We start from the raw sequence: 72089 nt of genomic DNA on the forward strand, positions 1-72089 counted from the left end.
AGTGTCGTTTTCCCGACAGAACTTCAGTCACATGCCCACTATGCATTTGGCTCGATGCTCGCAGCCCCTCCCTCTTGTCCGAAGCTTCACACATGCTTGGCGCCTTCCTGGCGTCGGTGGCGCCCTGGCCCGCCTGCGCCGGCGTGCTTTGCAGCGGCAGAACCACCGTAACGGCCGACAGGGGGCAACACCGCGGCAGAACGCCGTTCGGCGCCGCCCAACCCTCCTGGTAGCTCCGCGTGGCCATCTCCTTGCCAGCGCACGCATGCAGCACCGTCGCCGTGGCCTGGCACGCGCAGAGCGTGTTCTCTGCCGCCAACGGGCCGTGCTGCCGTTCCGTCCAGGGCAGGCCGTAACCCTCCCTCCCGTGCTGAGTTGGACCCTGTAATGGCACCACTGCTCCACCTAGGGGATGCTCAAGCTCCTAAGCCGACCATCCCGCCACAGCGCCGCCGTAATCACCCGCCAGACTTATCCGTTCACGGCAACCGCCTCGGGCCGGCTATAAATAGCACCCCCGAGCTTGCTCTCGCCCCCGCACAACTCCACCACCTCACTAGACCCCGCCTAGCCACTGGGAGAGCCTCGAGGGGCCTTTCTTCTTCGACTCCGTCCACCTCTGTCTGCCTCAGGCTCTGGCAACATTCTCTTTGGTGAGAACTCCTCCGTTGCCCTGCTCTTGCCCGTAGCCCCGTACCACCTCCAGTAGGCTAACCCCCACTTCAATTTGAACACCGCAGCTCCCTCCGGCAAGATCCACGACTGCCCGAACCGCCGTCTGCCGGAGCAAGGGCCACCGTCGACACAGTGCTCTCCAGCGACCACCACCACCACTCACAGACGCGGAAAGGTGCACTGATCACGAAGGTAACCCCTGATCACCCTACCTCGCCGTGGATCGCCGCCGGCGACCACCCCGGCTCTCAGGCCCCGTCGAGCTCTGCCGCCTCTTTTGAAATTTCAAACCTGACAGGCGGGACCCGCCTGTCAGCCTCTCTGATCTTTTAAACGAACCGTTTTCTGAAAACGTCTTCTGCCAAAATGCGTCTCCCCTCTGGGCCGGCGTACTCTCAATCGAAGCGTTTTCTGTTTTTATAAGTTAGCCCCTGGGAAATTTCTGTTTCATTACAGACGAGTCCCTAGATTAAAACTCTTATAACTTTTAAACAGAAAATGATTTTTGATTGATTTTTTTTCTGTCCTCTTTAAATTTTTATCTAGTTTTTTATCATATTTATTTGAAAAAAATTCGAACAACTTTTTTTGTGCTGTTATGAAATTGTGTGTTAATTCAAATTTATTGAAAATAGGATTTTGGAGAGAGGAAGAAAACTTTCAAAAGTTTTGGAGAGCACCCCCACCTCTCCACACCTTGAAGGCAAGCATCTTGAACCCTGGCAAGAATATTTTTGATGTGTTGGTTGACACGTTTATAACACCACCTCATTTCGGAGAACTCGTTATTTTATGTGGTGATACGATCATTTGCATGAAGGCATATTAGTGATTTCCTTGCTGTTGGAAATGAATATACTTATGATGGTAAGCATCCTCATGTGCCTTGCATGCATGCCGGAAAGGAATCCGGGAAAGCCTCTGCCTTGGGTAGGAGTGAGCTTGTCGCCGGTCCCCGTCGGGACGGTTATGTCCGGCATGGCATAGTAAGGTATAATGGGTGGTGATTTCGTCGGTTGAAATATATTTGATATACATGTCATGCAGGGAACTCATAGGCCTCCTGAGTCGGCCATAGATCGAGTCTTGTTCCGGTAACCCCCATACTTGTTTCGTACTGCCACTGGTCCCTACCGTAGGTGGGGTATGGTTCAGTAAGTTGTTAACCCTTGTCTTGGCACACACCGTACAGAGAGGCCATGGTGGAAGATACCGGTTGTAGCCGGTAGGCATGCCACCTGGTCCGGGGGCATGGGTGTATCCGGTTGGGACCGAGAGGGGGGCACCCCTTAGAGCGCGCGATATAAGTTTGATCCCATGCTACGCGAGGTTGTAGCCTCCCCACTTAGAGTTTTGCTTAACAAGTGTCGCGGGTGATTCCTGACACAAGTAAGGTTAAGCTGGTGCGTGCAAGTCAGGCGTGTTTTTGACTAAAAGACCGTAGACGGAATTAGTTCCGATGAACTAAAGAAATCCGTTACTCGTGGGTAAAGAGTACACCCTCTGCAGATATTAAACCTATTCGAATAGCCGTGTCCATGGTTAAGGATTACAGTCTAGGATGGGTCAAGGGTTGGTCTTAGTGTCGGTCTTTGGAGGAGAAACTACTAAACCCGAATATTGATTATGACTTGTGATATATGATGGTTATGATTATTATCATTATGGACTAACCGTTTGCACTGTTTGAAATAATGAATATCCCTGGGACGGTACCACCTCCTGGATATTCACTATGTTTATGCTTATATATATATATATAAGCCCTTTATGTGGCGTCGCTCAGACGCCCGACTGTGGCAGGTTCATTATTTGATTTACTTACAAGCCCTTTATGTGGTGTCGCTCAGACGCCCGACTGTGGCATGCTTATTATTTTATTCATAAGCCCTTTATGTGGTGTCGCTGAGACGCCCGACTGTGGCATGCTTGGTATTTATTTACCTTATAAGCCCTTTATGTGGTGTCGCTGAGACGCCCGACTGTGGCATGCTTGTTATTTATTTACCTTATAAGCCCTTTATGCGGTGTCGCTAAGACGCCCGATTGAGGCATGCTCACTTTTACTATCCTTTCGAGACGTCGCTTCAAACATCCGATCGGTGCATTTTATTTCTATTCTGTCATTGCATATGCCGGTTGCATATAAATAACCGGCTTGCATGCATCAAGATTTTATTTATGACTGACGATGTGTGTGACGCCCGGATAATCAAGCTACAGTAACCTCTGCTAATGATGCCACGTCACCACTCTTACTGTTGTAAACCTCACGATGATTCAATCCCGTTCGAATTCAAAATTCAAAATCAAGTCAAATGGTAAAGTTTTCAAACATTAAAATTAAAATGTTCTAGAGGTGGCAAATAATGCATAGGTAATTATGGTGGAGGATCACATTTTTATAAAATAATTAAAAGCACTAAACTAAATAAAGAAGTGGCTTAAACAAATAATTAAATGCATTTTATAAATATTAAAACATTGAACTATTTTATTAGGTATGAGAAATTAATGTGGCAATAGAGTTTTCATAAATGCTAATTTAGGGGCTAGTGGTATATTTTATAAAACTAAAAATAAAGTAAAACTAATATGAAAATAGGAACTATAAATAAAATAAATAAAATGAAAACAGAAAGGTAAATAAGAAAACGAGAAAAGAAAATAGAACCCCCCTTTCCCAGTGGGCTTCGTGGCCCAGCCGGCCAACCTGGCCACCAGTCAGGCCGGCCCATTCCATGCACCCCTCCCTGACCTATATGTCCCAACCCCTCACGCACCCATTAGCCCCCCCGAAACCCTAACGGCCATACCCACTCACCCCACTCCTTCCCCCGATTCCCCCTGGATCGGGATCGACCCCTCCACTCTCCGCTCACGCCTCGCTCCTCTCGCTCCCTCCCGATCCGGATCGGGGCGCAACGGCGCCCCCTCGCCGCCGCTCTGCTAAGGCAGCCGCCCCTCCCGGACTCCTCCGCGCCCCTCCTCTCACCTCCCTCGACTGGATCGGGGCAGCGCCCTGCTGCCCACCTTGGCGGGTGCCTCCCGTCCCCGCCACCAGGCTGGCGCCCCTCGCCGAGTCCACCTCATTGCCGGACCATGCCGGAAGGGTCCCGCCGGCGCGCACCGAACCCGGCCGCAGCCGCTCCCAGCGAGTCGCCCCGCTCCGACGCCCTCCAACACCGGCAGGCCGCCGGCCACGACCACCACGACCCGTTCCGGCCTCCCCAAGCTCCTCTACTGCTCGATGTGAGCACCTCGCATATCCCCCCATGATGCCGCTGCTGCTCTTACTTCCTGTTACTGCTGCTCATGCTTAGCTACTGCTGCTCCTGCCGTTGCATTGCCGTTGTCGCTGCCTCGTCCCCTTGTTGCTGTTGCGCCACCGCGCCCCGGCTCCCCTGCCGCCCGCGGGCCTGCTCGTTGCCGGCCCCGCACTCCGTTTCCCCCCACGTTGGCCGGCCACTGGCCTCGCCCCGCCACACTCCATGCGGGCGAGCGCCCGCCCAGGCACCCGTAGCCCCCTTCCCGTGTGGACTCGGGCGCACGCCCGCATGCCCGTAACCGCTATGGCCCCCTCTGGGCCTATGACACAGGGGCCCCACGCCCCAGAACTTTATAAAAAAAAGGGAATTAAAAATAAATAAATAAATAATAATTACATTAATTAATTAATCAATAAGTGAATTAATTAAGTTAACTAATCATGTTTAATTAAGCTAATTAACTAGTTAGTTTAATTAAATAGTACATAGTTTAACTAAGACCTAATTAACCTAAACAGGGTATGACAGGTGGGTCCCACTGGACCCACATGTCAGTTTGACCCAGTCAACTCAGTTGACTGCTGACGTCAGCATGACATCATGCTGATGTCATTAATTCATTTTCGAATTAATTTAAATAATTAATTAAATACCAGAAATTAATAAAATCTTCAGAAAATCATATCTTTTAATCCATAACTCGGATTAAAATACTTTCTACATGAAACTTGCTCAGAACGACGAGACGAACCCGGATACGCAGCCCGTTCGTCTGCCACGCATCCCTAACCTATCGAACTCGCAACTTTCCCCCTTCGGTTCACCGGTCCGAAAACGCGAAACATCGGGGATACTTTCCGGATGTCATCCCCCTTCACCGGTATCACCTACTACCGTGTTAGGGCACCTCTAACGTTGTTACTTGTCATGTCATGCATCACTATGCATATGCTTGCATTATATTTATTGTTTCTTCCCCCTCTTCTCTCGCTAGACACCAAGACCGACGCCGCTGCTACCCAGTACGACTACATCGACGACCCCTCTCTCTTGCCAGAGCAACCAGGCAAGCCCCCCCTTTGATCACCAGATATCGCCTACTCTTTTCTCTATACTGCTTGCATTAGAGTAGTGTAGCATGTTACTGCTTTCCGTTATTCCTATCCTGATGCATAGCCTGTCCTTGCTACTACTGTTGTTACCATTACCTGCTATCCTACTGCTTAGTATAGGATGCTAGTGTTCCATCAGTGGGCCTACACTCTTGTCCGTCTTCCATGCTATACTACTGGGCTGTGATCACTTCGGGAGGTGATCACGGGCATATACGATATACTTTACACAGTTACATTACCTGTGATACTGTTCGGAGATGGGGGCTGAAGGGGCAGGTGGCTCCATCCAGGTAGTGGTGGGCCTGGGTTCCCGACGGCCCCCGACTGTTACTTTGAGGCGGAGCGACATGGCAGGTTGAGACCACCTAGGAGAGAGGTGGGCCTAGCCCTGGTCGGCGTTCGCAGATACTTAACAAGTTTAACGAGTTCTTGGTATTTGATCCGAGTCTGGCTACTGGCCTATACGCACTAACCATCTACGCGGGGACAGTTATGGGCACTCGACATCGTGGTATCAGCCGAAGCACTTCGTGACGCCAGCGACTGAGCGGCGCGCGCCGGGTTGGACCGCGTAACGTGACTTCCTTTGTAATGGAGGTTGCTAGGTCTGCTCTCCGGCCGCGTACGCAACGTGTAGGTGTGCTATGGGCGATGGGCCCAGACCCCTGTGCGCTTAGGTTTAGACCGGCGTGCTGGCCTCTCTGTTGTGCCTAGGCAGGGCTGCGACGTGTTGATCTTTCGAGGCCGGGCATGACCCAGGAAAGTGTGTCCGGCCAAATGGGATCGAGCGTGTTGGGTTATGTGGTGCACCCCTGCAGGGAAGTTAATCTATTCGAATAGCCGTGATCTTCGGTAACAGGACGACTTGGAGTTGTACCTTGACCTTATGACAACTAGAACCGGATACTTAATAAAACACACCCTTCCAAGTGCCAGATACAACCGGTGATCGCTCTCTCACAGGGCAACGAGGGGAGGATCATCGGTTAGGTTTATGCTATGCGATGCTACTTGGAGGACTTCAGTCTACTCTCTTCTACATGCTGCAAGACGGAGGCTACCAGAAGCGTAGTCTTCGAAAGGACTAGCTATCCCCCTCTTATTCCGGCATTCTGCAGTTCAGTCCACATATGATAGCCTTACTCCATTTGATACCAATGCATACATATGTAGTGTAGCTCCTTGCTTGCGAGTACTTTGGATGAGTACTCACGGTTGCTTTCTCCCTCTTTTCCCCTATCCCTTCTACCTGGTTGTCGCAACCAGATGTTGGAGCCCAGGAGCCAGACGCCACCTTCGACGACGACTCCTACTACACCAGAGGTGCCTACTACTACGTGCTGCCCGCTGACGGGGACCAGGAGTAGTTTAGGAGGATGCCAGGCAGGAGGCCTACGCCTCTTTCGATCTGTATCCCAGTTTGTGTTAGCCTTCTTAAGGCAACTTGTTTAACTTATGTCTTTACTCAGATATTGTTGCCTCCGCTGACTCGTCTATGATCGAGCTCTTGTATTCGAGCCTTTGAGGCCCCTGGCTTGTAATATGATGCTTGTATGACTTATTTTATTTGTAGAGTTGTGTTGTGATATCTTCCCGTTGGTCCCTGATCTTGGTCGTGCACGTTTGCTTGTATGATTAGTGTACGGTCAAATCGGGGGCGTCACAAGTTGGTATCAGAGCCGACTGCCTGTAGGAATCCCCCTTCCACACTCCTTGGCCGAAGTCGAGTCTAGACTTTGCCAAACTTTTACTAACATGGCTGTGTGGCCCATGGGCCCACGTCGCCATTGGGTGGTATTAGAATCTTTTACTCCTCGATCCTTACTCTGGGATTCTGACTCTCTCCTACTCGGGTTAAATGATTTTGCTAAAATCTAACTCTAGGTTCTCGTTACCACTTCCTGCCGAAGAGCCCCTTCATTACAGATGATCGACTACTTCAAAAGAAGGTTCTGACAATACTCTCCGATGTTCTCCCGAAACCTTATGCCATTGCTTTTGCAATTCCCTACCACTGAAATATCCCTATGGGTAAGTATTTAGACCTGTCATGCTTGCTTTTATTCCCAGTCGATCTTGTTATTATAAGATACCCCGAGAATACTTTGTGCCTACTACCTTGCAGTTCTTTGCCACATGCATACCACTACGGATAATTACTCACATTTATCGAGTATCCGCTCATCCCTAGATATTCATGCAGTTCACAAAATTCTTCGAAATACCATTCGGTCTTCCAAAAATCCTGAGCAACCTATTGCTCCTGAAATTCTTGCTTGCTTGCATTATGGTTAATCCCATAAGTATCGTAATCTTATTGGCAACCTTTGTCAATATCATTTTGAGTCCATTGACTCAATATGTTGCGAATGCTCGCAATCCTCACTCAGATCATAGAATTCATCCTTCCAGCTCAGATGTCATTTAAAACGTGAGCTGGTCCTCGGCCAATCAGATTGCCATCGATTGTACCCCTAAGTCTATTCAACTTGTCCATCCTTGATCAGAGCGTTAGCTCCTGATCCCTTGATTTGAAAATCATAATTCCTTTGTTATTTAAACGTTGAATTATTCAGATGTTCTGTAACACGATGCATTTGCATTCTTTCTTCCTCTGATTGGGTATCTATACTCACATCAGCTCCATTGTGGATCACCATATCCACTGTTGGATTATTATCCGACAATGTCCTTCATAATTAATCACCTTGTGAGTTCTTTCTCCGATACATAATGTCTTTGGTAATTTGTATCCTCTCCTTTTGCCAACCATGCTCTGCTTTCGAGCTGGTAATATTTACTCTCAAAGCTTGTGGTATATGTTTCCACGATACCCTGACGGGTTGAACCTATGCCTTCCTTAATTTGTGTGACCTCGAAAGTTATGCGGGTTATACCCTGCTGACGCTTCGTCAGATAACTTTTCAACACTACAACTTCGAAAAGGGGAGGTAAATGTAAGGTTATGCATTGAAGAAGTGGGAGTCGACCTTGAACTTTGTGTTCATGCCCATGGACACGATGTAGATCTTATCATTAAAGCTTCTCTTAGATTAAATTATTCCTTTGGTATAAGTTCATCTTATATCTGGGATCTGACCTTTTTCAATCATGGTTCCGACCATGTTCTCCTTTAAATACCGTTTCGAGTGCAAGTTTAAGCGCTTGTCTTATGTAGAGCAATACCCCAGTCCAACCTCTACTTTGATCTGTCATCGAGTATTACCCCCTCTGGTATCTCGAAATTATCACAGAACTGCATAACTTCTTATGAGTTCTTCTTCAAGTATTATTTAACTTCCGCTGCATCATCATTTGACTTAATGTCATCGCCGACCGATTACATCTTCATGAAATCTCTCGACAAATGTGTCGTGGTCATCATCAACATCTTGAGCTCTTCCAAGATATATATCGAATTCTTGATGAGAAATACCATCCTCGCCCCTCAATGGATTGTGATATCACCGACCACTTTATTGCCTTCCGTTCAACACAAACTTATTCATGTTTTGTGTTATACCTTGAGATCCTTACTATCCAGCATTTATTCTTCTTTACCTTGGAATATTACCACCTTTTATGTCAAGAATGTCGTGGTAATTTTACCACCTCTTGAGAATTCTTGATATAGTAATATCTCTCGCCTTTTGCGTTCATTTCTTGGTCTCCGTGTTGTTTCTAACCGGAATACCGACAAATGGTCTGTGTTGTGTAAATTCTAAACTTCTAGCAACCCTATTGCTTTGAAGTTATTGGTCTACAGTTTCATTCTAAGTCTACTGATTATTGAATCATCATTCAAACATTGATCGTGCTACCTAGTCCAGATTCCTGGGTGCACCCTTCTATCATTGTTCAGTTGTGTATGTTTCCCTCACGCATACATCATTATGACATTTGATCCGACAAATGATATCTCGTTGTTCACATAATTGTGGAAATCAATCCTTTGGAAATCTCGATGATTGGTTGCTGAGCCTATCAGCCACCTCCTCATCCTCTCCTTGGTTTACTGATGAACTCTTGTTTCAGAGCTCACTTACATAGATCATTTCTGAGAATCTCACAATGTCATCTCATCAAATTGTGTTGCACCTTTTCTTCTCAGGCATCCCGAGTCTGAGGTATCCTGACACCAATCAAATCTGAATCTCGGTCAGATATGATGGTTGGAACATATTTCCAAGAGTTATAACGTTGGTCTTTATATGACCCGGTAAGGTGGTATCATACCTAGCCCACCTGGCCGGAGGCCCTATTGTTATATATTTCTTTTCAGCAAGGTTATCCATTCTTCCATGAGGAAATTGTAAAACTTATTCTACGATTTATTCTTGAAGGATCCCTTGTGTTTACAAAGTCTGATCTTCACCTCTTGACCATGTCAATGCTATCTCGAAGCATGTCTGTGGTACTCCGATTTTCAACAAGAACATTTGAAGCCCAATGCTAAATGTTTCCTGCTCAATTATCCAAACATCGTTGTATGGGTAATGTCATGAAATTTCTCTCCCCTTACCTAAAGGGTTTTCTACATGATATCCTGCCACGGATATCATGCTCTGCTCGTCCTTGGGAAGGATATATCCCTGAATTATGTGTTTAAACACATTTTCCTTCCCATTGTTCTGTTTAATCTGATAACCATATTTTCCTTTCCATTGGTTGGTTTAACGTTTCTTGTGATCTATATGATCTAAGCAGTAATATTCTCCTGCTTATGTAAACACCTCGGTGTACAATTCTGTCAGCAAGACCCTATTGCGATTGTTGATGACATTTCGGTAACCACCGATGGATGAGAACTTTGCCTATTGGTCCGCCTCGTTTCAACGAGCAGGAGAATGGTTTTCTTCGTTCCTCGCCCTTGGTATCGACGTTGTTGCCGACATAATCGACAGGCTACCCTCTGACATGCCTTTCCTGCATGACCACGCAAGACGTCTCCACCCTTCCTACTTTTAACCCACATTGTGGGCCCATAACCCACAGTTCCTCAGGATCGAAACATGACTCCACTGTAAACCCCATGTTCCCAAGGTAGTTCCTCGCGCATGGCCTCGTAAGTAATTCATGAGCCACCATCTGAGAGATCATCAATTCCATTATCAGACACAACACTTATTCCCATAGTTCTTAAGCACTCTCATATTCCGATTCAGGCAACGAATGATTGCCTATCAGCTTGGAACTTCTTATTACACCTTCTTACTCTACTCTCGATGACTTTCTTGAATGTCAACACGAGAGATGCCTCTATACCTCATTCACCGAGATATGTCCTAGGTACCTAATAGGTGTTGAACTCCGTCCTTCCCGAGTTTTTCCACTTAATTTCCCTAAGTACGACGAAGATCCTGAAGAAAGGGTGACGACTTCATCATGATGGCATGAAGAAGAGAAATGAAGACATTAATGTAGTAGATCAACCTCTTCGAGAAGAGCAACCAAGACCGAGAAGATCTGTTAGAATTTCACAACCACAAATTTCCCCCTTACACCACCTCTTAAATCTCGGGACGAGATTTCTTGTAGTGGAGGAGAATTGTGACACCCGGATAATCAAGCTACAGTAACCTCTGCTAATGATGCCACGTCACCACTCTTACTGTTGTAAACCTCGCGATGATTCAATCCCGTTCGAATTCAAAATTCAAAATCAAGTCAAATGGTAAAGTTTTCAAACATTAAAATTAAAATGTTCTAGAGGTGGCAAATAATGCATAGGTAATTATGGTGGAGGATCACATTTTTTTAAAATAATTAAAAGCACTAAACTAAATAAAGCAGTGGCTTAAACAAATAATTAAATGCATTTTATAAATATTAAAACATTGAACTATTTTATTAGGTATGAGAAATTAATGTGGCAATAGAGTTTTTATAAATGCTAATTTAGGGGCTAGTGGTATATTTTATAAAACTAAAAATAAAGTAAAACTAATATGAAAATAGGAACTATAAATAAAATAAATAAAATGAAAATAGAAAGGTAAATAAAAAAACGAGAAAAGAAAATAGAACCCCCCTTCCCGAGTGGGCTTCGTGGCCCAGCCGGCCAACCTGGCCACCAGTCAGGCCGGCCCATTCCCTGCACCCCTCCCTGACCTATATGGCCCAACCCCTCACGCACCCATTAGACCCCCCCCCCGAAACCCTAACGGCCATACCCACTCACCCCACTCCCTCCCCCGATTCCCCCTGGATCGGGATCGACCCCTCCACTCTCCCCTCACGCCTCGCTCCTCTCGCTCCCTCCCGATCCGGATCGGGGCGCAACGGCGCCCCCTCGCCGCCGCTCCACTAAGGCCGCCGCCCCTCCCAGACTCCTCCGCGCCCCTCCTCTCACCTTCCTCGACTGGATCGGCGCAGCGCCCCGCTGCCCACCTCGGCGGGCGCCTCCCGTCCCCGCCACCAGGCTGGCGCCCCTCGCCGAGTCCACCTCATCGCCGGACCATGCCGGCAGGGTCCCGCCGACGCGCACCGAACCCGGCCGCAGCCGCTCCCAGCGAGTCGGCCCGCTCCGACGCCCTCCAACGCCGGCAGGCCGCCGGCCACGACCACCACGACCCGTTCCGGCCTCCCCAAGCTCCTCTACTGCTTGATGTGAGCACCTCGCATATCCCCCCATGATGCCGCTGCTGCTCTTACTTCCTGTTACTGCTGCTCATGCTTAGCTATTGCTGCTCCTGCCGTTGCGTTGCCGTTGTCGCTGCGTCATCCCCTTGTTGCTGGTGCGCCACCGCGCCACGGCTCCCCTGCCGCCCGCGGGCCTGCTCGTTGCCGGCCCCGCACTCCGTTTCCCCCACGCCGGCCGGCCACTGGCCTCGCCCCGCCACACTCCCTGCGGGCGAGCGCCCGCCCAGGCGCCCGTAGCCCCCTTCCCGTGTGGACTCAGGCGCACGCCTGCATGCCCGTAACCGCTATGGCCCCCTCTGGGCCTATGACACAGGGGCCCCACGCCCCAGAACTTTATTAAAAAAAAGGGAATTAAAAATAAATAAATAAATAATAATTACATTAATTAATTAATCAATAAGTGAATTAATTAAGTTAACTAATCATGTTTAATTAAGCTAATTAACTAGTTAGTTTAATTAAATAGTACTTAGTTTAACTAAGACCTAATTAACCTAAACAGGGTATGACAGGTGGGTCCCACTGGACCCACATGTCAGTTTGACCCAGTCAACTCAGTTGACTGCTGACGTCAGCATGACATCATGCTGATGTCATTAATTCATTTTCGAATTAATTTAAATAATTAATTAAATATCAAAAATTAATAAAATCTTCAGAAAATCATATCTTTTAATCCGTAACTCGGATTAAAATACTTTCTACATGAAACTTGCTCAGAACGACGAGACGAACCCGGATACGCAGCCCATTCGTCCGCCACGCATCCCTAACCTATCGAACTCGCAACTTTCCCCCTCCGGTTCACCGGTCCGAAAACGCGAAACACCGGGGATACTTTCCCGGATGTCATCCCCCTTCACCGGTATCACCCACTACCGCGTTAGGGCACCTCTAACGCCGTTACTTGTCATGTCATGCATCACTATGCATATGCTTGCATTATATTTATTGTTTTTTCCCCCTCTTCTCTCGCTAGACACCAAGACCGACGCCGCTGCTACCCAGTACGACTACATCGACGACCCCTCTCTCTTGCCAGAGCAACCTGGCAAGCCCCCCCTTTGATCACCAGATATCGCCTACTCTTTTCTCTATACTGCTTGCATTAGAGTAGTGTAGCATGTTACTGCTTTCCGTTATTCCTATCCTGATGCATAGCCTGTCCTTGCTACTACTGTTGTTACCATTACCTGCTATCCTACTGCTTAGTATAGGATGCTAGTGTTCCATCAGTGGGCCTACACTCTTGTCCGTCTGCCATGCTATACTACTGGGCCGTGATCACTTCGGGAGGTGATCACGGGCATATACGATATACTTTACACAGTTACATTACCTGTGATACTGTTCGGAGATGGGGGCTGAAGGGGCAGGTGGCTCCATCCAGGTAGTGGTGGGCCTGGGTTCCCGACGGCCCCCGACTGTTACTTTGAGGCGGAGCGACAGGGCAGGTTGAGACCACCTAGGAGAGAGGTGGGCCTAGCCCTGGTCGGCGTTCGCAGATACTTAACAAGTTTAACGAGATCTTGGTATTTGATCTGAGTCTGGCTACTGGCCTATACGCACTTACCATCTACGCGGGGACAGTTATGGGCACTCGACGTCGTGGTATCAGCCGAAGCACTTCGTGACGCCAGCGACTGAGCGGCGCGCGCCGGGTTGGACCGCGTAACATGACTTCCTTTGTAATGGAGGTTGCTAGGTCTGCTCTCCGGCCGCGTACGCAACGTGTAGGTGTGCTATGGGCGATGGGCCCAGACCCCTGTGCGCTTAGGTTTAGACCGGCGTGCTGGCCTCTCTGTTGTGCCTAGGTAGGGCTGCGACATGTTGATCTTTCGAGGCCGGGCATGACCCAGGAAAGTGTGTCCGGCCAAATGGGATCGAGCGTGTTGGGTTATGTGGTGCACCCCTGCAGGGAAGTTAATCTATTCGAATAGGCGTGATCTTCGGTAACAGGACGACTTGGAGTTGTACCTTGACCTTATGACAACTAGAACCGGATACTTAATAAAACACACCCTTCCAAGTGCCAGATACAACCGGTGATCGCTCTCTCACAGGGCAACGAGGGGAGGATCATCGGTTAGGTTTATGCTATGCGATGCTACTTGGAGGACTTCAGTCTACTCTCTTCTACATGCCGCAAGACGGAGGCTGCCAGAAGTGTAGTCTTCGAAAGGACTAGCTATCCCCCTCTTATTCCGGCATTCTGCAGTTCAGTCCACATATGATAGCCTTACTCCATTTGATACCAATGCATACATATGTAGTGTAGCTCCTTGCTTGCGAGTACTTTGGATGAGTACTCACGGTTGCTTTCTCCCTCCTTTCCCCTATCCCTTCTACCTGGTTGTCGCAACCAGATGTTGGAGCCCAGGAGCCAGACGCCACCTTCGACGACGACTCCTACTACACCGGAGGTGCCTACTACTACGTGCTGCCCGCTGACGGCGACCAGGAGTAGTTTAGGAGGATCCCAGGCAGGAGGCATGCGCCTCTTTCGATCTGTATCCCCGTTTGTGTTAGCCTTCTTAAGGCAACTTGTTTAACTTATGTCTTTACTCAGATATTGTTGCTTCCGCTGACTCGTCTATGATCGAGCTCTTGTATTCGAGCCTTCGAGGCCCCTGGCTTGTAATATGATGCTTGTATGACTTATTTTATTTGTAGAGTTGTGTTGTGATATCTTCCCGTGGGTCCCTGATCTTGGTCGTACACGTTTGCGTGTATGATTAGTGTACGGTCAAATCGGGGGCGTCACAATGTGATCATAGAATATTTCAGTGTATGTTGATCAATTATATTATACCTGTGTTCTTAATGTTTGCGAGTACATTCAAAGTACTCACTGGCTTGTCCCTGGCTATTGTCTTGGCCAGATTGCTTGCTTGGAGAGGAGCGTGGCGATGACAGCCTCGGGACCTAAGCAAAAGTGATAGCAGCCTCGCGAAGATAGAAGTTAACCTGGTCAGCTGTTCTTGTGGGAAATGGAGTCCCATAGACCGTGGTGATCCACAAACCGCTTCCGCCCTCAACCACTAGAAACCAATTGTTGTACTCACAGACCCGAATGGTCTTGTACTACACATTTTGTATTTTTGCTTGGAATTTCAGTAACAAGTCGGTGCCTCATCAGCTAACAGTAATCCTGGGGCTGGTGAGCACAACGGCCCTTTTCTGGAAATTAGAGCCCGGAAAACCGGTCGCGACAATTTGTCATAACTAACGAATTAGGAGCCAATTTCCTTTCCCTTCTTGCTGTTTCTTAAGAGTTGGGTCACTTGCAGAATTGTTCTTTAGATAGGCTTGTGAAGGAGCCAATTACCTTGCCCTTGTTGTTGTTTCTTAAGAGTAAGTCACTTGAAGAATTGTTCTTTACATAGGCTTGTGAAGGATAGGGAAGCACCTTACCTATCATTGAACCCGTCTATACTCGCTTCAGCTGCAACTCTATGTTTAATTCCGTGCCTGGGATTACTAATTGAGTTGTTCTACTACATCTTGTGATGAACTAAAGAAGATCCATCGTTTCGTTTTGTCATTATGCTACATATGTTTCCAACTCTAGTATTTCTGTTTTTCTTTATCACCTTATCCAACATTGTAGATTCCTGTATTGATGCATGCCAACTATGAAAAGATCTTCTATTAAGCTTTAGTTGGATGTTAATTATGTTGTGTTAGTTGATGACTAACAACTGCTTATGGCGGCTGGGCATTAGAAACACAATCTATCAGTATGTAATCTAACTTGCAGTGTGTGTGTGGCATGCAGGGAGGTGGTGATCAGGTGAACGACATATGCCTGGAAGACCTCTGGCCCAGCTCAGCTCCATCTCCATGCACCTCAGCGAGATCGTCGGTAATGGACGCCGCCTGCGTCGTATCATTCTTTCTAGATAACATTCTAGTGTGGCAACATTTAGGAATTTACAGCTCCCTGTTCATGGTGCTATGCAAACTCTGAAAATTGGTACTTCAGTCAAATGTTCTTTCCTTTCTAAACAACTGTGCACATCGCTGAGATCGTCTTACCTGGCATCATTCCATACTTGTATAGATAGCATCCAAATACGGTGTGCTATTCACTGGTTTTATTTTCATACGATGACAAGAGTTGATGAATATTCAGGCATACTAGAACATATTTCGTGGCCATTCTAGAACTGCAGAAGTTGACCTGTTTGTTGTAGAATTCAATAGGCAGTATCCTTCACATATTTTGTGGTTTATTGTAACGTCAAGTTTTCATCACAAACACTAGTTGTTTATTATAAAACATTCATTCTACTGCACACTATTCAGTTATTATCTAAAAACACAATTCAGTTAACTTATACTTTATCTTTTAGATTTGTAGCTTCAAACCTGGAAAAATGGACATCTAGCTTCTACTTTTGAACAAAGTAAAATGCAATGCACATAGATAGACATGCATCATAGGCAGTACTTGTTTCTAAGTTAGCTAAGCATAATCTCTTGTTTAATCCGAATTGTGTTCTCAAAAGTTGCGTAGAATGTGTTCTTCTCTTGCTTCATGGATCATGTGCCTGGACAACAGTTTGCTCCACTAATGTTATATCTCTCTCATTGTAGGATGGCAAGTTGTGGCAGCTGGAGCATGTCGCATAAGAGAGAGCAATGAAATCCATTGTACTGTTCCGTTAAAAAAAGTACATAGTGCTGTTTTGATAGTAGCAGATGTGCCATCATTTTTTCTTATTGTATATTCCTGTGTAAGGAAATTTATTCCTAAGATGATTTTTTGTGTTATGTAAACCTGGGAGATATTTTCTTTTTGTGTTATTTAAACCTGGGAGTTTTCCTAATTTGAATGAAATAATGTTGGATGTATGTGTGTGATTGGGCTAAAGTCTGCTTGGGCCAAACTGGACAAATAATTGGGCTGAAACAGGCCACATACCAACAAGCATTGAACAATTTTAAAAATGAAATGAAATGTCTTACATAAAAAAGAAATGGACTGCAAAAAGCTCGAGGGCCAAAAAAATTGCATGAATCTCAAAAACTAACAAGGCTGAATTGTTGGGCCTGGCCCATGAAGCCGATAAAAAATTGACAGAAAAAATATATAAAAAGGCCGAATTGTTGGGCTAGGCCCATGTAGAAAATCGAATTGGACCGGGCTGAATCTTGTGCCACATCAGCTTGCCACACTGGATACCTACATGGCCTGGAGAGGTTGCTAGTGACCAAAATGCCACAGTGGACATATTTTGGTCATAAACGTTTGCGACCATTCCAGAAGAAAGGTCGCTATAGTCAGTTTACGACACCCAGCTTTTGACCTTATGTTTTTGGTCACAAAAAGGTCATAAATGGAAATTTGTGACCATTTAGTGACCAATAGTGGTGGTCATAAGTTGACATATTTCTTGTAGTGGTACCCCGCCTCCTGACAGATTGACCCATTTGCACTTAAACAAAGGGACCTTAAAATCTTGTCCGTAGTCAAGTTCCCATATGTCCACTATGTAACCATAATATGTGTCCTTTCCCTTCTCGGTTGTTGCATCAAAGCGGACACCGCTGTTTTGGTTGGTGCTCTTTTGATCTTGGTCAATCGTGTAAAATGTATTCCCATTTATCTCGTATCCTTTGTAAATCAATACAGTCAAAGATGGTCCCCTGGACAACAAGTACAACTCATCACAAACAGTGTTGTCACCTCTGAGACGTGCTTCCAACCAACTGTTGAAAGTCCTAATGTGTTCACATATAATCCAGTCGTCGCACTGCTCCGGGTGTTTGGAGCACAGACTGTTCTTGTGTTCATCGACATACGGGGTCACCAAGGTAGAGTTCTGTAGAACTGTGTAGTGTGCTTGAGACCAAGAATATCCGTCCCTGCATATTATTGAGTCACTTCCAAGAGTGCCTTTTCCAGTCAGTCTCCCCTCATACCGCGATTTAGGGAGACCTATCTTCTTAAGGCCAGGAATGAAGTCAACACAAAACCCGATGACATCCTCTGTTTGATGGCCCATGGAGATGCTTCCTTCTGGCCTAGCGCGGTTACGGACATATTTCTTTAGGACTCCCATGAACCTCTCAAAGGGGAACATATTGTGTAGAAATACGGGCCCAGAATGACAATCTCGTCGACTAGATGAACTAGGACATGCGTCATGATATTGAAGAAGGATGGTGGGAACACCAGCTCGAAACTGACAAGACATTGCGCCACATCACTCCTTAGCCTTGGTACGATTTCTGGATCGATCACCTTCCGAGAGATTACATTGAGGAATGCACATAGCTTCACAATGGCTAATCGGACATTTTCCGGTAGAAGCCCCCTCAATGCAACCGGAAGCAGTTGCGTCATAATCACGTGGCAGTCATGAGACTTTAGGTTCTGGAACTTTTTCTCTGGCATATTTATTATTCCCTTTATATTCGACGAGAAGCCAGTCGGGACCTTCATACTGAGCAGGCATTCAAAGAAGATTTCTTTCTCTTCTTTCATAAGAGCGTAGCTGGCAGGACCTTCATACTGCTTCGAAGGCATGCCGTCTTTTTCTTGCAAACGTTGCAGGTCCTCCCATGCCTCAGGTGTATCTTTTGTCTTTCCATACACGCCCAAGAAGCCTAGTAGGTTCACGCAAAGGTTCTTCGTCACGTGCATCACGTCGATTGAAGAGCGGACCTCTAGGTCTTTCCAGTAGGGTAGGTCCCAAAATATAGATTTCTTCTTCCACATGGGTGCGTGTCCCTCAGCATCATTCGGAACAGCTAGTGCGCCTTGGCCCTTTCCAAAGATTACATGTAAATCATTGACCATAGCAAGTACGTGATCACCGGTACGCATGGCAGGCTTCTTCCGGTGATCTGCCTCGCCTTTGAAATGCTTGCCTTTCTTTCGACATTGATGGTTGGTCGGAAGAAATCGACGATGGCCCAGGTACACATTCTTCCTGCATTTGTCCAGGTACATACTTTCAGTGTCATCTAAACAGTGTGTGCATGCGTGGTATCCTTTGTTTGTCTGTCCTGAAAGGTTACTGAGAGCGGGCCAATCATTGATGGTCACGAACAGCAATGCCTTTAGGTTAAATTCCTCTTGTCTGTGCTCATCCCACGTACGTACACCGTTTCCACTCCACAGCTGTAAAAGTTCTTCAACTAATGGCCTTAGTTACACATCAATGTCGTTGTCGGGTTGCTTACGGCCTTGGATGAGAACTGGCATCATAATGAACTTCCACTTCATGCACATCCAAGGAGGAAGGTTATACATATATAGAGTCACAAGCCAGGTGCTGTGATTGCTGCTCTGCTTCCCGAAAGGATTAATGCCATCCGCGCTTAAAGCAAACCATACGTTCCTTGGGTCCTTTGCAAACTCATCCCAGTACTTTCTCTCGATTTTTCTCCACTGCGACCCGTCAGCGGGTGCTCTCAACTTCCCGTCTTTCTTACGGTCCTCACTATGCCATCGCATCAACTTGGCATGCTCTTCATTTTTGAACAGACGTTTCAGCCGTGGTATTATAGGAGCATACCACATCACCTTCGCAGGAACCCTCTTCCTGTGGGGCTCGCCATGAACATCACCAGGGTCATCTCGTCTGATCTTATACCGCAATGCACCACATACCGGGCATGCGTTCAGATCCTTGTATGCACCGCGGTATAGGATGCAGTCATTAGGGCATGCATGTATCTTCTCCACCTCCAATCCTAGAGGGCATACGACCTTCTTTGCTGCGTATGTACTATCGGGCAATTCGTTATCCTTTGGAAGCTTCTTCTTCAATATTTTCAGTAGCTTCTCAAATCCTTTGTCAGGCACAGCATTCTCTGCCTTCCACTGCAGCAATTCCAGTACGGTACCGAGCTTTGTGTTGCCATCTTCGCAATTGGGGTACAACCCTTTTTTGTGATCCTCTAACATGCGATCAAACTTCAGCTTCTCCTTTTGACTTTCGCATTGCGTCCTTGCATCGACAATGACCCGGCAGAGATCATCATCATCGGGCACATCGTCTGGTTCCTCTTGATCTTCAGCAGCTTCACCCGTTGCAGCATCATTGGGCACATCGTCTGGTTCCTCTTGATCTTCACCAGCTCCCCCCGTTGCAGCATCACGGTATTCAGGGGGCACATAGTTGTCATCGTACTCTTCTTCTTCGTCGTCTTCCATCATAACCCCTATTTCTCCGTGCCTCGTCCAAACATTATAGTGTGGCATGAAACCCTTGTAAAGCAGGTGGGTGTGAAGGATTTTCCGGTTAGAGTAAGACATTGTATTCCCACATTTAGTGCATGGACAACACATAAAACCATTCTGCTTGTTTGCCTCAACCGCATCGAGAAACTCATGCACGCCCTTAATGTACTCGGAGGTGTGTCTGTCACCGTACATCCATTGCCGGTTCATCTGCGTGCATTATATATAATTAAGTGTCCAAATTAATAGAAGTTCATCTTCACATTAAAACCAAAGTACATACATAGTTCTCATCTAACAACATATAGCTCTCCAGAGCATCTAATTAATTAAACCATACATTGAAACTATGTAAAACATTTTAATGCGAAAACAAAGGCGATCATAATCGCAACCAAGGTAACAATTGATCCAATGGCATAATGATACCAAGCCTCGGTATGAATGGCATATTTTCTAATCTTTCTAATCTTCAAGCGCATTGCATCCATCTTGATCTTGTGATCATCGACGACATCCGCAACATGCAACTCCAATATCATCTTCTCCTCCTCAATTTTTTTATTTTTTCCTTCAAGAAATTGTTTTCCTCTTCAACTAAATTTAACCTCTCAACAATAGGGTCGGTTAGAATTTCCGGTTCACATACATCCTAGATTAATAAAATCTATGTCACGTTGGTCGGCATAATTTTCATAAACAATAAATGAACCAATAGTTATAAAGATAATATATATACCAAATCCGAATCATAGACAGGACGAGGGCCGATGGGGGCGGATACCAAAATCATCGCACTATATAAGATGCAATAATAAAAGTAAGAAAATGATACAAGTATCTATCTAAACATACAAGTAAGAATATTTTTCCTTTCAGAAAGAAGATAAGAACAAGAGGCTCACCACGGTGGTGTCGGTGATGAGATCGGCGCGAGTGATCGACGGCGGTGAAGACGGGGGTGGGGCGTGACGGACCGCTAAATCTAGACAAATCTCGAGGAAAATGGAGCTTTGAGGTCGAGCTTCGAGAGGAGAAAGCTTAACTAGTGTGGCTCAGGCATTTCATCGAACACCTCATGTGCATAGGAGGTGAGCTAGAGCACCACAAAGCCCTCCCCTCGCCGGCCAGAGAAAAACAGAGCACTGGAGTGCTCTGCTCGCGGGCGAGGGTATATATAGGCACCTCATTGGTCCCGGTTCGTGGCACGAACCGGGACGAAAGGGGAGCCTTTGGTCCCGGTTCAGGCCACCAACCGGGACCAATGGTGGTGGGCCAGGAGCCAGGCCCATTGGTCCCGGTTCGTCCCACCAACCGGGACCAATGGCCCACATGGCCCGGCCGGTCCCCTGGGCTCACAAACCGGGACTAATGGGCTGACCCAGCCTGGACCTTTGCCCCCTTTTCTACTAGTGCATGAAGAAAAAAACCGTGGTAGAAGCGAGGGCGAGGAAAATTTCGGGGAGTTCCCGATTACGGTGGGAGGTCGGGGGCCGAGCGATGCACGTTTCTCTCGTACACGTACGCACGTGTGTGCGAGGCGTTGGCTCTAACTGAACCCGAGCGAGGCGTTGGGCTCTAACTGAACCCGGACGATTGCACTGCTGGCTACGCGTTACTGAACCCGAGCGATCGATCGATGGCTGTTAACTGAACCCGATCGAGCGATTCCTTCGCTACTACTGCTAACTGAAGTCGATCGATGTTGCCTATGGGATGAACAGTGAGCGTTGCAGGGGGGTTTGGATGAACAATGAGCGGTGGCGTTGCCTCTGGATGAATAGGACCCTGTGGTGTGGTGGAGGGCTGGATGAACAGTAGACGGTGGAGGGGTGCCCGTGGAGGGGTGGTTGAATAGGACCCCGTGGTGTGGAGGGCTGGATGAACAGTAGACGGTGGAGGGGTGGTTGAACAGTAGCCGGTGGAGTAGCGCGCGGTGGAGGCTGGATGAACAGGAGCCCGTGGAGGCTGGAGGAGGTCGACGGTAGCCCGTGGAGGCTGGAGGAGGTCGACGGTGGAGATGAACAGTATCCCGTGGAGTCCCGTTTTGCGGTATGCCACACCCCTCCTGATGAACAGGACCCCCGTTTCGACCGTAGGAGGTCCGTTTCGTCTGTTTTGCGGTACGAGCCACACCCCTCCTGATCCAGAGGACCCCCGTTTCGACCTTAGGAGGTCCGTTTCGTCCATTTTGCGGTACGCCACACCCCTCCCGATCAATAGAACCCCCGTTTCGAACGTAGGAGGTCCGTTTCGTCCATTTTGTGGTACGCTAGACCCCTCCCGATGAACAGGATCCTGTTTCGAACATGGTCGGTCGAACACAAGGCCGTTTCCTCCGTTGTGCGGTACGCCAGGCCTCGTTTCCATCGCCTGTTCCGTCCAAGCCCTCCTGATGAACACGACCACACATTCTGTTCCGACCTAGCCGGTTGGCTCCCACGCGTTTCGTTGCCTCCCGATGAACACGACGCATTCCGTTGCCTCCCCATGAACACGACGCATTTCGTTGCCTCCCCATGAGCACGACGACGACGCTGTTTCTCCGTTCCGACCCAACCATGTACACGAGCCCTGGCCGTACGTATGCGCGAGTAGGCGTTCGAGACCCCGCCCGTATGTACACATACGTGGCCGTATTTTCTTTCTTGCACCCTGGCCGCTGTATGTATGTGTACATGCTATGTGTGCGCCTCTACTACGACACATGCGCGCCTCTACATCGACCAGTATGTACGTACACGTTCGCGACCAGAATGGCAATGCTACGTACGCTTCGACTAGGTGGGTCCCGACTGTCAGGCACTTTCTTGCCTGCAAAGATGTAGCTGGTGGGTCCCAGCAGTCAGGGGGGAAACATTTTTTCACGAAATACGGTGGCCTGTCTGGTGGGTCCCCGCTGTCAGGTGGAGGAATAATTATTTTGCACGTAATAAGGAGGCACTTCCTTGCTGCGGCCGTGGACCCAGCTGTCAGCCTCTCCACGTATAGTCCATGTCCGATGGAAGCCATTCCTTAACCACGTTGACCACACCGCGCCGAGAACACCAGGGCGGTGAACGACAGTGAGGCCTAGGAAGGGGACGACGCGGAACCGGGGAAGACGCAGCAGTGGATGCCCATGCGTAGAGGAGTACGAGGGTTCACTGTTTCGCTGCGGTCTGAGGCTGCCGTCGCCGCAGAATAACAGGGGGTGTGGGTGAGTAGAGGGATGGCCTGGCCAACGGTGGGAGTAGTAGGGGGCGATGAGGCCTCCGCCGCATCGCAGCCAGCCACGGGAGGCAGGAGCACGAGGCACGACCGGCGCTGGTTTGGGCGGCTGGAGCAAGAAGACCAGAGGTTGAAGAAGCACTACGGCCGTTGGATGGACATCGTACGGTCACTGGAGCTAGAATCGTGCATATTGACTAAGTTGACAAAGCCCTCCGTCCCCGTCAACTTAGTAGGCCCACAAGTCAGCCTGCCACTATACTGGGTCCCAGCTAACAGGGGGAGTATTCATTTTTTTGTGCGTAATAAGGAGGCACTTCCTTGCGTGCGAAGATATAGCTGGTGGGTCCGAGCTGTCAGCGGCGGTAATGTTTTTTTCGTGAAATACAGAGGCCCTTTCGGTGGGTCCCTGATGTCAGGTGGAGGAATCATTATTTTGCGCGTAATAAGGAGGCATTTCCTTGCGTGCGGCCGTGGACCCAGCTGTCGGCCTCTCCACGTACAGTCCACTTCAGATGCATGTCGGTCGTTGACCACGTTGACCAGGCCGCGCCGAGAGCACCAGGGTGGTGGACGACGGCGAGGCCTAGGAAGGGAACGACACGGAGGCAGGAAGACTCGGCAGTTGTTTCCCACGCGGAGGGGAGTACGACTGTACGAGGGTTTACTGGTTCGTCTGCCGTCGCCGGAGAATAACAGCAGGTGTGGGTGAGTAGAGGGATGGCTAGGCCAGCGATGGGAGTACGGTGGGGCGGTGAGGCCTGCGCGGCAGCAGAGCCGGCCGCGGGGAGGAGGGAGCAGGCAGTCCCGCCGGCGCTTGTTTGAGCGGCTAGAGCAGGAAGAGCAGAGATTGAAGAAGCACGACGGCCGTTGGATGGCCATCCAACAGTCACTGCTTGTGCGTCAACCTTTTTTTAGGAAAGCCTCAAATCTGTGGAAAACAGCATACAACCCATCTGCCATTATTTCTAATAATTTACAGCCCATTTGCTAATTATTAAGGTTTTTTTGGAGCCCATATTCTTTTTGTTAGCATTACAGCCCATATTGTGGCCACGGTTAAAAAATTATACGAAATTTTGCATATTTCGGTGCGGTCCGAACTGTTTTTAATCCCGAAATTTCGACTCACATTCAAACTGATTTTAAAAATAAATGTATATCAATATAAAATCCAACAAATTCTCCACGCATAAAAATTAATGTAATTTAAAATCTCGAAATGAAAAAAAAGATATTTGAAACTAATTGCCGGTTTGATGTGTTTTAAAAATGTACAACCCATTTCTCATTACTGATGGGCCATTTTCTCGGCCAGCCGAATGAAAGCTCTCCTCGTCTTGAAAGATTTGCAGCCCAACAGGCCTGACAAAGCGACTTACTTGGCAAATCACAAAAAAACTGGGCTGTGGCCGTGGACCCAGCTGTCAGCCTCTCCACGTACAGTACTCTTCCGATGGAATGTCGTTGACCACGTTGACCACGCCGCGCCGAGAGCACCAAGGCGGTGGACGACGGCGAGGCCTAGGAAGGGGACGACGCGGAGCCGGGGAAGACGCGGCAGTGGATGCCCACGCGGAGAGGAGTACGAGGGTTCACTGGTTCGGCTGCGGTGTGAGGCTGCCGTCGCCGCAGGGCCTGGCTAGCGGTGGGAGTAGTAGGGGGCGATGAGGCCTCAACGGCAGCACAGCCGGCCACTGGAGGCAGGAGCAGGCGGTCTCCCCGGCGCTGGTTTGGGCGGCTGGTGCAAGAAGAGCAGCGATTGAAGAAGCAGCAGGACCGTTCGATTCAAATCCAACGGTTACTGCTGCTAGAATCGTTTGTTGACTAAGTTGACAAGCCCTGCGTACGCGTCAACTTAGTAGGCCCACAGGTCAGCCTCCCAACCGGTGCGCCCCAGATGTCAGTGGGAGGAATCATTTTTTTCGCGTAATAAGGAGGCAGTTGATTGCGTGCGGCCAGGCCAGCGGAGGGAGTAGGGTGGGCCGGGGAAGCCTGCGCGGCATCACAGCGGGCCACAAGAGGAGGGAGCAGGCAGTCCCGCCGGCGCTAGTTTAGGCGGCTGGAGCAGGAAGATCAGAGATTGAAGAAGCACGTCGGCCGTTGGATGGACATCCAACAGTCACTGCTGCTAGAATCGTGTGTTCACTGACAAAGCCTTGCGTAAACAAGTCAGCCTCGAAATCTGTGGCGTGTACAGCCCATTTGCTATTATTTTTATAATTTTTACTCATTTTCTAATTCATATGGAATTTATTGCAGCCCGTTTTCCATTTTTAGAATTGCTGGCCATTTTCTGGTCAGTACCAGGGTCAAAAAATTAACTAAATATGTGGGAAATTTTGAAAATTCGCAAATTTTTGCTGGGGAACGAAATATTCTTAATCCAAAAATTAATAGCCATACTAAAACAAATTTAAAAATAAATTAGTACTATGTCATGTTAAATCCAATGAAATACGTATAAGATATCAGTGAAGAACAAAAACAAAAAAAGAAACTTATATCCCATTTGCTATAATTTTTTTGGAATTTTCAACCCCTTTTGATATTACTTTTAACAGACATTGACCATACTCTTAAGCCAGGCCGGAATGCATCCCTCCTCGTCTTGAAAGATTTGCAGCCCAGTAATTCGGAGAAAACAAATAGGCCTAGCTTGGGTATTCTTCAAAAAGAAATACTGGGCTACCTATTTTCCCAAAGAACTGGTGCATGAGCATTTAGCTTTATTATTTATTTATTTACTTATTTATGTTTAGGGGACCATGAGCATGTACCTGGGCCGGATTCATGTGAGAGCCTCCCTTCCAGTTAATTATGGGCTTCTCTATTGGGCCTTCATCAGTGGGCTGCATGTTATCAACAAGTGGAAAATGTGTTCCGTACGAAAAATAGTATGCGCTACGTACGGTACGGGGCACTAAAGGATCGAACCGTGCAACGACTTCCAAAACATTGTGTTTGTCGTTCTAACAACACATTTATTCAACCAACAGACGAAATATACTACTGATTGTACATTGAAAACAGCAGCAGCAGCAACCAGGGCTGGGGGTGCAACAGAAGCAGTAAGCAGGCCAGAAGAGTGAAGACGCAGCTCTCTCTTCCAAACCAAACATCAGCCATCATTACAAAAGGGCTACCAAAAAAGAACAAGTGTATGCATCAAACTAAATAAAGATCCTACTACACCAAGTGTACGCATCTAACTAACTGGCTCAGTTAGACGTTACTATTTATTAAGCTGTGGAGATTGGCTGACGGCTTGAACCAGATGGGTGCCTGACGGGGGAAACTCCAGCCAGCAGGTCGAAGTCTGATACTTGCGACCCTCTCTCCTACTTTGGGCTGCAGAGCGTGGCGGCACATATCAGGGTATGGTGCATGCAGAGACGCATGGTACGCTGTGTACACACAGTTTTGCCTGATGAACGAAACCGCGCTGCCATCATGATCCTTGCCGTCGGTTATCTCCTGGTTAATCGGATAATTCAGTCCGACAAACAGAGAGCGTGTACCAAGGCTACTTACCAGCCTCCAGTCAAAAATTCCTGAAGGCCCAGAGAAGCTGGGATCCTGCTCAAAGACCTTGCAGTGACTGTGATTGTATTCCGTGAAACAACACGTCCGGTACGTGCGAACGATCATCAATCTTTCGCCGTCGTCTGATCGAGCCAGGAACCACCTGCAACTGCCATGCCGCTTTTCTTTGAAAGGTTCTGGGATTAGGAAGGGTAGGGACACCAGGCGGCCTACAACATCATATCAAGTTGGAGTCAAATAAAAAAGGGCTCTTGATTTAGTCAATCTTAAGAACAACATGTTATGAGCATGAATATTTTTTCAGCAAATGTTGACAGTAATATAAGCAAGCCATCATGATATCATAGGAAAGTAACATACTGCTGTAACAGCCGTTTGTAGCGATGACTGGAGTAGGCCAGCAATACGTCCAGCCATAGAAGGAGTCGACAGCGTAAATGAAGCCCTTGTGTTCAATGGCATCAGAGAACCATGGAGGATGTATGATCCTGCGATGGACGTGCAGATTTATCCACTTACCGCAGTGACCTGTCAGATAGGCGAGACCGCGGTTGAAGAACGCAATTAGCCTGAAGTCTTTATAATTCGCAGATCTTGTGGGCACTTGGCAGATTACAACCTTGAGCAAATCAAACTTGGTATCATGTTGGCTACTGTAAGATTCCGAGTATTCTGGGCCGCGGTGCCAAAGCAGTGCAGTGTTAATCGAAGGAAGGGGGATCAATCGCCGGGTGTAGACCTCCACGAGCATCCAGCTGCCGCGACCGTCGACGAGCACCATCCAAGACGTGTTCATGCCGACCCAGTACATACCGTTAATGTAGTTGAGGCTGACGGGGATCGGATCGCAGTCAAGGGGGTTGATGCTCGCCACCCTACGATCGTTATGCTGCGTGACACGCCGTTTCTGAAGATCAGGCGGCATCAGCAAGCAAGGAGCTGGCTTAAAAAGCTCCGGCCTGAGGGCTTTGAGTAAACGGTACAGCCCCGACGAGCACGCGGCGAGCGGCATGGTACTGAGATTGTCCACACGCGAAACAATGAGCTTGATTACCTCTGTGGGGAGCGAATTCCAGCCACTCTTTCGGCGGACGCTGCTCGGTTCTGCCATTGTTAGTGCTTGGGTTTCGGACGAGGGGGGAGGCGCCTTAGCGGGGATGGAAGATTGGACGAGATTATGTGCGGACAAAGATGGAGAAGCGAATATGTGCTGCGGGAAGTGGACAGGTGATGATGACTACAGCACGCCGCTTGACTTACGAGACACATACCAGCAGCGTAGGGTCATGTCGATGCCAGACAACTTGCTTGAGTGATCACAGTACTGGTACTCCCTACAGTGCTATGCCCTAACTTGCTTGAGTAGAGTAGTAGAGTAGGACTCTGCTCTACTACTAGCACCGGAGGAGTAGTATATTCTAATCTAAAATAGTTACAAACTTCAATGCCCGAGCGTGGAACGACTACGAACCGTGCTCAAAGACCGTGTCTACGTGGTGTTTGGACATGGGCGACAACCTCAACGCCAACGGTGCTGCTCCCGTTGCACCGTATGTGTTTCTGTCCTTCCTGTTCGAAATCGTGGTAGAATTCATGTTTCTACTCTGTATCCTACTACTATGCTAGTCCACATGATTAGTTTCATCTCTGTTATAGCCGTCATGATTTATTTTGTGCTTATTCGGATTAAATCTCGTAGTAACTTGCTCATATATTCAACTGGCGCAACGTCCCCTACAGCCACTCCCGTTTCATGGACGGCCTGGTCGATGCCTCCAAGGAGCCCTTCGTCCACTGCTATGAGTGCCCGATGCCGTTTTGTGGCTCGCCGGCGGACATGGTGCATCACCTCACGGATGCATGCAGCGGTCACTGCTGGCCCTTGGCGGAGAACATCAAGTACGAGACGTGCTACCCGTTCACCATGCCGGAGTCGCTGGAGGATCACCGCCGCCTGCTAGTCTCGGAGGAGGACGGCAGCGTCTTCCTCTTGATCGTGGGCACCGGCGAGGCCCGCGCAGGCCGCCGCCCCGTCTCTGTAATGTGCGTCAGGGGCGACGCCGCTGACGCTGACACTGACATGAGGCCGATGTACGGGTGCGTGGTCAGTGTTACTACCCCTCCGGGTCGCGTGGGCGGCGACACCGGCCTCATCGAACGGACTTGGACTCTGGGGAGCTGGGACTATCCCGCCAATGTGGACTTGGAAAACCCATGGCATCCTTTACCCGCCGACGCGGTGCACGGGGACTCCAAGGAGGTTCACCTGGACATACGCATTATCAAGTTAAATGTTGATCATTAGTCTTCGCTCAATGTAATCCGCTGTCTAAGCATGTGGAGACTTCCATGCAGGATCTTGCTCTATTGGAGTATCGCGCATGAATAAAAGTGTATCCGTTTATGGTTTAGTCTAGAATCTTCCATGTATGAATTTTTACTACAGTACTGGTGAAAGACTTACGATGAACCATTTCTTACATCTCCTCTGCCCGCTTGCAAGTCATCCTGATTTAATCCCTCCGTCTAGGTGTATAAGGGCATGGTTAATATTACTTAATAGTATAGCCAACTGTTGACTATAAGAAAGTGCCATGTCATCTGTAGCCAACATGTATAACAATCGATACTCAAAAACTAATTCTTAAAGATCATTTCTTGCAAAGCACAATAAGTGTTATTTCTTCACAAGTTTTGGATGCAGGTTGAACAGTTGAACGCTTTTGTTTGCAAAAGATACCTTTTTATCTATTTCACCCGGATGTTTGTGAGCTCTAGAGATGAAATAATATCCGAAGAAACCTATCGATACCCGTTACACATGAGATGACCCCCACATCCTTTGTCAAAATAAACAACTCCCCGATCAATGCATTTCACTCTTCGGTGCAACGCACGGGCACCTTACTACTATAGATTAGTACGACCAAAAATTGAACTAACATTATATATAGTACGATAAATGCTGATGCATGTCACCTAAAATTATATCATTCAAAACTATGTTCAAATACGAATCCAACGATATAGTTTTTGTTGACATGCACTAACATTTTGTCAGTTAAATCTTCAGTCAAATTCAATGGGGGACTAATAAACCACGACCGATGTAGTACAAGTGTAGAGGGCGGCGCTGCACGGGAGTCTCACCTCTCACCCCGCTCGTGGCGCGGCAGTAAAGCCGTCATATCACAAAACCCAACCACTCCCAGTAATAAGTGGCCTGGTAAAATAAACGGACAAGCAACCATCACATCCCTCCGTCTTTTTTGCATTTCATCTCTCTGCATTTACTTTCTCCGGTTCATCTCGCACACTCGATCCCTAGCTACTACTCCTAGGGCCAGTTCTTTTGGCGGCTTCCCCAGCTTTTCCCACAAGACTAGTCACAGTGGAGAGTAACAATAAGGCGCCTCACTCATTTATTTGGGCTTCTAAACTACTACTCCGTCCTGGTTTATTCCTCACCATTGTAATTTGTGCTAAATTTTGACCAAAGATTTAACTGGTTTATTCCTCACCATTGTAATCCCTCCGTCTAGGTGTGTAAGTCATCTTACGAAAACCAAATAATCCCAAAACACTTAGGCGCGGTGCATTAACTTCTACCTCGTTTCTTGTTTCTTGACATATCAACCAATAAGAGATAAAGAGTGTGCATGCTTTTAATGACTTGAGATATCAAACACGACATGCAGTGGTTAGTTCATTGCATGCAATACTATTAATTAGCAAATAAACATTAACGTTTCTCGTTTTCTCCTCCTCCTTGGTCACGGTGCACAGCCTAAGATGACTTACTCACCTAGACGGATGGAGTAGTGCATGTGACATGCACTAACATTTCATTAGTTAAATTTATGATCAAAATTTGACACAGATTACAATGGGGACCAATAAACCAGGACGGAGGTAGTAGTTATGGGATTACTAATCTAGAAGCCTAAAAGAACTGGCCCCTGGTACTCCTACTAGTAGTAGTACTCAAGTTGGAATTCCAATTGCACGGCACAACTTGTTAGGCAAAAAATTCGATACAGGGTGTAGGAAGCAGTTTGGGAATTTGCATGCCTTTCCAACCAGTGAGATACTCCGTACAAAGTACGACAGAGAAATAACTACAGAGAAGGAAGCTAAAAGTAAACAATCAAACGAGCATTTTTGCATTTGTTTTGCATTGAATCGTTTCACAAGCTTGACTAGTGTTGTTTTTCTACTTTTACAAAAACCGCATCGTAATGTTAAAACGTGTATTTGCACGTACATAAGTAATAGTAGTACTCCCTCTGTCTAGGTCTATAAGTCTTCCCTCCTTCTTGGTCACGGTGCACAACCAAAGATGACTTATTGACCTGGACGGAGGGAGTAGCACAATCTGCAAGCATATATCGAGAGAGACGTGTAGTGCGATGGTGTATAGTAAAGTTTGTGCTATATGCACGTACTTGTAAAATGCGTACGAATACACAAGGTTTCCAAACTTTCCCTTTTACATACTTACTTAAGGACGCTAAAAATTCCTGAATGTTTGGGATTTATCATTTGCGTCCCAAAACTAATGAGATCGCCTTACGAAACAAAAATTGTACTCCTCCTAAAACCCACGACGCTCGCAGGAGCGCTTGCGGCGCGCCACGAGTGCCCTGGTGCGCGGCCGTTTCCCAGCGCGCCGACACAACGCCTCTTCCTCAACCTCTTAACTCGCGAGGTGCTGATTGGCGGCTTGCCGACAGGCGAGCGCGATCTCACCGGTGTGGTGATCCGGCGCCAACAAGTACTCCTCCTTGCTGGAAGCGTGCACCCGGTCCACGTACCGCCAAGCGTAGATGAGGCGCTTGGGCCCGACTGCACTCAGGGCGTCGGCACGGGCGTCCTCCGCCACCCCACGGCCCTTGCACGAGCCTTCTGCCAAAGAGCCAATTGCCTGACTCTCTCGGACGCGACATAGGCCTCCCAGGCAGCTTGTTCCGTGGTGTGCTTCTCTTCCTCGGCCTTCTTCTCCGTCTCTATTTTGGCGCGCTCTGCTGGAGGCAAAGCCTCCCACAAGGCGACATCCATTTCTTTCCAAAGCTCCTCAAGGCTGGGGGGGCTCGGCGCGGCGTTCTCCTCATAGAGGGGAGCCGACGCGTCCTCTGGCACGCGTGCTGGCAAGATTGGAAATGCTGACGCGTCCACCTCGACGCGTCGCGGCGAGGAGCGGAATGCCGACGCGTCCTCCTCGACTAGTGGCGACGAGGAACGGAATGGCGACGCATCGCGTAGCGGTGAGGAGCGGAACACCGATGCGTCCTCCTCGACTAGTGGCGGCGAGGAACGGAACGGCGACGCGTGACCGTCCGTGCAGTGCAGCGAGGGGCTCCTAGGGCTTGGGAGGGGCGATGGCATGGTGGTCGACGTGAGAGGGAGGGGGAGGAGATAGCGATGAACGTGAACGTGAGGGGGAGGAGATAGCGATGTCGTGGGAGGCGCATTATTTATAGCGAGCAATGGCACACCTACGTAAGATATGGACTGAGCTGCACTGACTTAACTGCAGGTCCAGTTGCGTCACTGACATGTGGGCCAGACCCCTGTTGGGCCCATATGTCAGTGACCCAATGCATCTGCATTTAAGTAATAGCTACGTGGGCATATTTGTTGGAGTAAATTACAGGGGAGCGAAGGGGTGGAAATATTGCTGGTCACAACGGATTGGACGAGCATGGGGGGAGGAGAGTCATGCATGCAGATTTTTTCACACGGGGTGGAGTGGTGGGACCGCCGGAGGGAGAAGGAGAGTTTGGCAGGCATATTGTTTCCACACATGGAGAGGAAAAGATTTGGAGACGAACGGGCTTCCTGCAGGTATGGGGAATGGTGCATAATAAGTCATCTTGCATGCCAGGCTAGGTATAGTCTCAAGTCATTAAAAACATACACGCCCCACACATGTTCATATTTCAAGGTGCACTAAATTATTGCATGCGATGATTAAGGCTGGCCATAATGGTGGTATCTTAGCTGGTATCATGCACACGGGAATAGCAAACATGCTGATGTGGCAAAGAATTAAAGAAGAGAGGGGGGTTAGAGTAACTAGTGTTCATGCATGCATTGGTAAACATATTTTTTTGTGAAGAACGACAGCACTAGTTGAGTACTTTTGTAGAATTCAAAAACTATTCCACCGCCTCTACTATCTTGCTAAGAGTAGGTGAAATTTTGAATCGAGCCCTTTAAACTAGAAGGGGGGTAGTGGTACTCTAATAGCTAACATTGTTGTGATGACAAGATATGACATGGCACGCACCTGGACGGAGGAACTAGTCTGCATTGTGCATTTAAGTTTTGTCTGAAGTCAATGTACCTCTACTTTCACCAGACTTATAGAAAAATGTGTCAACATTCACAATGTCAAATCAATATTTTTACACTCATTATAAAACATAGTTCTTATACTCACTATAATCAGTATTGTAAATATTGATATTGTTAGTATAAATTTTGTCGTGGGATTTCATTGATGCCTGTCAAAGCGTGGAGGAAGCGGAGCTTAGGGCTTGCATTGCCGGTCTCTACATAGGCATTTCTCTTCATAATCCTGTAATTTTAGAGACTGATTGCGCTTTTGTGGTAGCGTCTCTTGCATCGGGGGACTATGATAGGTCTGCTATGTGTGACCTGAAGATGAAAGCGTTGAGCATCTCAAAGTTGATCAACAATCTTCAATTGTCAAAGATTAGCCGTTCGGCCAATAAGGTGGCACACTTAATCGCTAAGTATAGCTTTGATAATAGATTAGATGGTATTCTTGTAAATAACGTACCGCCCTGTGTGGTGAATATTGTATCGAATGAGTGTACTGGTGTGGTTGGTTAATTAATATAAGGTGGTGTTCAAAAAAAGTATAAATTTGGTCAAACACTTTGCAAACGGTTGACGGGAGTAAAAAGGACCAGAGGGAGTATCATGCATGCGGAGTAGGCAAAAAAAATGCTCATTTATAGCTGGTCGAAGTCTCAAAGGGCGCGACCGCGCGAGGGAGGCGAAGGTCGTGGGAGGCGCGACGTTTGACGGAATTAAGTGAAGTTACATCCACGCACCGGCATGGCGTGCGAACAGGCAGAAGCTATACCGTCAGGCCTACATATGGGTCTAGTAGACATGACATCTAGTGGGTCCCGCATAGTTCTCGAGAACTCTTTGGGGGCTTGCAGCCGTTTATCCACCAGGCAAGCCGGCAACCCCACGCCGTTCGCATGCCCTACTCGTCCCCGTCTTCTACCTTACAACAGTTCGCTCCCAGTCGTCCCGTCCTTTCACATTAGTTCGCTCCCAGTTTTTTTTGCGGGGTACAACAGTTCAACTTCTCCTAACCCTCCTCCAAAATCCATGGCCTCCCAAATCTCCATGGTTGCCGCTGAGTACCAGGTTAGAGCCATCACCGGTGATCAGTTCATCGTCATCTACACACGTGGATCTGAGACGGTGAAAGCTTGGCTTGCTCGCTTCCTACGCATGTTCAATAGTTCAACGGATGAGTGGGTCGCTGGGCTAGATGTTGAGTACACCACAGTCCTGGGACAAGAGAAGGATCTAAAGGATGAAGAGAGGAAGAAGCCCGCCATGATCCAGGTTTGTGTACATAACATTTGCTTGGTCTACCACATATGCCATGCCGACATTGAGTGCCAGGATTTTAAGAACTTCCTCAAGGACAAAAGAGTGAAATTCGTTACTGTAGGCTTTAAGAACGACAAGGATGTCCTGCGTCAGATAGGTCTCGTTGTAGGCCAGCCCTTCGATCTCCAGAAGGCAAGTCTGGTGTCGTCCTCTCAACCTTCAATGCTGACCCTGGTAGCAGCCATGATTGATCCTTCGTACGCTAAACTGAAGAAACCTCATCATGAGTTTCATCATGCATGGGAGTCGAAGACATCAGATGAAGATCACATCCTGTACGCAGCAATGGATTCCTACTGTCGGTGTCAAAACCGGCGGATCTTGGGTAGGGGGTCCCGAACTGTGCGTCTAAGGCTAATGGTAACAGGAGGCGGGGGACACAATGTTTACCCAGGTTCGGGCCCTCTCGATGGAGGTAATACCCTACTTCCTGCTTGATTGATCTTGATGATATGAGTATTACAAGAGTTGTTCTACCACGAGATCGTAGAGGCTAAACCCTAGAACCTAGCCTATGATTATGATTGTTGTTATATATCGACTAGCCCGACCCTGGTTTATATAATGCACCAGAGGCCTAGGATAACAAGAGTCCTAGCCGAATATGCCGGTGAGGGAGGAGTCCTTGTCTTGATCACCAAGTCTTGTGGAATCTTCCTTGTATGCGGCAGCTGTCCGGACTGGCCCATGAGTATACAGCCATGGGGGTCCTCGGCCCAATCTAACAGATCGGGAGATGACGTGGTGAGTACCCCCTAGTCCAGGACAACGTCAGTAGCCCCCTGAACCGGTCTTCAAGTTAGAGACGCTGCTCGATTCTTCCGAACTGTTCTTCATCTTCGATCGTCGGTCTTGAAAACTGGTTCAACAAATCTTCTCATCTTCGATCTTGAGGATCGCCGAAGTGCATCCCAAGAGTTTCCGGCCTTTATCAATGCCTTGTTATTTTTATGCCACACCTCAGGTTTGAAGTTGTTCCCGGGAGGCAGTGTCCTCTTGCGTCCGAGCTCTAACGCCGGACTGCATTCGAGGTATCTTTTGCAGCCGAGCACCAATGTCGGACTGCTTCCGAGCTCCAACGCCGGACTATATCCAAGATGTCATAGATCATCTTGGTCCAAAAAAGTTGAAGGAGTTTAGCCGAGCTTAATGCCGGAAATGCCCTCTATGGAGCTAGCCGCTAGCGCCCGAGCTTTATGCCGGACTGCTTCCAAGGTGGCGCACCACCCCGATCGCGAGCTGATTTTTTGTGAATATTTTTAACTGGTGCAGTTTATTCTCTGCCGATGTATATCCAGTAGCCCTCAAGGTGTGTATCAGTCTAAAACCCGAGATGCACCTGAAGGAAAGCATAAAACCGTTGTTCCCAGTAGCCCCTGAGACTCAGGTCGATGCGCGAAATCGGCCTGAGGATCAACTCCTAGCTCGGCAGCATACATAGGAATAAAAACGCAGTGTAATATATTAGAGATAATAGTGATCGGCGAACGGGCCCTGAGAGAGGGTCGTGACAAGTCGCCGTGATATATTAGCTTGATGCCAAATAGGTCCAGTACTTATTGTTGTCCGAAGACGCGCTTTCCCATAGTTCGATCAAGCCGAACACTGAGCCCTTTGAATTTTCTGCATTGAATAGGCAATGCAGTAGCCCCCAAGACACTGGTCGGGTGGCAACACCAGATAAGAGGATCGATGTGCCCCTTTAATATTTGTAAATAATGAGCGCAAAGCCCAGTAGCCCCCGAGTCTTAATGTGGGCACGGGTGGCCGAATTAAGGATCGATATCCAGAGTAAAATCACAGATTATGTGTAATGATTCTATGTATCCAAGTACTTTACATCATTATTTTGACTCCATTGTGACCATTTATCAGTTGAAAGTGGCCCATCGTCGGCTTCTACCCCTTGGTACATACTATGCAGGGTGTTTCCGCAATAACAAAGCAACCCTTAGCCGATGTCTCGGTGCCCGAAGGCGGTTGTGTTCGCGGAAACGAGGCAATCAGATATGTGGGCTTTAAAACTTTCGCTTAGTCGTAGGAGCTTTAAACTGGGGAAGCTAGCTATGAGCCCCCAGTTAGTGTTCGGCGACATCCGAGGTCAAGCCGTAAACACTTCGGCCAATGTTATGAACGGCCTGTCATTTAACATAGTCATCGGATCGCTGACCAGTTTACGCCTATTGTGACAGTCAGTTTTCGGCTTTTTCCACTGAGGTGCTTGACCATGCATGCGAGCTGGAAGCACAATCGAAGTGGTTCTCCCTTTGCACACCTAGCCGAACAAAGCGGAACGTAGGAGGCAAGCACAGGAGCCGGGAAACCCAACTACTGACCGAAGACACAATTCGAAACCGATGCATATATAGCAATATCCGAGAATGTTTTCGCCAAATCCCTAAAGGTGTTCGGCGTTGCACTACGAGACTAATGCTGGAAACACACAAATAGTTTAAAAGTGCCATAGGCTCGAAAAGCCAAAAAACTTATTCAAAAGTTTAATGTCCGAACTAGATCGAGTGTTCGGTGCCAATCCGAAAATTGGACTTCAGAAAAACTAGGAAAAGTGCCCATGCGTTGCAACGGGAGAATACAGTAATGTGTAGCGCAACACTGCTGATAAAATGCTAGAGTCCAAGTAAAATGTATAATTGTGTTCCATTTTCATTTGGTCACGTAATATCAAAGGAAAAGTCATCCGCTTAGGAAAATAAATCAGAAGTGTGTGCTTTTGTGGGTATGCTTGAACAAAATATCACATTTGATTACACTAATAGAATATCCGATGTCAGTTCAGAGATGTAGTAAAAATATGATATTGAAACGTGAAGTTTCTGAACCGACTTGCATACACACTACTGAACATTGAACAACAGTTGAACCTGAAGTTGATGGGCAGCAATTTGTGGCTCCAATTTAACCACCCGAGCTACTATATGAGAGATCATGAGTTTGTCTAGTAGAAAATCTTTTTTGACGTAACATTATTCCCTGATTGCTTTGGTTGTTGCAGGTTGCAACACAATTGGTCAGGCAACTGGGGTGTAGGCGTGTAGCACCATTTTCGGTTCTATACTTTCGCAAACGATACAAATAATCTAAATGGTAAGACTCTATCTGCGGCTTTGATGTTGGACACAAAGTTTGATGGTGCTGACTTAACAGAAGTTGTCATGTTCAAGGCCTATGTTGTTGGTGCAAGTTTCAAAGGTAACAGAAACATAACTACACACCTTGATTTGTTCTATACAACACTGCTTTGTTCATTGTCTCATTGCTTCCAAATACCAATCCTTTCATATGTACCTTTGCAGTCCATGCGTTGCAATAGAAGAAAAATAAATAATGTACTTTACTGCGAAGCAAAATGCCAATTATCATTAATCAAGCTGGCCAGGTACAGAATAAATTTGATGATGACCAAAATGATGATTCGATTAATTACAAAATTCTTTGGGGCGCTAGTTTGAAATATGCGACATGAATCCTAGTCAGCTAACCGAGTGAATAACTTTATCTTTAGACAACCGTATAGATAATAAAAATATCGCACACGCAATGCTTATTTTCAGCTACCATCAGACAATAAAAATGTGGTATACTTCGTGTGAACGTAGATCAACTAAAGACTATATTGCCATGACATATAATTGTCTGTGTTTTGACACTAATAATGAGACAATTTATTTTTATTTACTTTTTAGTTTTCGCATCTTAGTAGCCCGTCACTATGAGTCCATGAGGGATACAAAAAGGCAATGTTTGTATAGCTCAGAGAAACATGTGTGCATGTTAAGACGTCCATCCTAACACATGTGTGATGAATCCAGACCGCACCTTTATTAATTAATAAAAATAGAAAAACAACTGGCCATGCGTGCCACGCTAGCGTTACAACACGTCGGCTGGCTAGAAGAATCCAGCGTGCCTCGCTGGCGCTTCTCCAGAGTCGTATGGACTCGCTCGCAGCCTTCCTTCGTTTTCTCTACCATGAGGGCTCTGCTCAGTTATCCGCATCCCTCCCGACCTCCGCCGGGATCCTGCCCCATCCCATGCCCCCCCCACCCGCCGGATCCCCCCTCCCCTCGAACGGGAGGTTCTGGCATCGTCGGCACGTTTGCTCGGACGGGGTGGCAGCGGCCTGCTCGTCGGCGGACGGGGCCGTGGTGGCATCCCCTTGCCTTGGTGGTGCCACCCCTCTCCTTCCTGGTGGGTGGCTGGTGGCAACGGCGGTTGCGTGGCCGGTGTGCAGTGGCTCCGTTCCTCGCCAGATCTGGGGGCCGACCAGCACGCGCGGGGGCTGGCTGGGCCTGTGGCGGAGGCGAGGGAGGCGGTCTGGTGGTGCTGTTCATTTGACGGTGACGCAAGGATTCTGGGGCGGCTTGGATCGTGTCCCATCATGGCTGCATGAATTTTTTCTGTATCTTCAAGATTGGCTCTCTCACCCCTTCCTTGGAAGGATAATGGTTTCTTTTTTTTGAAAAGGGGATTCTCCGGCCTCTGCATCAGAACGATGCATACGGCCATCTTATTAACCAAATAAAGAAGTACCAACATGGTTTTAAAGGTCTCCAAAAGTAAAAAAAAAGTACAGAAAGCTCACACAGAGCCAAATAAAGGCTAGAAACACCAACTAGCCAGGACAAGATGCCACAACCGGCCGGCTCAAAGTAGATAGGGAAATTAAGTACCTATCCTATTACATGACCGCCATTCAAACCGGTTGAAGATATCCTGAGGTACCATCTCCCAGCGGAAAGATCCAGTAACCAAATGCTCTGTGGCCTCCGTCTGGGTGAGTAGCGACCACGAACGGATCAGTGCCGTAGTTCGAAATATGACCTGCAAAAAATGTATACATGATATTTTGTTAAAGACCAAATCATTTCTGCAAGTCCAGATAGTCCACAGCAAAGCACAAACTCTAATCCAAATATGTCTCGCTAAACCAGGCTCAATCCCGATCGCAGAAACTACACCTAGTAGGTCCAGTCCCAAATAACACATTAACAGAATTCAGTGGATTGATATTAAAAGCAACTTGGACTGTCTACCAAAGTACCTTGGCCAACGGGCAATCAAAAAAGAGGTGTTTGATAGTCTCATCCCGATCGCAGAAACTACACCTAGTAGGTCCTGTCCAATTACACTTTATCAAGTTGTCCTTAGTTAAAATAACTTGTTTATGGACAAACCACATAAACACTTTTATTTTCAAAGGAACTTTGACATCCCAAACATGCTTAGACGTAGGAATGGAGTTTGAATTAATAACATCAATATACATTGATTTAACCGTGAATACTCCAGACTTAGTCAGTTTCCAGCGCAATTCATCGGGTTGTTGGGAAAGCTGGACGTCCATCAGTCTCCTAACTAGACGGAGCCATTCTTCCCAACGGTTTCCCGCTAGCATTCGTCGGAACTGGATATTAAGGGGGGTAGACTGAAAGACCGATGCGACGAGTACCTCACGTCGTTGAACAATGCGGTATAAAGACGGATATTGGATGGCCAGGGGTGTCTCGCCAAGCCAAGTATCCTCCCAGAAACGTGTACTCGAGCCGTTTCCAATAACAAACTTTGTCCTATTAAATAAGGCATGTTTGACTTTCATCAGGCCTTTCTAGAAAGGCGAATCGGTCGGCCTGACTGTAACCTGGGACAGAGTTTTTGTCTGGAGGTACTTGCTGCGAAGGATTTGAGCCCATATAGCATCAGTCTCTGATGAGAGCTTCCACAACCACTTGCTAAGAAGGCATTTATTCTTAACTTCTAGATTCTCAATACCTAGACCCCCTTGGTCTTTCAGTCTACAGATGATATCCCATTTAGCAAGCCGATATTTTCTTTTAAGCTCATCACCCTGCCAAAAGAAACGCGATCGATAGAAGTCCAGTCTCTTCCTAACACCAACTGGGATCTCAAAGAACGATAGGAGAAACATTGGCATGCTCGTGAGCACCGAATTAATCAGGATTAATCGGCCTCCGTATGACATGAGCTTACCCTTCCAGCAGCTCAGTTTCTTCTCAAATCGGTCCTCGATGCACTTCCACTCTTTGTTTGTCAGCCTACGATGGTGGATTGGAATCCCCAGGTAGGAGAAGGGTAACTCTCCCAACTCGCACCCAAACAATTGCCTATAAGCATCCTGTTCATCTTTGGCCCTACCAAAACAGAACAGCTCGCTCTTATGAAAGTTAATCTTTAACCCGGTCAATTGTTCGAAAAGGCATAACACAAGCTTCATATTTCTAGCCTTGGCCAAGTCATGCTCCATGAAGATGATTGTATCATCAGCGTACTGAAGGATGGATACACCTCCATCAATAAGATGAGGTACCAATCCACCTACTTGACCATTTTCCTTAGCCCTTCCTATCAAGATTGCTAACATATCCACCACAATGTTAAACAAGATAGGGGACGTCGGATCTCCTTGTCTGAGGCCGTTATGTGTCTGGAAGTAATGACCTATGTCATCATTAACTTTAATTCCCACACTACCTTTTTGCGTAAATGATTCAACCTATCAGCACCAGGCCTCATCAAAACCTTTCATACGCAATGACTGTTGGAGGAATGGCTATTTGACCTTATCATACGCTTTCTCGAAATCCACCTTAAAAATTACTCCATCTAATTTTTTGGAATGGATTTCATGGAGTGTTTCATGCAGGACGACCACCCCTTCAAGGATATTTCTGTCCGGCATGAAAGCAGTTTGGGACTGTTGCACCACAGAATGCGCAATCTGTGTGAGTCTGTTAGTCCCAACCTTGGTGAAAATTTTGAAACTAACATTGAGGAGACAGATCAGCCTGAATTGCTCAATTCTCACAGCATCCGTCTTCTGAGGAAGCAGTGTGATAGTCCCAAAATTCAAGTGAAATAATTGAAGCTGTCCGGAGAACAGATCATGGAACATAGGTAGTAAATACCCCTTAATAATGTGCCAGCACTTTTTATAGAACTCTGCTGGGAATCCATCCGGTCCGAGAGCCTTGTTGTTTTTCATCTGTGCAATAGCATCAAACACCTCCTTCTCCGAAAACGGGGCAACCAGAATATCATTATCAGCAGCTGATAGCTGAGGTACGTCCTCAGTCCTGGACTCATCGAGGGACACACAATTATCCTCCGGAGGTCCAAATAACTGCTTATAATAGTCGGTAATATATGTTTTTAGGTTATCCTGACCTAAAATAGTGCCCTCGTCTTGCTCAAGCTGAAAGATATGCTTCTTTCTGTGCTTGCCATTAGCTATCAAATGGAAGAACTGAGTGTTCGCATCCCCTTAGACCACTTTGCGGACTTTGGCACGCAAAGCCCACTTCAATTCTTCTTCTCGAAGCAGTTCTTTCAGCCTCTTTTCCGCCTCATTTTTAACCTGAAACTGAGCTGGCGACAAGATATTGACTTCGGCCTGTATGTCCAGGGCCTGTATAAGAGTAAGGAGTCTATCCTTTTCAATCTTATACACACCACTGAGGTGCTTAGCCCAACCCCGTAAGAAACTTCTTAAATGCCTAATCTTATTCTGCCAACGCTCTATCGCATTCTTGCCTCCTACACCTCTATCCCATTCCCAGGCGATCAAGTCCAAGAACCCCTCACGTTCAAACCAAGACATCTCGAAGGAGAAGGTATTCTTGTTACCCTCATGGTTCGGCTCCCCTGAGTCCACGAACAATGGGGTGTGATCAGATATTCCCCTTAAAAGAGCTTGCACCGTAACCAGAGGGAACTTTTGTTCCCACTCCACGCTCGCAAGTACTCGATCAAGTTTTTCATAGGTTGGGTTTGGTAGAGCATTAGCCCAGGTGAACTTTCTCCCAGAAAGCTTTATCTCTCTCAGATCCAAGCTTTCAATAATGGTATTGAACATAAACGACCATCTGCCATCAAAGTTATCATTGTTCTTCTCCTCTCTCCTCCTGATGATATTGAAATCACCTCCAACTAAAATTGGAAGCTGTTCTGACCCACAGATTCGAACAAGGTCCGCTAGATACTCTGCTTTAAGTTCAGGCTGTGCGGCACCATAAACCGCCACCAAAGCCCAGTTAAAACCATCTACCCTAGACCTGACTCGAAACTTGACCGCGAAGTCTCCCATCACGACACTTCGGACTTCAAGAGAATCGCATCTCACACCTAGTAAGATACCACCCGATCTTCCTCACGGAGGGAGGCAATGCCAATCAAAATCAATACCACCCACAAGAGAAGAGAGAAACTGGGGCGCAAAGTTATCTCTACCCGTCTCTGATAGAGCAACAAAATCTAACCTCTGCTCTAGAGCTGCCTCGGCTAGGAATCTTCTTTTAGCCAGGTCCTTCAGACCTCTGCTATTCCAAAAAATTCCTCTCATAGTTCATCATGGAATTTTTTAGTAACTCGAATCCTAGCACTCCTACGAACTGCGGAATCTGTATAGATCTTCCGTTTCCACTTACGCTTAGGTTTACTAGGCTCAGTCACCCGGTCCTCATAACCGGGTTCACATATATTGCTAGCCTCCTTCTCTAGGGGTACATCATCTTCCTCATAATCATGATTGGGGGGTGCTAGATCCGCACACAGATTATCAAGCACTCTAAACCCTAACGCATCAATCTCATCATCATTCATAGGTTTAAATGCTGCAAGATTACGAATAACCTCTAAGGTACGTTCCGCCTCCAAATCTAATAGATCATTTACCGAATTGGTAATCTCACTATCTGTATCACCTAGTGAAACTCCTAATTGGTTTGCATTATTTATAATCTCTTCATTAGAAAAATGCAATGAGCACTAGTAGAAAACAGGGCTATGGTCCAGGCCGGCTCAGCCCATTAGTCCCGGTTCAGTCTAGAACCGGGACTAATGTGAGCATTGGTCCCGGTTCGTGCGGCTAAGGCATTAGTCCCGGTTCACTCGGGCTCTTTAGTCCCGGTTTAAGACATGAACCGGGACTAAAGGGTGCGATGACCTTTAGTCCCGGTTCGTGCCTCAAACCGGGACTAAAGATTAGACCTTTAGTCCCGGTTTGAGGCACGAACCGGGACTAATGGGGTTGAGACCTTTATTCCCGGTTCGTGCCACGAACCGGTACTAAAGGTCCCATTTTCAAACTCTACCCCCCCCCCTTGTGGATCGCCTTTTCAGTTTTAAAAAAAATAAAAGAAAATAATGGAAATGTCAAAATATAAAAGAAAATAAGTTTCTCATGTGATATGTGGTCTAGTTGTTGGGAAAATTTGCAAATGTGAATTTTTACTTTATTTGCAAAATCTCTCTGAAATTTGTAAAAATGGGCATAACTTTTGCATACTAACTCGGATGAAAAAGTTTTTTATATGAAAAATCATCTACTCGAAAAGTTACATCCAAATTTAACCGGGGGAACCCCGTTAAAAATTTTCAAAATCCTCAAAAATCTAATAGAAAAAAGTTACGGGGCTTTTAAGATCTAGAGTGGAAAAAATTGAAAAATATTCAAACAGTGGGCAAACTGTGGTCAAACAATGGTCAAACTAATTATTCTAGAATATTAGTGTTACTAAACAATTATTTTAGTTATTTCAATTTTGGTCAAATCTAGTCAAATTGTGGTCAAACAATGGTCAAACTAATTATTCAAGAAATATTAGTGTTACTAAATAATTATTGTTTTTAAAACAATAGTTTCAAACTCAAACAGTGAAATGTGTCACTTCATGCTCAAGCAAAATTCCTGAAGGTTAATAGGATTGACATCTTACTATTGTCAGGAAAACAACAAGTGCAGACTTGGAGCAAGGGAGAATAGAACCCGGAAGTTAAGCGTGCTCAGGCTGGGGGAGTGGGAGGATGGGTGACCGTTCGGGAAGTTAGATGATTTGGAATGATGAGGGGTGATTAGAGGATAAATTGAGAAGTGATGAGGGGTGGTGATTACAGACTAGAGGTTAAAATAATTCAGAAGTTTGAAAATAAAAAAATTTCAAAAAAAAATTTTCAAAAAAAAAATCATAAAATTTCCTTTAGTCCCGGTTGGTGTTACCAACCAGGACTAAAGGTGGAGCTCCACGTGGCCGCGCCCTTTAGTCCCGGTTCTGGATTGAACCGGGACTAAAGGGTCAGGGCATTAGTACCGACACTTTAGTCCCGGTTCAGGAACCGGGACTAAAGGCCCTTACGAACCGGGACTATAGGCCCTTTTTCTACCAGTGAAGGAATTAGATAAGTTGACGGACATACCAGAAGATAAAGCAGCTTCCTGAAGCTTGGCCGCCCTCATAGCGCACCGCTGCTGCATATCGTCAACCTCGGGGATGTCTAGAATGCGAGCACTCATCCGTCTCCCCGCGGAGATAGGGTCCGGGATCCCGCCAAACGCGACAACCTCCTCCCTAGTGAAACTTGGCACAGAGTCCCTCAAAGGGTCTACCGAGGCTACCAGAGAAGGCGTCGGCGGGCTCCCGATCCCCTCAGACGGGTGCCCCACACCAGGGCCCCCGGCCATGGGTGAGAGCGAAGAAGGGACAACGGGGGCCACCTGCCCGCGCCCTCCTCCCACCCCAGCCGCCGGCTCAGACAGCTGAGCCATCGGCGAGGGAGAAGCAGTCCTCCTGACCGTCGGGGAAGAAGGAGGAGCCAGGGCCTCCTGCCGCAGCACCCCCCAACGCAGCTGCTGCCGCGATGGTTACCACCACCATAGGAGTAGCAGGAGCCGAGGCCGCCTGCCTCGGGCTCCCTCTCCCAGCATCGGCTGACCCCCTCGGGGCCGGCGTCACCGACGCCACCGAGGTCGGGATGGGGATGGGAGAATACGGGGCCACCTGCCCCAACCCCCTCCCCCACAACTCATCGCACATGCAGTCGCTGACACCGGAGTCGCGTCCACGTGAGGCGCCAAGGCAAGAGAAGCATCCTCCGGCCTCCTCACCGTAGCCCCGACCAAAGTCCTCGTCGGTCGTTCAGCAGACAAGTAATCATCCCCCTCGAACTCCAACGGAGGGAGCGTGTGCTCAAGGTAATCATCAGAATCTACCCGGTCACTCCATAGTCTGGGAGGTGCCGAGGCTAGCTCAAAGGACCCAAACGCAGAGTAGTCATGGGCACCGCTGGTGATGCTGCAGGCTCAACCCCGGTCCCATCCCCAGGCGACTGAGCTGGGTGAGAACCGTTAGACCCCTCTCGCGTGGGCTCATCTGACGGTGACCCCTTGGCCCCCGTATTGCCATCTCTATCGTGCATGTCAACATCGTTACGATTAACCGCATCAGCAAATAGATCGGTGTCCTCGAACTCGATCTTAAGCGGGAACACCTCTCCCCTATAGGTCCAGTTGACCTTATCAGGCACGAACTCAATATCCAGAACACTCACTAAAATCCGGGCCACCCCATGGGCACGTGTGAAAGCCATATCCACTTTTTCTGTCTTCCCAACCATGATGCCCATACTAGCCACCACTCGAGCATCCTGCAGAGGCTTCGATGGAGACCCTAAAAACCGCAACCAGACCTGCGTGAGCGGCTTTCCCTTAGGCTCAACCTGCTTCCACTCGTGGAACTCTAGGATACACGTAGTACCGGGGACTCTACACAAGCCAAAGCTCAACAATTTCTGCAAATCCTCCACAGTAGGGAAATCAACCTTAAAAACCATGTCCTCAATAGGCACCAATTCCCATCTAAAATCCCCGGGAACCAGCTCCTGAAGCCTCCTCACGATCTGTGCTTCAGTCACCGCGCCCTGGGTCGCTTTCACAGTCCCAGTAGTCATGCTCAGGATATCTTCCGGGACCTCTCTCGCCGCCGGGGACTCAAAAAACATGAGCTCAGCACAATAGACTCCATAAATATTCAGCGCCGGGGGCAGGTCACGCAACAACGGGCACTCCTCGGAGTCATGTGCAGGCTTGCCACACGACTCACACAGTTGGGTCACACACTTAGCAATGAAGTGGCCCTTCTCACCACAACGGTAGCAAATCATCCTCTCCTTCTTACGCGCATATTTGGACGCCCTCTCGGCATCAGACCTGTCGGTGGTCTCATCCACCATCCCAGCCTCAAGAGCCTCAACACTGGCCAAGGCGTTCACCACCTCCATCGCCTGGGGAGGAAGCTCAGTGGCAGTATGGCCAGGCTCCACTGTAGACGCCGCAGGATCAACTGCCCGAGGCGGGGGCGGTCGGCGAAATCTCCTACGACCCCCACCCCGACCACCACGATGGCCACGAAAGCCTCCTCTCTGACGGTTATCCAGGCCGGAGGCCCCCTCAACAAAACCACCTGCCGGGCCGAGAAACGGTCTCTCAGCCAACCCGTCGCTTTGCCAAGCATATCCATGACCTCCTCCCGTAGAAGAAGATCCTCGGTGCTGTCCATCACCATATGCATCATACCCATCATCCCCCCACTGGCCTCGGGGTGGATCATTGGACTCTCTGTTATTTGTCTGAGATGGACCGGTTCGGTTTTGCGCCGGCCTCTCAACGTAATGGGGCGGAGGAGCAGCCCGAGGTTGATTGCCCGAGGGTACCGGCAAGCCCCCAACAGGCCGAGGCCCTCCACCGCGGCCAGCCGGAGCCACACCGGCCGCGCTCGGCACAACAGGCCGAAGCCCTCTGCGACCCACAGCCGGTAGAGCAGGAGGTGCAGCGCCCGACGCCGGGGGCCTCAAGCCGCCCCGACCAGCGGCCGACTGGACGGGCACTTGCCCCGGAGGTCTCGCACCCACGGGGCCAGCACCTCGCCCCGGGTTGCCCTGAGTGGCGCCCTCGCCCACCGGCGGCCTCGGGGCCATCGGGACTCCTCGTCCAGCGGCCACCGCCGGCGGCGGAGCTGTCCCGCCCCGTCCCATAGGACCGGGAGCTGCCTTCTTGGCTGGCTGGCTGCGGCGCCGCTCCGCTGCCGGCCATGTCAGGCAGCGGGCAGATCCTCCTAGCCCGATGCAGACCACAGGCAGGAAAACCTCTCGTGTCGTGCCTACGAACCCTAGGGCGAAGAGGCGGCTGCGCACGATCGAGAGAACAATCACGCTCGTACGTGCATGGCAACACAATAGGTGGAGGAGAGTGTCCCGGTCCAGCATGGGCCTCATACCCATCTTTCTCCGGCCCACCATCTCGCGGACCCGGTCGACACCGAACCGGCCCAAATCCATCTAGCACCTGAGTCAATCGCTGTGATCTCGCGAGCGAGATCGTAGTCATCGTCGTTGCCGTCACGGGCGCCGCCGTTGCCGGACTACCGGCGCGCCGCCTCGCGTTCTTCTTATTCTTAACAGTGATGCAAGACTCCGGCCTGATCATATCGAATAACGTGAGATTCAGAAGACTCACCTTAGGTATCGGTCCGTTCCACGGTCTGAGTGCCGACGCTGCCGTCTTTCGATGAACTACGCGTCGGACCATCTCATTCTTCTCGCCCGCGTGAAGACCGATACGCGCCGGATCGTCCGGTGGCAGAACCTGATCGATCGTCATGGCTACTTCATCTTCGCAATAACCTGCATGGCATAAATCGCAAACGAGATCTGAAGGTGTCGGTGAGGGCGGCGCCTCTGCCGGGGATGTATCCCCATCGTTCTCTGCGTCTTCTTTGTGGGACTCGGCGAGAGCCCAAAACCGCCCACCGACGCGTCGGTGATCACCGGTGGCGGACGGCGCCGTCTCGGTCGCCCCCCCCAGTCGCCCTCATCGCCAGGTGAGTCTGGGCGGTGTCAACACTCAGGAGGGCTCCTACACATCTGCGTGCTTCCAGGAGAGCCCGACGACAGGGCCATGGCTCCTCCCGCCGGGATCCCCACTACTCCATCACCGCCGCCGGCCATGGCTCCTCCTCCGTCGGGATTCCCACACCCCTGCTCCACAACCGCCACGCCAGCGTTCATCATGGCGGGCTCCTTGTCCTTCTTATGCTCCACAATCTGGGGTTCGATTTGCAGCAGCAGCAGAGCAACAAGACCCCCCCCCCCTCAGGTGAGCCACTCCTCACCCTCGGTTTGGGCTGTCGGTTGTGCTTCTCTGATTCGGAGTTCCCTTCGCTCCCCCTCTTCCATCTTGCGGGATTAATTCCTTCATTCTGTTCCCGAATATCATTGTTGATCAGCAAAGTCGTCTGCGTATATAAATTGATTGAATTGCATGTAGATGAGCGCGGTGGGACTAAATGACGACACGGGAGATCGAGAAGGTTACGGCGGAGGAGGCCGGAGAGGACTCGCGGCGGCGGATAGGTCACAACGCGCCGCGGCTGGAAAGCGAGCGTATGGATAAGAAAATTAGAGGATTGAGGATTGAATTCTTACAAAAGTAGGTTTTTTTGTAAAAAACAAAACATTTTCTTAGAGTCACTCGACAAGGGACTGCGGGCTGAATTTCTGGAAACACAAGGACTTTTTCGCAAAAATGTCACGACGGACGACCAGAAACCCATTTTTCTTTATTATTAGGTAAAGAAAAGTGCTTCTGTCGTCGTTTAACATGACACATCCTATCTCAAGACTTTAAGCGGGTCAGCCTACGGCTTCAACCTCCTATCCCGAAGGCGGAGTACTTCTCATTAGATGAGTTTAGCAAACTAAACGCTAGCGGCTTTGAGAGAGAAATTAGGCTCCTCAGCTAGTGACCACATACTTGTGTCGAAAAAAAGAAATGATTAATAATAACAATAATAAAAACTTTACAATGACTAAGAAGAAAACACTTATTATAAAACGGCTCAAATAAACTTAAGAGCCCCCAAGTGACTTGGGTAAAAGAATGATTGTATGTACCGAAGTACTTATATCATATCTATGTTCACCCGAACTTTAAACGCGTCTTAACCGACCGTCGGCTTCTCCCTCTTCGTTCAAGGACTGAAAAGTGTTATGTACTCCACCTGTCGAGAATATCGACGGTGTTTCCAATAACCAGGCAATCAGGCCATAAGGCTGTAACAGACAAAGCGCGCTCACGGAACTTATGCTATATTACTGACGAAGTATAAGAAGCATCTTCGAAGAAAATAGTACCCCCACCGATACCTTTCTTTGGTTGCTGTCAGGACCGGATTTTCGGGATATTAATCTCCCAAAAGCGGCCCTTGTGCTCACCAGCCCCAGGATTACTGTTAGCTGATGAGACACCAACTTGTTATAGAAATTTCAAGCAAAATACAAAATATGTAGTACAAGACCATTCTGGCCTATGAGTACAACAAATGGTTTGCTAGTGGCTGAAGGCGGAAGCGATTTGTGGATCACCAGCATTTATGGGACTCCATTTCCCTCAGGAACAGCTGACCAGGATAACTCCTATCTTCGCGAGGCTGCTATCTCCGTTGCGTAGGTTCTGGGGCTGTCATCGCAACACCCCTTTCCACACAAGAAATCTGGTCAAGACAATAGCCAGGGACAAGCCAGTGAGTACTTTGAATGTACTCGCAAACATTATGAACACAAGCATAACATGCCCAAAATATTCTATGATCACAACATCAGTCACAAAAATAAAATCCATGATGCACGCAAGCAAGTTATTCACAATACACATGAATAATGCAATTAGAGAGTAAAAATAGAATGCCTCAGTCGGGCGTTTGCGCGACACCACATAAAGGGCTTATAAGTAATTGAAATAACAAGCATGCCAAAGTCGGGCGTCTGAGCGACACCACATAAAGGGCTTATAAGTAATTTGAAATAACAAGCATGTCACAGTCGGGCATCTGAACGACACCACATAAAGGACTTATATATATAAACATAATCACCGTGGATATCCAGGAGGTAGAACCGTCCCAGGGATATTCATTATTTCCAATTAATGCAAATGGTTAGACCACAATAATAATAATCATAACCAGCATATATCACAAGTCATAATCAATGTCCTGGTTTAGTAGTTTCTCCTTCGAAGACCGACACTTGACCCATCCCAGACTGTAGTCCTTAACCATGGACAAGGCTATTCGAATAGTTTTAAATCTCTGGAGAGGGTGTACTCTTTACCCACTGGAAACGGATTCCTTTAGTCTATCGGGACTAATTCCGTCCATGGTCTTTCGTTCGAAAACACACCTGACCGCACACACCAGCCTAAGTTTTCGGTGTCTGGAATCACCCTTGACACCTGTTAAGCAAAACTCTAAGTGGGGAGGCTACAACCTCGACTAGCATGGGATCACAAAATTTATACCGCGTGCAAACTAGGGGAGCTACCCCTTCGGCCACAACCGAAACACCCATGCCCCCGGACCAAGTGGCATGCCTACCAGATGCAGCCGGTATCTTCCACCATGGCCTCTCTTTACGGTGTGTGCTAGGAAAGGGGTTGACAACTTACTGAACCGTACCCTACCCATGGTAGGGATAAGTGGTAGTACGAAACAAGTATGGGGGATACCGGAACAAGACTCGATCTATGGTCGACTCAGGAGGTTTAAGTATTCCCTGCACGATTAGTGTAGCAAATATATTTCAATCCAACAGACAAAATCACCGCTCATCATACCTCATCATGTCATACCGGACGCAACCGCATCGGCGAGGAACTGGAGACAAGCATCGTGTCTACCCAAGACAGAGGCTTTCCCAGTTGCCTTCCGGTATGCATGAAAGGCATACAATGGTGAATACTATCACCACGTGTCCATTTCCAATAGTACGGAATCATCAATATGCACTTATGAGTATGTTCATATCATCACACAAAATAACGAAAGCTCCGAAACGAGGGGTGTTGTAACCGTATTAAACAACACACCACAATATTATGCCCGGGGTCAGAATGCTTGCCTTCAAGGTGTGGAGAGGTGAGGTGCACTCCAATACTTTTTGAAAGCTCTCTTCTCTCTCTCCAAAATCCTAGTTCGAAAATATGCAAATAACACATACTTTAAAAACAGTACAAAAAGTTGTCCTAATTATTTTTGAAATAAATCTTAAAATAAACTAGGTGAAATTTGAGAGAGGTAGGAAAAAGAATCAATTCATTTGGAGTTTTATTGAAAAAGATATAGCCAGTCAAAGTTTTGGTCAAATTCTGTTTTTAAAATAAAACGGGAAAAGAAAATGTTTTAGATAGAAATACTCTTCCAGGGCAGAGGAGACGTACTTCTGAAGTTTACGCCTTCACTTAAAACACGTGGAGGCGGGGCTGGGTCACTGACAGTGGGTCCACGGGGCCCACTGGTCAGGTTTGACCAGTCGCCTCTCCCTCCTTTTCCTCTGCCCGAGCGGGGGCGGGATTCCGGTGATCGTCGCCGGCGAACGGAGGCTCCTCGAGGGCACCCGAGGCCAGCGATGGATCCACCACTCCTAGGCGGTCCTCCCGGTGGTCGACTGGCCGGCGGGGACGGAGGGAATCGCCGGCAGCGAGCTCCACGGCGGAGGGAGCTTCGGGCATGATTGGGGATTTGTCTCCGGTGGCTCCCGATCAAAATTGAGCTTGGGGGTGGACTCACGAGATGAAGAGAGGGCCTCTGGTGAAGAGAGTGGTGAGGAGGAGGCCTTGGTGGCGCCGGAGTGATCGAGACAGTGGCGGCAGCTATGGTTGCCGGAGAAGAAGAAGACGACCACCTCTGGTCTTTCTACTGCTACGGGAGGGTCAGTGAGGGAGTGAAAGAAGTTGCTTGAGGGCCTGACGAGCTCGGGGGGCTTCTCATATAGGCGGGCAATGGCGGTTCCGCGGCGGCCGGGGATAAGATCGTCGGCGACCGACGTTCTGTAGCTAGGGGCGCGTGGCGATGGTTGGCGAGGTCTAGCAGGGCGAGAGGATAAGCGCGAACTGCTCAGGGGCGAGCTGGCGAGCGCTCGTGGCTTGGGCGGCGCCGTCCACGGCAGGGCGCACTGTGGCCGTTGGCGTGCCGCCAAGAGGGCCCTGCCGGCGGCGCTGTAGGGCGCCAGGGGCGAGCTGGCGTGTTCTGGTGAGTGGATGAGGTCGGGGGTGCGGCTCTGCAGGCGAGCAAGGGCCGGGGCGCGACGCGGCGACCCGAGCGCACGCACGTGCAAAACGCGCGCTCTGGGCGCGCCCAGAGCACGCACGCTAAGTGCTCGACAATATGCCAAGGCATGCTAGGGGGCTCCAATCCACAAGGGAGTTAGCAGGGTGGGGCTATAGGCTAGGTCAAGTCCATGGGACATGCTGGTCTGGTCAGGGGATCAAGTTCACAATGTAAACTTGAAATCAAGCCAAATCTAGCTATGCACACAGGGTGTTTGACAAAATGCCAAGGGCATCTAGGCAATTCTTGGGGTGGCCAAATTCTCCAGATCAGTGTCTTCTTGGATAAACAAGAGGGTGGTGAAGTTAGTTTGACAAATTCAGAAACTTGTTAGTGCAAGTTTTGCAAAACTTCAGTTTTGGACAGAAAGGAAAAGGCATGGTGGCATGCACTAAAAATCCTGTAATGGGTCCACTCTTCTGGACTTAAGGGTTTTGTAGCATGGGCTATAAGCAGGAGAAAGCACATGGTCACTAGAGCAAAAATAATTAGGGTTGCTGTAGAAATCACCAGGTTGGACCAGAATGAAAAGAGGTTGTTTCACTCAAATTTTTCAAGGAATATTACTGGGTTTTTGCATAAAGTTGAATAATATACTTCTATTAACATCCCATAATTTTGGTGGAGGCTTTAAAGAAATATTTAAATAGGCTGCAGTGCAAAATTGCTCTCTGGACCAGATTTGAGAACTTGGTGTAGAACCCAAAATATCCAAAGAATGAAATATATTATTGCATAAAAGTGATTTAAAAACATCACATGACATCTCCAAATTTTGGTTGGAATTTTAGATGAATTTATAAAAGGGTTGCAGTGCAAATGGGGCCCTAAAACCAAAGAAAACTCACTTTAAGGAAGAAAACTCAGAGAGAAATAATTATGCAATTAAATCCACTTTTAATAGAAATGTTTTTCTTGAGGGGAAAAACAAGTCCAACAATATATCTGGAAAGTTTTCACTTGGGGTAAAAACTCCATGATAACAAAGGAAAGAATGGCTCTGAAATCAAAGGAAAAACCAGAAAATAAATTTTTTAAATTTCCTGGCAAAATTTTAATTAGTAAAACAAGGTCAAAATTTTGGGGTGTCACAGTTGCTCATTGCTACTTTGAGACTTGTGCAATAGATTTTTTGTACTCATGAGTTCCGTTGTGTGCCGACCATAATTGAAAACAATAAGAGCGCTAGCTTTCGGCTTCTCCCAGTCTGAGGTCCGGCTCGGATGACCCGATCGTGACAATCGCAGAGGTGCTCCCTTTACTCCCTAGCCGAACAATCGGGAACGTAGGGGTAAACACAGGAGCGAGGCAACCCAGCTTGCAAATCGCTTAAGTCAATATGGTGCATATTGTGGCGTAATACACGAACAAGGAACAAAGTCGTACAAGTATAATCATATTCAAGAGGAAAGGCTTCATGAAGGAAGCCCCCAAGTGAACTGGGTATTTGAATTTGTGCGTCACAAACAATGTTTTGACAAGGAAATTTTTTACAAGCAACTTTTTTCCAAAAAAGTATAATGCTTGGTCGAACCGAACACAAGTTAAAAATTTAAAACTTTGAGCATGAAGGCAACTTAGCTGGTTAATGTGTTCGGTATTGATGACACCGTCCGAGCTTGTTGCGGGACAAGGTTCCATCCCCCAAGCCGGTCCCGAGGTGGCGGAGCAAAGAGCTCGGCACTCCGAAGTGGTGACATAGCACGGTCAATGCAGGCCGGCAGAATGATGCCGAATTCCCCGGCATGGGGTAATGAAGTGTTGACGAAGCCCCTAGTCTAGCCGAGGTGATGTGGTATGTCAGTACGCCGAGTTGACGATACTGCCCAACACGGATCATTTTCATGTGCACAAAAAATAGTGCAAACCGGGGATAATAATAATGATAATAATTTAAAAAAATCATTGCATAATAAATAATTTATGCAAAGTGAGTAATAAAAGAAATATGGCCTGGTGCCGAAGTCAGTGTCGATGCAGGGCGTCGGCGTGATGCGGTAAAGGCGTGGCGAAGCCTGCATTTCACAGGTCGGTCTGAGTTCTGGATGCGGCATTCGCTGGACTATATACGGAAACTGACCGAACCACCATGCGACCGTCGTTAATGCGGCCACCATTTGATAGACCTATGTACATATGATAGACAAATCAGAGTAATAATTCCTTGGGAAAAATGAACCCAAACAAGCAAAAAATACTAGGATTAATAGCACCTGGTTTATTTGTTGTAGCAATCTGAAGAAAGGTGATTCCCAAAATTGGGACTCAATCCGCACACCCATTGCCTGATGGGCGATAAAGCGACGGCATGGCGATGCTGGCAAAGGTTGTCTCACCGAGGGAAAGTCCTCAGTCCAGCTAACGTGACGGAGCAGGTCGGCTAGTGACACCGAAGTCTCCGGAGTAGGTTGATGAAGAGAGGGCGAAGCCCCCGGTCCAGCCGAGATGTCGAAGTCTCGATGTCAGCCGATGAGTCGAAGTAGGTCGGCGTGATGGACACCGGCTTGAAGAAGCAGCAGTGCGGCCCTGCCGATGCAGGTCGTGACGTGGTCAATGTCGGCTTGATGAAGTGACCGTGCGGCGATGCCAGTGTGCCTGCTCCATGTAATCCGTGGGGCGGCGATGTTGCTGATGATTTATCCTTCGCGATGTCGAACTCTTGTTCGGCTTGCCGAGATGATGATCCGAAGAAGTTGAGCTTGGCTCAACAAAGCGACGACGTGTCTAGCGCAGCTCGGCAGCCTTGGAGCAATGTTGCCGGACTGGTTTGACACCAGCATGATGATGAAGATGACCTCAGAGGAGGCTTAAAATTTTATGGGCATGTGCTTTAAAAACGATGCACAATACCCTAGAAGAGAATTCCTTTAAAAAGGTTGTCCAATATCACGTTCATAAAGAAACATGAATTCGGGTCGGATCCGTATTCGCGCAGAAAACAGATCCGAAAATTGGTCCACTCATCGAAAGGTTCCCGGAGTTTGAACCGTCGGATCGAGCTGAAATTTGGAGGGGTGGTAGATATGGGAATTCCGCAGTAGATGAACGGTTGGATCTTCCAAAGGACCTACGAGCTGGGATCTGGAGACCACGCCCTAAACTCGTCTAGATTCCCGTCCAGATTTGACAGGGCTACGGTATATCGTAGATTGTCGGAGATTCCTCCATCGGAACTCGACGAAATTTTGCATGGCTGTTGTATACATAAATCCACACTATTCCACAGAAGCAATCGTCAAACCGACGCTCGAGGAGGGGGTGACGGCGGATACAAGTTCGCTGTCCAGAAAAAGCAGCACGGCCGCCCGAGGGCAATGTTGACGTTGAGCCCTCGAGCTCCATGGATGATTCCTCTATGATCATGATAGAGATCGGAGTTGATGTTGATGAAGGCCCCTGTCCAAACATGACGATCAGAGATGGAGCGCGGTCCTCGGTCGAGCCAAGGTGACCAGTCGAGTCGGCGACGAAGATGCCGGCGTCGCAGTTAACCTGCTGGCGTGCCATTGATCATTTTGCCGATCACACAGCGGAACACTCAATGAAAGCACCAATGTCGGTGTCAAAACCGGCGGATCTCGGGTAGGGGGTCCTGAACTATGCGTCTAAGGCTAATGGTAACAGGAGGCGGGGGACACAATGTTTACCCAGGTTCGGGCCCTCTCGATGGAGGTAATACCCTACTTCCTGCTTGATTGATCTTGATGATATGAGTATTACAAGATTTGAACTACCACGAGATCGTAGAGGCTAAACCCTAGAAGCTAGCCTATGATTATGATTGTTGTTATATATCACCTAGCCGGGCCCTGGTTTATATAATGCACCAGAGGCGTGGGATAACAAGAGTCCTAGCCGAATACGCCGGTGGGGGAGGAGTCCTTGTTTTAATAACCAAGTCTTGTGGAATCTTCCTTGTATGCGGCAGCTGTCCGGACTGGCCCATGAGTATACGGCCATGGGGGTCCTCGGCCCAATCTAACAGATCGGGAGATGACGTGGTGAGTACCCCTAGTCCAGGACACCGTCACCTACCTTTGTTTAAATATCTATAAGGGTTGGATGAAGAAGCAGAGCCCAGTATCCGGTTCAAGCAAAGAAGCGTCAGCGAAGAGGAAGAGGAAGAGGGAGGAGGACAAAGTTGAGGATGTGGACTCGGACTCCGAGTAGGTGGCAGTGCCGTCGCTCATGCTGGTTCTACTGCAGTGTCAGGTGGACTAGTTGCTTAGTTTATTTTTAAGGGTGTGTTGTGCTGAGGCCCCAGCAGAACTATGTTTATGTTCTTCCTCGTTATTTGAACTCTTTAGTACGTATAGTAGTACTAGTACTATGTCTTACTACCGTTCTTTTTGCAGTTGGTACTACTACTCGTATCTTCGTGTTCCTACTGTACTTAATACGTCCGTACTAGTAGTATAATTTGGGTCAGTCGATTTGTGAAAGAAGTTCGACGGAGCGAAGGAACAAGACAGCGAGGTGGAAGAAGCCCTTCTAGCCATCCATGTTGCATCAAACAGCTCACATGAGTCGACTGACCCAAATTGCTCCTTCAGATTGCAGGATCCACATGGCATTCAAGGTCTCGAAGGTGGATTCCGCGTCCGCACCCGGTTTGCGGGCTCGACGCGTGCGCGACCGGCTTCCGCCGCGACAGCCACCATGCGCGCCTCCTCCGTGCGGGCGGAGACGACAATGACATGCTAGTTCCTCCTCGCCGGCGTGCTGGAGCACGCACTCATCCTCCTCTTCGTACGTTGCGTGCATAGACGCGGCTCCACCAGCTGCTCGCGTGCTTGGCAGCGTGGCGGCATCGCGAGGAGGGACTGCAGACGACGTGAGCGGGCGAGCCTTCGGCTTCATGGCACAGGGATGGCGGCGACATGGCGGTGATGGGCGAGAAATTGTTGGCCGGAGCAGGCGGGCGCCGGCATGCGCAACCGCGGCGGCATATTGATGAGTGCGCGTGTGGGATCTTACTTTAGTTTTATATATAAGGTTGGTCAAACTTAAAATAAAACCGTACTAATACACGTAAACATCAGACTTAGGCAGCACTTTTATTAGTTAGTACCACAACCACGATACGGAATCTTGTGCAAGCGCGTGAACCGCGGCCGCGCGGTCGATCGAACGGTGCGTCACCGTGTCGCGCTCGAAGGACATCTACCGAACCTTTTGTGTGTGTGAAAACAATCCTCGAATATTACTCAACTTTTTTCCTGTGAAAGTTTTTGACGCTACAATATTTCCATATATTTGAATTTAGCTCCAGTTCGTGTTTATTTGGATTTGGACGTTTTAGGTGCACCCTAGTTTTTTTTAATACTGATTTTGTGTGTGTGACTGAGAGAGAACGTGTGTATGTGTCCATATGTGTGTTGTGGCGGAAGGGCAATGTGGAGACGGTGTGCATGTGATACAGACATAGAGAGGTGTGAATGTGCAAATGATCATGCATGAGTGAGACATATACAGATGCGGATACGTTGTGTATACATGAGAGAACGGTCTTCTAGTTTACTTGTGTGTGTGTGAGAGAGAGAGAGAGAGAGGGGGGAGAGAGAGACAGAGAGAGGAGCATCCGTAACACAACAACCATCTCTCTCGATTCGTCCGTCCCTCGCACGGTCGCATGCAACATATGCATCAACGCGCACATTTTGACACCCTCACCCGGCCCCTTCCCACCTCAAGGCCCGCACAATCTCTTTGTGAATACCCATTTCTCTCCTTAGGTTTGTTTTCTCTCAATATCTGACCACAGAGAGAGAGAGAGAGATAGACACGTAGCACAACACACACACACACTCCCCCGAGCACACAATTCATCCCCATCCAAGGTTATACGGCGACCACTCTCGCTTGTGCTTCTTTGCACCCCAACATGCACAATACCTCAATCTTCAAAGAGGGCATCGAGCAGATCGAAGACGGCGACCACACCGCGCTAGATAATGCGGGGTCATTTGGATGCAGGGTGATGTGACGACGGCTGACTGAGTCCTCCCCCACCCTCTCTCTCTCTCTCTCTGTTGCACAAATTACCAATCCCTCTCTCCCCCGCACAAAATTGTCAATCCCTCAACCCACGAGATCCTTCCCCTCTCGTCCATATTTTTCCAGCTCTCTCATCAAACATGTTACCTCTTCTCCTTCCACGTATACAGAATCCAGATGCACACGCATCTCATGTATATTACATGTATCCATCTTTCTCACAGACCTAACTTCTTCCTCTCTCTTTATCTCTCTCTCTCTCTCTCTCTCTCTCTCTCTCTATCTCTCTCCCTGTCTCATTAGGTTTGTCTCCTACTCTCTCATCCACATACATACAATCTTTCTTGCCCTATCTGCTCCATCTTCAAAAGCTCTATCTGCACGTTTCATTCACACATTGGGATATGTCAAAATGTTGCTTCTATAATGGCTGATGTAGAGTTATGGTTGTTTTTGTTGCATCCTACAAAGTAATAACTATGAAATGCATTTAGATTCTCATTTGACTGGGATTATGTGAGTTTGAGCATGTTGTGAAGTACTATAGACCTTGTATACATCTTGGGATTCGACAATGATTGTAACTATTGAATTGTATAGACCATTACATTCGAAGTCAATAGCCTAATATATTTATTTCACAATTTCAAGAAATGATTAGTTCACTACAAACTAAGAAAACAAATGTGTACTCCCTCCGTTTTTTTTAAGTCTGCGTATTACCATTGGTCAAAGTCAAGTTTTGTAAACTCTCAGAAAGCTTATAACAAAAAATATTAACATATACAATAACAAATAAATACCATTAGATTCATTATTGAATGTACTTTCACATCATACATATTTGTTATGGTAAATGTTTATATTTTTCTATAAACATGGTCAAACTTTAGGAAGTTTGATTTCGGTCAAACCTAATATGCAGAGTTTACTACTACTACTCGCTAGTTGCTTAGCCGAATCACTCAACACGCCACACGGGGAGTCCAGTGTCACAAAATTTTGAGGTTGGCGGGAAAATCTCCCGCGACCCTGATTCGAGCAGTGGGAAGTTACCATCATAGCCTTCGGAACAGGCCTACGGATGACGCTTGGTAGGGGGCTATTTTCGTAACTTCAGGTTCACCCTACCCAGCCAACCCCACCCCGGCACCTAGAGTAGTACACTTGAATACTCCCCATTTTCTATCCCCACCGTAAAATAGACTTCTCCACGGCACTGCAGCCTTCGTGCTCCTCCCCTTTACATCGGCGCACTCGTCCACCGCAGTGCATCTGCCTCATCGACGACCTCGTACGCCGCACTGGAGCCGGTCCACCATTGTCGTCGTACACGGAGCCTCTTCCGCGACATCGTCTTCCATGGTCTCGGATCTGCTTCCCGGAAGCCGACGCCAAGCGCAGAAGTACCATCGTCGTGGACAATGAACTGACTCCCGTTGCCGACCATGACTCACAGAGGCCGCCGCGACCATCGTTCTCCTCCTCGATTGGTAATGTGTGTATTGAATCACTTAGCAGTACATGTGCAGTTTCAATTTTGTTCATACCTACCCTTCAAATTTCCTGGGTGCTATTGTTCCCGTAAAAGTAATTGGTTATAGCCTCCATTGTCCAACAGAATATCAGCTTGTAATTGTGCGTCGCTCTTGTATCGTGCTGTGCTTGGGTAGGTTTTTCATCTGCAACCAGTAGTGTGGCAAATGATGGAAAGGTTTTTAGAACTAGCAAGATGCCCATGCGTTGCACGCATCAAGATGCATTTGTATGAGTAGTTTATCTTGAGGGAGAAAAGGATGAACGAGGGAAGGCCTTATTTGCAAATCTGGAGAGTGGTATGGGTATCTTTTTGCAAAATTTCCATTTGTTTCCTTCCTATCTGTCAGATATAAATCGGACAGCCTATATTGCAAGAAAAAAAAGTATAGAGAAAAAAAGTAGACTGTAAAGGAAGTAGAGATAAATATTAAATATTAAATATAAAATAAATATTACAGTAGAGAAGAGATTAGATATAGCAGAGATGTCGGGAAAGGATCACGCGCGCGCAAAAAAAAGCGGTCGGGCATGCGCTAGTTTTGGCGTGCGGCGTCCGACGCGCTTTATAAAATCCAACGCCCTTCCACCGCTCTGTGCCTTGCCACCGCTCTCTCCCCGCTCTGTACCTTGCCACCGTCTCTCCCCGCTCTTTTTCGCCTCGCCGCCGCCACGCCACCATGCCGCCGCATCGTCGGGAAACTTGGGGATACCGCAACGTCCGCGCGCGCCCCTCCGGCGGCTTCTCCACCGAGATCCGGTTCCGTGGGATGCGCCTCGGCCTCGGCAATTTCGACACCGCCAACGAGGCCGCCCGCGCGTACGGCGCGGCGGTGTGGCGCCTCCGGTGGCCTCATAGAACATTGAACTTCCCCAACATGCCGATGCGGGAGCGGGCGCAGGAGCTCGCGCCTCTGCCGTGGCGTAGCACCGACGAGGATCGTCACGACAACCGGAGGCGGGAGCACCGTCTCGGCATCGCCGAGATGGAAGAGGAAGCCATGGCGCTGTGGCGCCAACACTTCCCGCAAGACATCATCAACAAGCGCGAGTTCTACGCGCAAAGGAGGGCGGAGAGGGATAAGAGGAGGGCGGAGCGAGCCGCCTATCGCGAGGACAAGCGTAGGAGAAAATCGGATGCTCAATTCAACATGAGGCTAGGAGCAGCGTCGCCCTGGGAATCCAACGATGATCGGTATCTTCATGCCTACAGTCAGACGTCGGAGGAGGACATCACCGAGGAGGAGTCGGATGACGAGGAGTAGTTGAATTATCTTTTTTTATCTATCTATGCTGAGAACTATCCTCTACTCTCTAGTATCTACTTCTCAATCTCAGCACTGTAAACGCTTTTTTAAAGCGCCGCGCATTACGATTCTGTTGGAGATGCTGTAACATTGCAGACGAGTGCTTTAATGTTGCCCACAAGATGCGCGAGTATTACTAGTAGTATATTTTTCTTGCCATGTTGACATTTTAAAACCATGGGTGCGAACATGCAGAGGAGCAATGAAGACCAAACACGGGATATTCGGGACATCTTCAAGGAGTGTGGCAAGTTAAAGAGGAGCTGCACCGAACCTGTAAAACGAGCTTTGGTAAGTAACACCCTTTCAATTACTTTCGTGTAGCCTCGTGTTCTTCGATGTGTATATGTTGTAGTTTCTGTTTCTCTTAAGCGTGGTGTTCTTCGATGTGTAATAAGAAGAGTCTTAATCGTCCTAATGCTTTCGTTTTTAGCTTGATGTAGGAAGTGGGTGCTCTCACCTTGTAGTTTTTTTTCCTTTTGAATTCACTTCTCCGAGTTCTGTTTATCTGGCTTCTACTAAATGCATCTAGGTTGCTTTGAGTATTGATCTAAAAAAGAAGTAACTTCATGTCAGGATGCAGTTCCTGCGAGGAGGGAAGTATGGTCAACCTCGAGATCATGTTTCCAAAATGAGGCTAGATAACACACAAGGTGTCAGTTCCCTAATGATGCTGGATTAGACACAAGGTGCAAATTCCCAGTTGATGCTGGATTACACACAAGCCAGGTGGAGTCGTCAGTTGTTCGTGTCCTCGTGGCATTAGTAAAGGCTGAAAGAAAGCGTGCAGCAGCCCTTGAGAATGTAGCTGAGTTCCTGAAGAAGCGAAAAGAGCAATCAGATGTCCTCTTCACCCAAGCCAAAGAAGAGATGGAAGAAGCCAGAAATAAGTTAGTAGAGGCAAATCAGGCTAGGCGTCTCCTGCTATCTAAAACTGTTGTCAATACAAAATTTCCTTCATAATAGCTAGGTTCAAATGTTTATCCAGTCAGCATGCCTGTTGTGATGTCCGTGCATCTACTGATGTGGCACAAAATGTTTTTTTCGGGTCATGTAATAACAGCAATTACTTTCCAAACAATAACAGACGAAGCATTGGACATGGTATAGTTCACGCGCAAGCCCGACATTCCAAGTTCAACTTCCACATCAAACTCATGTTCACAGATATCTGCACATTCATACATAATGTCCACAACCATGATTCACTTCAAAGCCAAAAAAATGTGAGGAGAGTTATAAATAAATAAAATCCTCTACTAGTTCCTGCTACCAGTGCGAGCACAACAAGTCAAAACCATGCGTAAATTAATTATATTTTAGTCATTTTGTGTTCTAAAATGCATGCCGGCACGCGGAAGGATGTGTTGCCGGCACACGCGCGGATTCAATGAAGGCATGCGGGGCAGTCTTAAGCTGGTTGCACGCGGCGAGGAGGCGTGCTCAGCCGGGCCTGCAGCGAGTGCGGCCCTCTTGGCCGGCGCGCCGGTTCAATGCCTGCGCTATGAGAGGTCGCGTCCGTGTTAGAGCAATCACTCCCTCCAGTCCTTTTTTGTTTGGGTATAATAAAATCTCGTTTTCCATTCACATTTTACAAGTAAAATTCATGGACAAACTTTGACCCAAAGTACGATGGGGACTAGTAAACCAGAATGGAGGTAGTAGTTTTTTTTAATCTAAGAAGGGTTTCCCCTTCCGATTTTCATTACTGAAAACCAGCATCTAAATCTAAACCATAGTATTTGCCCTAGAACTACCAGGTTCAACATCTCGCAACATAAACCCATACAACCTCCATCGCAAAAAAAAACATACAACCATACGCCAAGGAGGTACGTAGTACTATGAATTCCATTTTCGCTCCATACCAATCGTTCTAAAAACTACTTACTACTTATAACGCACCATTGAAAATCAGAACTCTTAACCCCGCTAAAAAAACGATATTTTAAACGTGGCTACTCGATCTGTGGCAACTGGCGAGCCACCGCGCTCCAAGTCGTTCACCTGTGGTCCCGACCATCAACTCCTATGTATCAAATTATCACGCGAGCTGACTATTCCTACAAAGGTGCTCCACCACGTACCCGGTACCCGCGAATGCAGCAATCGTGCACCTAGTGTTTTAGGGTTTATTTGTTAACGTCACCTTTACGTAACACTCATGTGTGCGAGACAGCGAGAGGCCGACTGCGTGCATGCGCCTCATCTCTTCGTATTTGTACTCCACCGTTTTTCTGGTGTCCAAAAAATTATAATAACTACTAGCAATGTGCCAATGCGTTGCCACGTGATCAAAGTAGATTAATACATATTCACCGATTTGATAGAAAAAAGTCTAGTTTTGAAATATGTATATCACTAAAAATATGTTATGTTTCACTCAAAATATATTCCTTTGGCGGTTTTGATGAGATAAGGGAGGAATGTTGTTGGTTTCAAGATTCGAGAAGTGGCATATGTCTAATTTCTACTCTTACTAGCAAGATGCCCGTGCGTTGCACGGAACATCAAGATCTTGTGGGAGAAAAGGATGAACGAGGGAAGGCCTTATCTGCAAATGTGGTGAAGAGTGCGGGTAAATTGCCATATTTTCCTTCCTATCCGTCAGATATAAATCGGACGACCTACATTGCAGGATGGCAGGCCCACCATCATCACCAACTCTATTTTTATCCCTACTCTTATAAAAAGCATTGTCGGTGATGATCGTGTGCCTGCTATCCTACAATATAGGCCGTCCGATCTATATCTGACGGATAGGAAGGAAACTATGGCGATTTTGCAAAAAGATACCCACACCCCTCTCCACATTTGCAAATAAGGCCTTCCCTCATTCATCCTTTTCCCCCACAAGATAAACTACTCATACAAATGCATCTTGATGTTCCATGCAACGCATGGGCATCTTGCTAGTTGTTGCAAAAAGCCCATGTGTGTGTGAGAGAGATGGAGAGTGGAGGAGGACGGAGTGCATGTGTGACAAATACATAAGGAGTGTGTGTGCGATAGGTATCATCTTAAAATGAGGCGATAGTGTGTGTGTGCACGATCGAGAGGGCGTGTCTCAAGAAGGGAAGAAAAATCTACATAGATACAAGGAGCGGGAGAGAGACATGTATGCGATGGTGGAAGCACGAGTGTGCGGGTGTATAAACCTATCTAGAGGCTAGCTAGTCGATAAATGTTTGTGAGAGAAATACGAGTCGGGTGCGAAAGCGAGAGTTTTGTGTGTGTGAGAGAGAGACAGTAGTCGGGAAGGGGAGTGGAAGCAGGAGTTGTGTGTGTGTCTGTGTGTGAGAGAGAGAGAGGAGACGGTAGTTGGGGTTGTCTGATCGGTAAACAAATGAATAATGTCAGTCTGGGATGGAGATGAAAAGGAGACCGTAACAAATGTTTTGTCTACAGGAGAGAGAGAGAGTAATTTTAGTGGTATGAGTCATATGTAGAGACATATAGGGTGTGTGAGAGAATCCCATAGAGAGAAAGACAAAGTGAAAGACGAGTGGAGACTGTGTGTGTGGTGGTGAACAAGAAAGCTTAGGTACCGAGTGATACCAGAGAACAGTAGAGACGTGAGAGATAATGAAAACCGTGTTATGTATAATGATAGGGAGAGTGTGACACTTCTCAAGGGAGACGTTGAGAGACCATGTTTGCGAGGATAGGAGAAACATGAAGTGAGTGTGCGGGTGAGCTGGAGAAAAGAGAGTGATAGCTACCTGAAGGAGCATGCATGCGAGAGAGATGGGCGTGAAAGGAGTGAACAAAAAAGGATTCAAATATTTGAATTCGAGATGATGATACATGTAACCCATACTTGAACCAAAATTGATCTATCAAACATGCATACTCATATGAATTCACGCACGTCTATGTTATTTAATATGTAGATATTACAGATCCATACATTTTAGTAGAACATAATTTCGTTAAATTTTTACGAATTCAACCTTAAGATTTCGAGATCATTGTATTTGTAAATCATATTATACATATAAAGTAGCAGAATTCTTTGTTGTAATTTTGAAAGTATATATAAAAAAATGATGTATATAGAATGTAATTCCAATTGAAAATGGATCCCGCCCGGAAAAAAATAGAATACTAACGGGATTCGAATTGAGTTGGCACGGTAAACGTGCACTCTGCAAAATTTGAACGAAGCGGGGAAAGTCGCAGTAACCGCCCGAAACCAAAATCTGCGAGATGGAAATCACCACTCCTATCCCTACCATGCAAAGCCTATCTGCTGGATTTCTATAGGTTTCGATAGGGGTAGGTTTGTAATTTCACCCAAACGTGACGTAACCGCCTCTCACCCGGATTCATACACGGTGGGCGCCAAAACACAGTGTGTCCTCGGCCGAAATCGACTCCCTCCCCAATTCATATCCATACACGGTGGGCGCCAAAAACAAACTCTCGTCGGCAAATATTCGGTGTATGCGAGATTACCGTCATATCCCCGACCGACTAATGTTGCTGTGATGTAGTAGAAATTTGAAACGGGGGCTAAGTTTGTAAATTTCCTCACATTTGAGACAAGCGCGCCCTAAATACATGGTTCCCCCTTCCTCTCTACCTCCCTTTTCCCCATTCATACTCCGTGGGCGCCAAAACACCCTCTCCACCCCACCCTCCTCCGTCCGCCACCGTCCGCCACCCCATCCACCGCCGTCCTCCTCCACCATGCCGGAGCTGATACCCCGACGCCGCCGTCCATTACAGATCGACCTGTCTCATCCACGGCTTCGGACCGGGATCCTTGCATCCCGTCCTCTCGCTTCATCCCCGCCGTCGTCCACCTTGCCGGCGCCGCTCCTATGACCGTCTCGTCCACCGCGCCCCGCCGCCACTGTCTACCCTCCTAGATCTTCTTCCACGCCACCGACAGCCATCGCTACCGCAGCACCGTCAAATTCTCAGCAGATGCGTACATGGCGCCGCACCAGAGGCGATACTCTTTCGTATCTGCTCAACTTATTTATCGCAGCAAGAAAATAGATCGCCACTGCTTTACTCTAATTTCTTGTCTTGGTTGCGAAGTTGCCTTTGTCTGGTTTGCACCTTCAGATCCGCCATGGCATGCTCAACACTATACTCCCAATGTTTATGGTTTTCCCCTTTTATATTCCACACTAGTTAAATCACAGTAGACTAAATTTCAAAATTGGGTCAGTCGATTTTTCAGAGCTCGCTGGAGTTCGCCGGTGCGATCGAAGGGGCTCGGGTGGTTGTGGGGCCTCGCCGAACGAAGAAAACTCGACATGGGTGGAGGTTGGGGGGCGGGGGTGGGGGTGGCGGAGGAACACAGGCGGTGGGGGCCGGTGGTCCGGCCGGCGGCCCGTGGGGTGTTCTGTATGGGAAGAATCAGAGACAAGGAAGAAGAAGGGTTAGGAGACGTAGGATCTTCATCCAACCGCCTGAAATGGTCGAGAGACAGCTGGGAGTTGCATTCTTAATGCGCTCTGGTTCATCATGTGTGGGCACTGCGCAACCAACATTTTATTATCCAAAATCTGCTTGCTCTTCTTTACCATGTTCCTCTTACGTTCTTCTTTAATATGTACTCTCTCCGTTCCTAAATACAAGTTGTAAGTGCATCTAGTGCTACCCCTAGTTGGTTTTGGAGTATTGACGACAAACCTAGTTGAGGGACTAATGTGTTTGTGAGAATTGCAGGATAACACAGGTAGAAGTCCCTCATTGATTCGGTTTTACTACCAGAGATGACCCCTAAAAATGTATGAAGACATTGAAGTCAAAAGTGGTATATGAAGATATTCACATTGAAGACTATGACAAGAGAAGACACTATATGAAGCCTATGTAGCTCGAAGACTTAGATCTTTCGTAGTTCTTTTTCTTTTGTGTTGAGTCATAGGAACTACCGTACTGTTAAGTGGGGTCCAACAGAACCGGTCAGAATGACTGAAGTGATGCCTAAACCAAAAACCTATGTCTTCGAGTGAAGACTATGAGAGCGAATCTTGTCCAGAGTCGGACAAGTCAGCTTTGCTTGTAGCCCAAGTAAAGTTGCTGTGTGAGTTTGAAATCTGACCGTTGGAACACATGTCAGTTCCTTAGTGACCCAGGGTCATTTCAGACAAATCAGGTCGGCTTGCCAAGTGGCTATAAATAGCCCACCCCCTACAACCATAAATGGTTGGCTGCTCAGATTGAGAGTACGGCTTTTGTCGTTTGAGAGCAACCCACCTCGAAGCCTTTGAGAGAGAATTCCTTGCGAGGATAAAGCCGTAACCACCAGAGCCAAAGAGAATTGGGCATCACTTAAGTCTTCTTGCCTGTGTGATCTGAAGACTTATTACACTTGAGGACTGTGCATCCTCTAGCCAGTTAGGCGTCGCGTTCTGAGCATCCAAGAGACATTGTGGATTGCCGGTGAACGAAGTCTGTGAAGGTTTGGGAGTCTACCTTGAAGACTTACCAGAGTGATTGGGTGAGGTCTATGTGACCTTAGCTCAAGGAGAATACGGTGAGGACTGGGTGTCCTGAGCTGCGTGTTCAGGACTGGATGTCCGGGACTGTGTGTCCTAAAGTTTAAATACCTAGCCGCTCCAACCAAACGTACAGTTGTCACAGCAACTGGAACTGGTCCAACAAATCATTGTCTTCAACGAGTCACTGGTTTCATCTTCACTTCCCTTTACTTATTGTTACTCCTTGTGAAGTCATTGTATGTTTGCACTATCATTTTTCTTCACTGAGTGACTGCGTGTTCTGTTTGGCTTCACAATATCTTCCTACCCGATCCTTACTACCTAGCTGCTATTAGTCTTTGTGCTTTCACTTCATTGAATACTTGACTATGGTTTGCCTAGTGTAGTCTACCTTCCGCTGCATGGTAATAGGTTTAATTTTATCGTTTGTCTTCAAAACTTCTATGTTCTGAAGACTTTCATAAAAATCGCCTATTCACCCTCCCCCCTCTAGTCGATATAACGCTCTTTCAATTGGTATCAGAGCAAGGTGCTCCCTTCTTTTGTGTGATTCGGTTTAACCACATGGAGTTTTAGCTATGTTAACTGCAGGGATAATTAAAGTCTCCGCTGCGTGCCCCGTCTTCGATGGAACTGAATATCCCTACTGGAAGAATAAGATGCGCATGCATCTTGAAGCCATTGACATCGACCTATGGTATGTCGTCGAGAACGGCATTCCCAAGGCTGGAGAAGGTGTCACTGTTGCTGATGTCAAATAATTCGTTCAACTGGACTCTACTGCCAAGAATATCATCTGTGGTCATCTGACCAAAGGACAGTATGGCCGTGTGAGTGCTTTGAAGACATCTAAGCTGGTCTGGGACTGGCTCTCCAAGGTCAATGAAGGCATCTCAACCCAGAGAGATCAGAGAATCAGTGTCCTTCGCAACCTCTTCAACCGCAACAAGCAAGATGAGCATGGTCAAGTTGTCAGAAACAAAGCTCGTCTCGTTGCTCAAGGATATACTCAAGTGGAAGGCATTGACTTCGATGAAACATTTGCTCCTGTGGCTAGACTTGAAGCCATATGCATACTGCTAGCCTATGCAAATCATCATAACATACTTCTATATCAAATGGATGTGAAGAGTGGCTTTCTCAATGGCAAGATTGAAGAAGAAGTGTATGTTGCACAACCGCCTTGCTTTGAAGATCCAAAACAGCCTGACATGGTATACAAGCTCAACAAGGCACTGTATGGCCTCAAACAAGCCCCTCGGGCCTGGTATGACACACTCAAATACTTCCTGAAGAGCAAAGGCTTCATACCTGGTTCCCTAGATCCCACTCTCTTCACGAAGACATATGATGGTGAACTGTTTGTATGCCAAATATATGTGGATGACATTATCTTCGGCTGCACCAATCAGAAGTACAGTGAAGAGTTTGGATATATGATGCAAGAGCAATATCAGATGTCCATGATGGGGGAGCTGAAGTTCTTCCTCGGTCTTCAAATACGACAACAACGCAATGGCATCTTCATATCTCAAGAGAAGTATCTCAAAGATTGCCTGAAGAAGTTCGGTATGCAAGACTGCAAAGGCTTCACAACACCAATGCCAGCCAAACATCATCTGGGTCCTGACGACAATGGTAAAGAGTTCGATCAAAAGGTATACCGCTCCATGATTGGTTCTTTACTTTATCTATGTGCATCTAGGCCAGATATTATGCTTAGTGTTTGCATGTGTGCTCGATTTCAAGCGGCACCAAAGGAGTCGCATCACTTAGCTGTGAAGCGAATTCTTCGATATTTGGCTCACACCCCAACTCTAGGATTATGGTATCCAAAGGGCTCAGAGTTTGATCTGGTTGGATTCTCGGATGCTGATTATGCTGGTGACAAAGTTGATCGCAAGTCTACATCAGGCACATGTCACTTTCTGGGACGATCACTTGTATGTTGGTCTTCAAAGAAGCAGAACTGTGTATCTCTCTCCACTGCTGAATCTGAATACATTGCTGCTGGATCTTGCTGCGCTCAGCTTCTGTGGATGAAGCAAACACTCAAGGACTATGGCATTCATCTGAAGCAAGTGCCACTTTACTGCGACAACGAAAGCGCCATCAAGATTGCCAACAACCCAGTTCAGCACTCGAAGACAAAGCACATTGAAATTCGTCATCACTTTCTCAGAGATCATGTTGTGAAGGAAGACATTGATATCATACACGTCAACACTGAAGAGCAATTGGCAGATATCTTCACCAAGCCCTTGGATGAGAAAAGGTTTTGCAATTTACGGTGTGAGCTAAATATCCTGGAATCCTCAAATGTCCTGTGATCAGGCACACATCCTAACCCTTATGCATATTGATGACTTAGATGTGCAACACACGAAGTAAAGTATATCTTCAATCAATGAAGACATACATTCTAAGTGTGAATACATTAATGTGGAATTTGACTTCGGAGCGCCACGATAATTGTGCGCCGTGTCTGGGTCTAATACTTCCTATACGGTGGGTAACGCCACCACCAAACGTTCTATTTTGAAGTGTTTCACTCATGGCGTTACCTTGCAATGTCTTCACATTTGGTTTGGCTTCGATCTCAACATATTTTCATGATTATCTTCACTATGTTGATTATAGATATATATATATATATATATATACTAGTGTTCTGTCCTCTACAGCATTCACTTATAGCTATGTCTTCGTGTTGAATCTTTTGAACTAAGTGAATGTGATCGGACCCTAACCTCTCTATGCTTTCTATCTCAAACTCTATCTCTCCAAGTCATATGCATTCTATTGAAACTGTCGAATGTCTTCTCTGCGTCCTTGTCAGCAGAAGATACAGAGACAACCATTAAGTCCATTTTCAATGCTCATTCCTCCACATGAAATCCGGAGAAGTAGGAACGACCACCCGACAATCCAGGCGTGCGTGGGACGTGGAACAAACCCCAAAATTCCGCATAATGGCCACGTGTTCCTCAGATGCGAATCGCCAGGGGCACCTGTGTAATAGCACAGTGCCGCCCCTGTACCTATAAATACACACTCACAGCGGTCATTATCTCTTCTTCCACCCTCGCACGAACCCTAGCGCCACCGCTAGCCCTCGACGACGCCGGCGACGAAGCGCTTCGCTGCCGCAACCTCTCCGACGCCGTCTTCACGCCGACCGCGGACATCGTCCTCTCCGCCGTCGCCGTAGGTGTCCTCCGTCGCCAAGTTAGGGCACGGAAGATCGAACTGCTCGGCCTCATCTTACACTCCGTCTAGCAGTTCTTAGTGTGGTAAATAAAACTTCCTCTTTTTACAGCACCATTGATCCTATGGATTTGTCACTTTCTACCACAAGCAGTTTCTGTTCACACAAGCTAGATCTCTCTCATACTGCATCTCATAACATGCCTAGTATATTCACTTGTGCTTCACAAAGTAGTTAGATTCCTCACTTGTACTGATCTGTGGATTCGTACAAATCTGGAACCAACTTCTTATCTATGAGTGAATGTCTTCGCACGATGAGGTCAATGTCTTCTAAACTGATTTATCTTCAAAATCTTCTGAGAATGCATATGACCTCTTCCCCTTCCCTCGCACCTTAATGCTGTCACAGGTACATGTCCGTGGGAGAATCCTTTGGTTCTCATAGTCTGCATTCATTTGCAGAATTCTTACAGCATCACATAAATTCTCCCGAAGCCAGTTCCTGTTGGTCCAGCAAACGAAAACCTTTGAAGCCTTTGAACGTCTTGAAGCCTTTCAAGTTAAAGTTTATGGCTTCAGAGAAAGCAGCAAGGAAGGGTGGCAGAAAGCGTCGTGGTGAGACCTCCAGAGATCTGCCAGATGAACTCTCAGAAATGTACAAGACAGATCCTGAAGAGGATTACAGTCAGCGCAAGACCCGAATCCAATGGATTCGAAGATATTGGGCAGAACAATGGTTCAAATACAGATTTGTGACCCAGGAGTATGCTGAGAAAAACGCCATCAAGAGACCGTGGGGAGACATCCTATTCAAGAATCTTCTACCCAGGTCCAGAGATGAAGCCATTGCTCAAGGCTTCTATCCATGCATGGTCCGTGGACCACAGCCTGCTGATGCACACTCGTCGTCACTGCTATGGTGTCGTGACGACAATCTGTTCAAGCGCAACTTCCAGTTTGCTCAGAACTCAGCGAAGCAGAACAAGAAGACTTTTGGGTTAGACTTCAACCCTGGTCCCTCAGCACCAAGGGCAGATGGCACACGAGATGCTGAACCCAATGTCATCGGTCCTTTCGCCAACCTTGAAGGCCTCATCACCTACATCTTAGTTCAAGGGACTGCAGTGAATGAGCCTGCAGCTGACACTGAATCAGAAGAAGCTCCTGCAGCTCTGAAGACAAAGAAGTTGAAAAAGCCTAAAGCTTCAAAACCTGCCCCTTCACCAAAAGTCTCAAGGGCGAAGCCACTGGCAACTGCACCTCCTGAAGATAGTTTTCAGTCTGAAG

The sequence above is a fragment of the Triticum aestivum genome, chromosome 3A, assembly GCF_018294505.1.
Source record: "Triticum aestivum cultivar Chinese Spring chromosome 3A, IWGSC CS RefSeq v2.1, whole genome shotgun sequence".
Taxonomy (NCBI): domain Eukaryota; kingdom Viridiplantae; phylum Streptophyta; class Magnoliopsida; order Poales; family Poaceae; genus Triticum; species Triticum aestivum.